At 42.8% G+C, this 72,089-nt stretch overlaps 2 protein-coding genes across 2 annotated transcripts in view; both read left to right on the top strand.

Annotated features, from left to right (window-relative positions):
- LOC108638075 (protein ZNF738-like) overlaps positions 1-23,775 on the top strand; it is a 132,978-nt gene extending 109,203 nt beyond the window's left edge. The window contains exons 2-3 of the mRNA XM_018063198.1: positions 13,567-13,694; positions 23,731-23,775. Of these exons, the coding sequence (XP_017918687.1) occupies positions 13,567-13,694; positions 23,731-23,775 (173 nt within the window). The remainder of the gene's footprint in view (positions 1-13,566; positions 13,695-23,730) is intronic.
- On the top strand, positions 36,211-42,072 carry LOC102169896 (zinc finger protein 2 homolog). The gene is made up of 3 exons (XM_018062855.1): positions 36,211-36,334; positions 37,341-37,436; positions 40,031-42,072. The coding sequence occupies exons 1-3, from the start codon at positions 36,301-36,303 to the stop codon at positions 42,028-42,030; spliced, it is 2,130 nt and encodes a 709-aa protein (XP_017918344.1). The 5' UTR covers positions 36,211-36,300; the 3' UTR covers positions 42,031-42,072.

Raw genomic sequence — 72,089 nt, 5'->3', positions numbered from 1 at the left:
TTGCTCCCCGACCTTTAGGGCAACAAACTTTGAGGTCTTGATTCTTGATTTCCTCCTGGACGTGATTTTATTTGATTTAGAGACGTTTCCTAAATTTTAAGTGATTCACTTTTTACCTTTTTGCACAAGATGGGGGCTGCGTTGCTGCGTGTGCACTTAGTCTTGTCCGACTCATTGTGACCCTATGAACTGTAGTCCACCAGGCCCCTCCGTCCATGGGATTATCCCGGCAAGAATACTGGAGTGGGTTGCCATTTTTTTCACCAGGAGAGCTTCCTGACCCAAGGATCGAACCCACGTCTCCAGCATCTACAGGCAGACTCTTTACCACTGAGCCACATGGGAAGTTCTGAGTTGAGGGTGAGTTGGTATAAACATTTAATAGTAATTTGTACAGTACAAATAGTGCCAGTTGGCCAAAGAATGTGGGGAGTTTATATAATTTCTATACTCTCGAAAGTTGGTGTGGAGAAAGATAAACTTGAGTTTGAAATCCATCTCTAACTGTAAATTCTCACTGTAAGTGAGAAATAGATTTAAGGGCCTAGATCTGATAGATAGAGTGCCTGATGAACTATGGAATGAGTTCGTGACATTGTACAGGAGACAGGGATTAAGACCATCCCCATGGAAAAGAAATGCAAAAAAGCAAAAGTAAGCAAAAGTAAGGCCTCTGGGGAGGCCTTACAAATAGCTATGAAAAGAAGAGAAGTGAAAAGTGAAGGAGAAAAGGAAAGATATAAGCATCTGAATGCAGAGTTCCAAAGAATAGCAAGAAGAAATAAGAAAGCCTTCTTCAGTGATCAGTGCAAAGAAACAGAGGAAAAGAACAGAATGGGAAAGACTAGAGATCTCTTCAAGAAAATGAGAGATACCAAGGGAACATTTCATGCAAAGATGGGCTCGATAAAGGACGGAAATGATCTGGACCTAACAGAAGCAGAAGATATTAAGAAGAGGTGGCAAGAATACACGGAAGAACTGTACAAAGAAGATCTTCACGACCCAGATAATCATGATGATGTGATCACTAATCTAGAGCCAGGTATCTTGGAATGTGAAGTCAAGTGGGCCTTAGAAAGCATCACTACGAATAAAGCTAGTGGAGGTGATGGAGTTCCAGTTGAGCTGTTTCAAATCCTGAAAGATGATGCTGTGAAAGTGCTGCACACAATATGCCAGCAAATTTGGAAAACTCAGCAGTGGCCACAGGACTGGAAAAGGTCAGTTTTCATTCCAATCCCAAAGAAAGGCAATGCCAAAGAATGCTCAAACTACCGCACAATTGCACTCATCTCACATGCTAGTAAAGTAATGCTCAAAATTCTCCAAGCCAGGCTTCAGCAATACGTGAACCGTGAACTCCCTGATGTTCAAGCTGGTTTTAGAAAAGGCAGAGGAACCAGAGATCAAATTGCCAACATCCGCTGGATCATGGAAAAAGCAAGAGAGTTCCACAAAAACATCTATTTCTGCTTTCTTGACTATGCCAAAGCCTTTGACTGTGTGGATCACAAGAAACTGTGGAAAATTCTGAAAGACATGGGAATACCAGACCACCTGACCTGCCTCTTGAGAAATCTGTATGCAGGTCAGGAAGCAACAGTTAGAACGGGACATGGAACATCAGACTGGTTCCAAATAGGAAAAGGAGTACGTCAAGGCTGTATATTGTCACCCTGCTTATTTAACTTACATGCAGAGTACATCATGAGAAACGCTGGACTGGAAGAAGCACAAGCTGGAATCAAGATTGCCGGGAGAAATATCAATAACCTCAGATATGCAGATGACACCACCCTTATGGCAGAAAGTGAACAGGAGCTAAAAAGCCTCTTGATGAAAGTGAAAGAGGAGAGCGAAAAAGTTGGCTTAAAGCTCAACATTCAGAAAACGAAGATCATGGCAGCCGGTCCCATCACTTCATGGGAAATAGATGGGGAAACAGTAGAAACAGTGTCAGAGTTTATTGTTTTGGGCTCCAAAATCACTGCAGTTGGTGACTGCAGCCATGAAATTAAAAGACGTTTACTCCTTGGAAGAAAAGTTATGAGCAACCTAGATAGCATATTCAAAAGCAGACATTACTTTGCCGACTAAGGTCCGTCTAGTTGAGGCTATGGTTTTTCCTGTGGTCATGTATGGATGTGAGAGTTGGCCTGTGAAGAAGGCTGAGCGCCGAAGAATTGATGCATTTGAACTGCGGTGTTGGAGAAGACTCTTGAGGGTTCCTTGGACTGCAAGGAGATCCAACCAGTCCATTCTGAAGGAGATCAACCCTGGGATTACTTTGGAAGTTCAGTTCAGTTCAGTTCAGTTCAGTTCAGTTCATTTCAGTCACTCAGTCGTGTCCGACTCTTTCTGACCCCATGAATCGCAGCATGCCAGGCCTCCCTGTCCATCACCATCTCCGGGAGTTCACTCAGACTCAAGTCCATCGAGTCTGTGATGCCATCCAGCCATCTCATTCTGGGTCGTCCCCTTCTCCTCCTGCCCCCAATCTCTTCCAGCATCAGAGTCTTTTCCAATGAGTCAACTCTTCACATGAGGTGTCAAAAGTACTGGAGCTTCAGCTTAGCATCATTCCTTCCAAAGAAATCGCAGGGCTGATCTCCTTCAGAATGGACTGGTTGGATCTCCTTGCAGTCCAAGGGACCCTCAAGAGTCTTCTCCAACACCACAGATCAAACGCATCAATTCTTCAGCGCTCAGCCTTCTTCACAGGCCAACTCTCACATCCATACATGACCACAGGAAAAACCATAGCCTCAACTAGACGGACCTTAGTCGGCAAAGTAATGTCTCTGCTTTTGAATATGCTGTCTAGGTTGCTCATAACTTTTCTTCCAAGGAGTAAACGTCTTTTAATTTCATGGCTGCAGTCACCAACTGCAGTGATTTTGGAGCCCAAAACAATAAACTCTGACACTGTTTCTACTGTTTCCCCATCTATTTCCCATGAAGTGATGGGACCGGCTGCCATGATCTTCGTTTTCTGAATGTTGAGCTTTAAGCCAACTTTTTCGCTCTCCTCTTTCACTTTCATCAAGAGGCTTTTTAGCTCCTGTTCACTTTCTGCCATAAGGGTGGTGTCATCTGCATATCTGAGGTTATTGATATTTCTCCCGGCAATCTTGATTCCAGCTTGTGCTTCTTCCAGTCCAGCGTTTCTCATGATGTACTCTGCATGTAAGTTAAATAAGCAGGGTGACAATATACAGCCTTGACGTACTCCTTTTCCTATTTGGAACCAGTCTGATGTTCCATGTCCCGTTCTAACTGTTGCTTCCTGACCTGCATACAGATTTCTCAAGAGGCAGGTCAGGTGGTCTGGTATTCCCATGTCTTTCAGAATTTTCCACAGTTTCTTGTGATCCACACAGTCAAAGGCTTTGGCATAGTCAAGAAAGCAGAAATAGATGTTTTTGTGGAACTCTCTTGCTTTTTCCATGATCCAGCGGATGTTGGCAATTTGATCTCTGGTTCCTCTGCCTTTTCTAAAACCAGCTTGAACATCAGGGAGTTCACGGTTCACGTATTGCTGAAGCCTGGCTTGGAGAATTTTGAGCATTACTTTACTAGCATGTGAGATGAGTGCAATTGTGCGGTAGTTTGAGCATTCTTTGGCATTGCCTTTCTTTGGGATTGGAATGAAAACTGACCTTTTCCAGTCCTGTGGCCACTGCTGAGTTTTCCAAATTTGCTGGCATATTGTGTGCAGCACTTTCACAGCATCATCTTTCAGGATTTGAAACAGCTCAACTGGAACTCCATCACCTCCACTAGCTTTATTCGTAGTGATGCTTTCTAAGGCCCACTTGACTTCACATTCCAAGATACCTGGCTCTAGATTAGTGATCACATCATCATGATTATCTGGGTCGTGAAGATCTTCTTTGTACAGTTCTTCCGTGTATTCTTGCCACCTCTTCTTAATATCTTCTGCTTCTGTTAGGTCCAGATCATTTCCGTCCTTTATCGAGCCCATCTTTGCATGAAATGTTCCCTTGGTATCTCTCATTTTCTTGAAGAGATCTCTAGTCTTTCCCATTCTGTTCTTTTCCTCTATTCCTTTGCACTGATCACTGAAGAAGGCTTTCTTATTTCTTCCTGCTATTCTTTGGAACTCTGCATTCAGATGCTTATATCTTTCCTTTTCTCCTTTGCTTTTCACTTCTCTTCTTTTCATAGCTATTTGTAAGGCCTTCCCAGATAGCCATTTTGCTTTTTTGCATTTCTTTTCCATGGGGATGGTCTTAATCCCTGTCTCCCATACAATGTCACGAACCTCATTCCATAGTTCATCAGGCACTCTATCTATCAGATCTAGTCCCTTAAATGTATTTCTCACTTCCACTGTATAATCATAAGGGATTTGATTTAGGTCATACCTGAATGGTCTAGCGGTTTTCCCTACTTTCTTCAATTTAAGTCTGAATTTGGTAATAAGGAGCTTATGATCTGAGCCACAGTCAGCTCCCGGTCTTGTTTTTGTTGACTGTATAGAGCTTCTCCATTTTGGCTGCATAGAATATAATCAATCGGATTTCAGTGTTGAGCATCTGGTGTTGTCCATGTGTAGAGTGTTCTCTTGTGTTGTTGGAAGAGGGTGTTTGCTATGACCAGTGCATGTTCTTGGCAAAACTCTATTAGTCTTTGCCCTGCTTCATTCCGCATTCCAAGGCCAAATTTGCCTGTTACTGCAGGTGTTTCTTGACTTCCTACTTTTGCATTCCAGTCCCCTATAAAGAAAAGGACATCTTTTTTGGCTGTTAGTTCTAAAAGATCTTGTAGGTCTTCATAAAACCGTTCAACTTCAGTTTCTTCAGCATTACTGTTTGGGGCATAGACTTGGATAAGTGTGATATTGAATGGTTTGCCTTGGAAATGAACAGAGATCATTCTGTCGTTTTTGAGACTGCATCCAAGTACTGCATTTTGGACTGTTTTGTTGACCATGATGGGTACTCCATTTCTTCTGAGGGATTCCTGCCCACAGTAGTAGATGTAATGGTCATCTGAGTTAAATTCACCCATTCCAGTCCATTTAAGTTTGCTGATTCCTAGAATGTCGACGTTCACCCTTGCCATCTCTTGTTTGACCACTTCCAATTTGCCTTGGAAGGAATGATGCTAAAGCTGAAGCTCCAGTACTTTGGCCACCTCATGCTAAGAGTTGACTCATTGGAAAAGACTCTGATGCTGGGAGGGATTGGGGGCAGGAGAAGAAGGGGACAACTGAGGATGAGATGGCTGGATGGCATCACGGACTCGATGGACTTGAGTCTGAGTGAACTCTCGGAGATGGTGATGGACAGGGAGGCCTGGCGTGCTGCGATTCATGGGATCGCAAAGAGTCGGACACGACTGAGTGACTGAACTGAACTGAACTAACTATATTGGGGTTTCCATGATGGCTAAGATGGTAAAGGATCTGCCTCCAATGCAGGAGACCTGGGTTCAGTCCCTGGGTTGGGAAGTTCCCCTGGAGAAGGGAATGGCTACCCACTCCAGTATTCTTGCCTGGAGAATCCCATGGACAGAGGAGCTTGGTGGGCTACAGTCCATGGGGTTGCAAATGAAAACAAACAGGTTATTGACTAAGAGCTTGCTGTAGTGTGAGAGCCAGCAACCACCATTTGCATTTGGCAGACACAAAGGCAGGTGGAGCAGTGGGAGTCCTTTAGAGTGGAAAAAAGTGAGGGAGTGTCAGCAGTGATGGGAGATGATTGTAATCACGAGAAAGCTAGAGGTTAGCACATTCTGTAGTTGTATTAGGCAGCATATTTGGTTTTCTTTGGTTGGTTTTGAGCTGGACGCAGGGGCAAATAATAAGGAACTTGATATTTGTGGACCAACCTCTGACTGTTCTGGGCTGTCATGCAGCTGTGATTTGGATTCTTGGACTAGTTGCTGGTAATTGAGGATCAGAGTCATAGATGTCATATGGCTGAGACTTGAGGGTCGTATACAGTCTGGCTATTGTTTCTGTATATTCAGTCTCTCAGGTTGTTGGCGGGGGTGTAAACGAGACGTGTATGTGAAACTGACAGACATATGTGCTAAGTCACTTCAGTCATGTCCAACTCTTTGCGACCCCATGGACTGTAACCCACCAGACTCCTCTGTCCATGGGATTTTTCAGGCAGGAATACTGAAGCGGGTTGCCATTTCCTCTTCTTTCCAGACATATAGTAAACAGTACTAAATACTAGTTTAAGTTAAAGATTTTTTTTAAATCTCATTATGGCCTAATTAGGTGATCCTTTCTTTTTTTCTCTTACTAATCCATCAGGAAAAGAATTTATCACCAGTGTAATACGTGAATATGAACTTATATATCTAACAATAACAGGATGTGCATAATTAAAATTGAAAATCCTACTTCATTTTTTCCTTAATCACTGCTCTCGAGTTGCATCTCTCAGTCATGTCTGACTCTCTGTGACCCCATGGACTGTAGCCCACCAGGCTCCTCTCTCCATGGGATTCTCCAGGGAAGAGTACTGAAGGGGGCTGCTGAAGGCAGGACAGGGTGATCAGAGAGCAGGTGGGGGGCTGGTGGAGGATGAGGAAGCCCATCAGATATTAAGGGTAAGGGATTTTAGTTAAACTGACTTCCCTGGTGGTCTAGTGCTTAAGAATCCACTTGCCAGTGCAGGGGACACAGGTTCCACCACTGGTCCAAGAAGATTCCACATGCCAGAGGGGCAACTCAGCATGTGTGCCATAAGTACTGAAGCCCGTGTGCCTAGAGCCTGTGTTCCACAACAGAGAAGCCGCTGCAATGAGAAGCCCGCATCCTGCAACTAGAGAAAGCCTGTGTGCATCAACGAAGACCCAGTGCAGCCAAAAATTAACTAATTAATTAAACTTAAAAAAAGAATTGGGATAAAGGGGACATTGATGGGATCAAAACAAAGATCTCAGTGCAGCACTCTGGGAGACTGGGTGGACCAGGGGGAACCCTGGATTGTCCCCCGGCACTGAAGGACCTCGATCAAGTCTGCTCTATCTACCCTTGTTTGGGGGGATTTAAAAAGCCACAAGACAGATAGGACAATGAGAAATCTGAATGCAGATCACCTGAGGTGATGGTCCCATAATCTAATCAAGATAAGGATTCATTAAAGGGCCTATGTTCCTTGGCCCCACTTCCAGCGGGGCACTCAAAGCCATATGCACATTAGCAATAAAACGAAGACATGTTTCTGGGACTCATACTCTGTGATTCTAAAACTTGTTGTTCACTCAGTCGTGTCTGTCTCTTTGTGACCCCCATGAACTGCAGCATGCCAGGCTCCCCTGTCCTTCACTATCTCTCAGAGTTTGCTCAAATTCATGTCCATTGAGTCGATGATGCTATCTAATCATCTCATCCTCTGCCACCCCTTTCTCCTCCTGCCTTCAGTCTTTCCCAGCATCAGGGTCTTTTCCAATGAGTCAGCTCTTCATGTCAGGTGGCCAAACTATTGGAGCTTCAGTTTCAGCATCAGTTCTTCCAATGAATATTCAGGGTTGATTTCCTTTAGGATTGGCTGATTTGATCTCCTAGCAGTCCAAGGGACTCTGAAGAGTCTTCTCTAGCACCATAATTTAAAAGCAACAATTCTTCATTGCTCAGCCTTCTTTATGGTCCAATTCTCACATCCGTACATGACTAGTAGAAAAGCCATAGCTGTGTCTAGTCTGACCTTTGCCGGCAGAGTGATGTCTCTGCTTTTTTAATACATTGTCTAGGTTGGTCATAACTTTCCTTACAAGGAGCAAGTGTCTTTTAATTTCATGGCTGCAGTCACCATCCACAGTGATTTTGGAACCCAAGAAAATAAAATCTGTCACTGCTTCCACTTTTTCCTCTCCTATTTGCCATGAAGTGACGGGAGTTATAGTTGGGTGGGGAAGCTATGGAAATACAAGAATGATGAAATTAAGGTGAGAGTTTGGATGAAGATTGGAATGTTTGAACAAATTTCTTGGGAAGTCATTGTGTCTCCTCCTTTACCTCAATGTATTAATAAATAGATACCCTGTATGAGTGGGGAACATTTCCCCTTTCTAGTATTATTAAACAGGAGATAGACAAATCCTCCCTTCAACAAAAATTGATTGGACATAATAAATGGGAACCAATAAAACTGCCCAAACCCCTAGAGGTTGTTAATTTGAAAAGTACAGAGTGTCTGGTGGAAGAAAGACATTAGAAGCCCAGTGTCTGATTGGCCTATTTGGATTTTGGAGGACATGCACATATTGTACATCAGGGATTGTTGCTAGCCCCCATCTATAAAATTACTGGAAAGAAGTCTCGGAATCCTTATGCAGACCGGAGTTTATGGCAAAAGCCAATGAGCTCCACAGTGGTGGCTGCTGGAATATTTTACCAGAAATCAACTGAGACCAACCCAATGTCTGAGGACATAAAATAACCCTGGAACCTGAAATATCCATGATGTCTTTGGTAATGCTTGATTAAATTGCTAATGAGAAAGGTCATGCCCAGACCTGTTTCTTCATTCTGTCTCTTTCCCAGGAATCATTGCATAATTATTGCAGAAATGGCCTAAAGAGGGAAAGGAGTTGTCTGCGGTTCCCCAATGAATCAGTGTCATTGCCGCCATAATCGGCACTCAAACCCAGGGCTCCTGCTCTGAAGTCGGTGCTTTTCAAAAAAAAAACACAAGTGTGTGTGGGAGGAATAGTTTCAAGAAAGGTGAAATTGATGTGAACATTTTATCAATGACTATCAAACAAGTTCATTTCTAAGCTCTGCACAGGGCACAGAGGTCTGCTTGATATAGGATGGGATGTCAAGGGGGAGCTGGGTGGGGGAGGGATGGATTGGGAGTTTGGGGATTCGCAGATGCAAACTATTATAATACAGAATTGATAAACAACAAGGCCCTACTGTGTAGCACAGGGAACTATTTTCAGTATCTTGTGATAAACCATAAAGGAAAAGAATATGAAAGAGAATATATATATTTATACATATATATGCATAATTGAATCTCTTTGCTGTACAGCAGAAACTAACATTAAATTAGCTATACATCAATGAAAGAAAAAAAGATGTGCAGAGCTAGGCTGTGCAGGGTTGGCATAGCAGCTCTACAAGGCCATCAGGGAACTAGGCGTCTTGAATTGTTCTACTAAAGCATCCTTAAGTGAACATCACCATGAGTGGCTTTCTTCCTTATGGTTACCTCATGGTTGCCAAATTGCTGCTCCACCTCCAGTATCACCTTCATATTCTAGGAGGAAGAAGAAGGAAGTGACAGGAAAGAGGAAAGGACAGTATCAGGAAAGCAAAAACTTCCCCAAGAATCCCCAGCTCACTTCCACTAAAGCAATGTCACACGGTCCCCTCTTAACTGCAAAGGAGGCCAAAGTAGTGCTTTAGCAGGCAATATTGCTTCCCTAAACAGGTTGAACTTGTTGAGTAATGAAGAGCAGGGTAGGTTACTATCTGGCATCTACACAAAAACAAATCACTCTGTCATGAGGAAAAAATCACTTCTCCAGAAAAGAACAAATAACGTCACTTGATAGGGGCTTCCCTGGTGGTCCAGTGGTTAAGACTCCACCTCCCAGTGTAGGCAACACAGGTTCCATCCCTGGTCTGGGAACTAAGATCCCACCAGCTGCGGAGCAAATACATGCCCTGTAGCCCGCCTTCTGCAACTGAGACACAACAAATAAATAAATTAAAAAGGAAATCACTTGATAATTCTGGGAAGGAAGAGATTACCCACTTCTGATTGGGTAGGGCAATCAGGAAAGGCTGCATGGAGGAAGCTGCGTTGAACTCAGCTGTGAAATTGAAGAAGGATTTGAATGTGAACAGAGGAGAGTTACAAGATGAAAAACTGGAGGATCCAGAGCAGGGGGTGGCTCGGGCTGCAGGGATGTGAAAAAAGAGGAATTAAGGGTGTAGGGTGGGCTTCCCTGATGGCTCAGCAGTAAAGAATCCACCTGGAATGCAGGAGATTTGGGTTCCTTCCCTGGACCAGGAAGATCCCTTGGAGGAGGAAATTGCAACCACTCCAGTATTCTTTTTTTTTTCTTAAATTAAATTTTTTTTAATTATTCTTTTACTTAACAATACTGTATTGGTTTTGCCATACAATGACATGAATCCACCACAGGTATACATGAGTTCCCAATCCTGAACCCCCCTCCCACCTCCCTCCCTATATCATCTCTCTGGATCATCCCAGTGCACCAGCCCCAAGCATCCTGTATCCTGTATTGAACCTAGACTGGCGATTAGTTTCTTACATGATAGTATGCTTGTTTCAATGCCATTCTCCCAAATCATCCCACCCCCTCCCTCTCCCACAGAGTCCAAAAGTCTGTTCTATACATCTGTGTCTCTTTTGCTGTCTCACATACAGGGTTATCATTACCATCTTTCTAAATTCCACATATATGTGTTAGTATACTGTATTGGTGTTTTTCTTTCTGGCTTACTTCACCCTGTATAATCAGCTCCAGTTTCATCCACCTCATTAGAATGGATTCAAATGTATTCTTTTTAATGGCTGAGTAATGCTCCATTGTGTATATGTACCACAGCTTTCTTATCCATTCGTCTGCTGATGGACATCTAAGTTGCTTCCATGTCCTGGCTATTATAAACAGTGCTGCGATGAGCATTGGGGTACACGTGTCTCTTTCAATTCTGGTTTCCTCGGTGTGCATGCCCAGCAGTGGGATTGCTGGGTCATAAGGCAGTTCTATTTCCAGCTTTTTAAGGAATCTACACACTGTTCTCCATAGTGGCTATACTAGTTTGCATTCCCACCAACAATGTAAGAGGGTTCCCTTTTCTCCACACCGTCTCCAGCGTTTATTGCTTGTAGACTTTTGAATCACAGCCATTCTGACTGGTGTGAAATGGTATCTCATTGTGGTCTTGATTTGCATTTCTCTGATAATGCCACTCCAGCATTCTTGCCTGGAGAATCCCAGGGGCAGAGGAGCCTGGTGGGCTACAGTCCAAAGGATGGCAAAGAATCCGACACGATGCAGTAGGGCACCAAGGAATCAATGTGGGTTAAGCATCTACAGGCCAGATTCTGGCCAGGCTGTGGAGGTAAGCGGGGGTGTGGGCCAGAGTGTAGGGTTGAGGGCGAGGATAGGAGCTCATTAGGGGGGTCTGAAGAGCTTCGAGCACAGGAGCCATCTGAATATAGTTAGCACACTGGGAGTTTCAAGATTAGTCTGTGTTTCAGCATTTGTTAATCACTCTCCATGGCCTGTCTCCCCAGGTGGTGAAAATGAATAATCTGGAGGTCAGTGGTGGAGGAGAGACAGGCAAATTCTTCATTCCTCCCAAGTGACCCAGATGGAAAGTTCAAGATCAAGGGCAACTCTTCAGGGGGAAATGACCCCTTTCCTCCAGTAACCCCAATCAGCTCCAATGGCAAAGTACATGGAAATGCTACAGACCGATTCCTCAGTAATGGAGACCTTGAGGAGTGTGACTATCCATTATTAACCCACAGTCTCACTGGATGGACCACGTGTCCGACCTGTTCTACGGAGAGTGAGGCAGTTTCATGGTGTTCTTACTCAGGAATCAGCATAGCAGTCTTTGCTTAAGATGAATGCCCAGTCGACGTCCACCGGGATGGGGAAGAGGAAAATCTAAAAATGTTCATTGAATGGGTGGTACTTGGTCCTGAATTGAGGCAGGAACACAGTAAACCTCAGGCATTCGTTGTCTGCCTTTTCCAGCAATGATAGTGTGAGATGGGCTCAGGGAGTCTCTCTGTTTTCCAGACTAGGGAAGAGTGGAAGGGGAAGTGACTTGCCAGGAGCATCCAGACAGTGATGGAGGGAAAAATCTGACCACAGGTGGAGCTGGAAGGGCCAGAGCTGGGGACACAAGGAAGAGAGGAGCTGAGGGTGGGAAGTCTAGCCTGGGTGGGGGTGGATGAGGGATCACAGGCAATGCAGATCCTCAGGAGACTCCTTTGCTATCCGTCTGGAAAGTTGAGTGTTCCAGTTCAGGCCAGACGAAGAGAAAGGGTGAAGGACAATTGGTCTGTGAGGCCTGACTCCTCTGGACGTCCAAACAACATTTTTTTTTAAAATATATCATTTTGTTTATTTATCTTTGGCTGTGCTGAGTCTTTATTGTGTGGGCTTTTCTCTAGTTGCAGTGAGCAGGCTTTTCACTGCGGTGGCTCCTCTTGCTGCAGAGCGCAGCACCTGGGGTGCCTGGCCTTCAGTAGTTCTGGCTCATGGGCTCAGTTGTTGTGGTTCCTGGGCTCTAGAGCACAGGCCCAGTAGTTGTGGTGCACGGGCTTAGTTGCTCAGCGGCCTGGGATCGAACCTGTGTCTACAGGAACCTGGCCTCCTTGGGTGAGGATAACTTCCTTCCAGAATCCTTTATCTACCCTCAGGGTTTTGGTTCCTGCATTTCTAGAATATCTCCTAGATTTTTCTGCTTCTTATAATAGAGTTTCAGATCCCTGCTTTCTAGAGGTAATGGGAATACGTGAGTTGAGAGAGACAGACTGTTAAGGGACCAGACCTGAGCCATGACAGGCTCAACAAGCTATACTAGGCCTAAGATTCAGATTCTTGTAAAACCTGAGTCATAATTCCGGGGAACCACACCCTGGGAAAGTCCTCGATGGCATCAAACCTGAGCCAATCTGGATAGGGATGCGGGATTTGAAAATCACATGCGCGCATATGGCTCAGCCAATCATTACCCGCCAGCTGTACTAAGAACCTCCTGTATAAAAGCAGCTGTGATTCAGAGCTCGGAGCTCTCATCAAGACTTCACTGTGCTGGATGAGATGGGAGCCCTAGCTCGAGCTAGCAATAAAACCCCTTTATGTTTTTGCATTGCTGTGGACATCTTATTCTCTCAGTTTTAGCGACTCGGACTTTGGGCATAACACAGACTTCATGATGATTCATTATGATTTTTAACCTTCCTCTCCACTGAGATAATCTTCATCCTTCATACTAGATTGGTGCTAATACTCTAAGTTCCATGGTATAAATTAGTGGCACCCTCCTCTTCAAATCAGATTTCCACCACTTACTTTTTTCCACCATTTACTTTCTGCCTTAGTAGTACTGGACCAGAATCTCAGGATCTGAGTTTTATGTATTTGTTAGTGTTGTAAATGGAGAAGGCAATGGCAACCCACTTACTCTTGCCTGGAAAATCCCATGGATAGAGGAGCCTGGTGGGCTGCAGTCCATGCAGTTGCTAAGAGTCAGACACGACTGAGTGACTTCACTTTCACGCATTGGAGAAGGAAATGGCAACCCACTCCAGTGTTCTTGCCTGGAGAATCCCAGGGATGGGGGAGCCTGGTGGGCTTCCATCTATGGGGTCGCACAGAGTCGGACATGACTGAAGTGACTTAGCAGCAGCAGCAGCAGTGTTGTAAAGGTGTTTTAATAAAGCTTTGGGGGAAATCATTCTCTAGGCTGTGTTAACATTCTACCACAACTTTTCTTCTCATCTGAATAGATACTGCTTTGGAATCTGATGAGTCTCTAGCAAAACAGACATTCCTTTCTCTGATGAGCAGGTGCTGTGATCTCTAAGCCAGACCCGGTCACCTTTTTGGAGCAAAGAAAGTTTCCTTGGAATGGAGGGAGAATGGAGAGAATAGCCACACACCCAGGTAGTTGTGAATGGATGGAGCCGATGACTCAGGTGAGAGGTCCAAGGATCCATGAGGAAGTCATCCTTTGTCATGTGGTTTGGGAAGATCTGCTTCAGTGGAAATGATTTTGGAGAAGTCTGGATTTAGTTCCCTCAGTGTCATAGAGGGTCAACTCTAGCCTCATTCTTGGCTCCTTGATCTTTCTTCTATTTTTCTCCAGTGATTACCTTTCACATTCACAGTGAGAACCAAGGTTCTCTTCTTGGCCTGTGACATCCTGCCTGACCTGATGGTTCTTCTGCCGGGGGCCAGCGTGAGGAACTCTGCCCATGGCAAAGGTCATGAGGAAGGAGGCTTGGCATACGCAAAGGCGTGATCAAGCCTCAGGAAACCCTCTGTTCCCGAGCATCTAACCCCAAAACCAGAGTCTGTTTTATGCTCTCACCTACACCTCTGACTTTACAGGGGGTCTCCCCCATCACCATTTCTCTCGGAGAAGGAGTAAACGTGCAGCTCCAAGTCAATAAAAATTCCTGGGTGTGACAAGAGTGTTTCAGCTTATGGGCTCCTCTGAAGGTTATCTAGCCTGCCTGTATAGGTTTGTCCGGCCACATGTGATTGTTTACAGCCTCCCAACCTGAGAGGCATGAGATGTTTTAGACTTACTAAAGGCAAATTCTTTTGGGAAATTGTCAGTATAGTGGATTGGTTAGGAATTATATTGGTGAAGGGTTTTTTCATTTGTTGTGCCAATAATTGCTGCTAATTCCCTGCCCTGGGTGTGACAAGGGTGTCTCAGGTCAAACCTCTCTGCTGACAGACTAGCTTGTGTGACAGGATTATCCATACTCCTGCCACTACTCACATGACTGTTTACTACCTCTCAACCTTCTCTGGTGGCTCAGAGGTTAAAGCGTCTGCCTCCAATGTGGGAGACCCGGGTTTGATCCTTGGGTTGGGATCCCTGGAGAAGGAAATGGCAACCCACTCCAGTATTCTTGCTGGAGAATCCCATGGACTGAGAAGCCTGATGGGCTGCAGTCCACGGGGTCACAAAGAGTCGGACATGATTGAGTGACTTCACCTACTTTACTTTTACAACCATAAACAGCACAGAGAGTTTTGGAGTATTTTGCAAGTCTTAATTAGCATAGGGCTTTTCTCATTGTTAAGTCAATGATTGCCGCCAGGCCTCCATATCCTTAGGCACCTGAGAATATATTAATCAATGTATTTGGAATATAGAAAAGGAAATATAGTAGTTTTTAAGGTTAGCAATACTAGACTTTTTGAGTTAATGAATTTTCTCTTTTGTAATAGATTACTGTATGTTGTTATAAATCACTGTGTCCTTGCTATGTAAAAATGTAACTTTATCACTATCTTAAGACTAAATAGATCTTAAGGGGAACATTGGTGAAAGGATTTTCATTTGTTGGGTTGATGTTTGCTGCTAAATCTCCACGTTCCCTGCTCTTATAATGAATATAACTAGCATATAGAAGAAATAAGTATTAACCTTTAAGATTAATCATGTTAACCTTGGATTAAATAAATTCCTTTCTTGATTGTAACACTACACCCTCACCCTATAGGAATGTGACTTTATCTGGAGGGTGGTGCCTGGTCTAAGAAAAAACACTCTTGGAAGAATTAAGTTTTTTGGTTATCAGAAAGAAAGGATCATAAAATGTCAGCAGGTCTCATGGCCAGAAGGTGATGTAAAATCCCTAAAACCTTTTTATGTGAAGCACCTGATTTTGATAAAGGTCAGGACTGCTGACCCCCGTGTGACTCTGTATTCATCCCTATGTGTAACAAAAGGTATATAAGCAAACCCCAAAATAAAGAAATTGGATTAGTTTCCGGAAAGACTGATTCCCCCATGTCTTTTCTTTCTTGCTCCCCGTTTTTCTGGCTGAATTCCCATCTGGAGCATGGATGCTATTCCACATAAGCCAAGTTATTCAGCCTCTTTTTCTCCACTAATTTTTCTACTACACTATCCGTTTCTAACCTCTCTATATATCTGTAACTAAATATGTACTTTTCCAAGGACGCCGACTCCATCCCCACCTTCGAATCACCCTGGATCCACCGGGGCTGGACCCTGGCATTATTCCATTTCTTGGGGATTCTAGGAAGACTCTGCACAGTTTTGAGTAACTATGTTCAGTTAGTTCAGTTCAGTAAATAAGTCATGTCCAACTCTTTGCGACCCCATGGACTGCAGCATGCCAGGGCTTCCCTGTCCTTCACTGTCTCCCTGAGTTTGCTCAAACTCACATCAGTGATGCCATTCAACCATCTCATCTGTTGTCCTCTTCTCCTCTTGCCCTCAATCTTTCCCAGCATCAGGGTCTTTTCCAGTGAGTCAGCTCTTCGCATCTGGCCAAAGTATTGGAGCTTCAGCTTCAGCATCAGTCCTTCCAATGAATATTCAGGGTTGATTTCCTTTAGGATTAAACTGATTTGATCTCCTTGCTATCCAAGAGACACTCAAGAATCTTCTCCAGCACCACAGTCCCAAAGCATCAGTTGTTTGATACTCAGCTTTCTTTATCATCCAACTCTCACATCCATACATGACTACTGGAAAAGTCATAGCTTTGATGATACGGACCTTTGTTGGCAAAATGATGTCTCTACTTTTTAATACACTGTCTAGGTATGTCATAACTATTCTTCTAAGGAGCAAACATCTTTGAATTTCGTTCAGTTCAGTTCAGTCGCTCAGTCGTGTCTGATTCTTTGCGACCCCATGAATCGCAGCACACCAGGCCTCCCTGTCCATCACCAACTCCTGGAGTTCACCCAAACTCATGTGCATTGAGTCGGTGATGCCATCCAGCCATCTCATCCTCTGTCGTCCTCTTCTCCTCCTGCCTTCAATCCCTCCCAGCATCAGGGTCTTTTCCAAAGAGCCAACTCTTCACATGAGGTGGCCAAAGTATTAGAGTTTCAGCCTCAGCATCAATCCTTCCAATGCATGGCTGCAATCAATTTCTGCATAGATTTTGGAGCCCAAGAAAATGAAATATAACGCTTTTCATATTTGCCTCATATATTTGCTCTTTTAAATGCTCTGCTTCTGTTCCTAGACAGAAGTGTGTGAGTGGAGTCATGGACAAACTGCCAAACTTCTAGGAATACTGGGGACAGATAGTATTTGCTTTCTGCTTTATAATTTCCAATCCCCTGCAAACTACACATATGACTTGATAAATTTCATACTCAACTGATTTCTTCACTGCATAAGGGACCTCTCTCCAGTGAGAAATACAAACCTGAAGATTTCTCCAAAGTTTGGTTTTCCTTTGTACAAACTAATGTCAACAACATTAAGCATATCTGCCCCATTTCCACAAACCTAAAATACTTTTATATTTATTCAACTCATGGAATTTTTAAATTGTTGACTTGGGAAATTAGAACATTTACCACCTAAATGTTTGTGATTAATTCTCACTATTAAACTTTTTAGATTATATAAAGAATTTTTTTTAATTAAAAAAATAATTTGAGTATAGTTGCTTTACAATGTTGATGTTAGGTTATGCTGTACTGCAGAGTAAATCAGTTATATGTATGCTGCTGCTACTAAGTCACTTCAGTTGTGTCTGACTCTGTGTGACCCCATAGACAATAGCCCACCAGGCTCCCCCGTCCCTGGGATTCTCCAGGCAAGAACGCTGGAGTGGGTTGCCATTTCCTTCTCCAATGCATGAAAGTGAAAAGTGAAAGGGAAGTCGCTCAGTTGTGTCCAACTCCTCGCAACCCCATGGACTGCAGCCTACCAGGCTCCCCTGTCCATGGGACCCTCCAGGCATGAGTACCGGAGTGGGGTGCCATTGCCCTCTCCACCAGTTATATGTATATATGTATATATATATATATGTGTGTGTGTGTGTGTGTGTGTGTATGTATATAATCCCTGGAGGAGGGCATGGCCACCCATTACAGTATTTTTGCCTGGAGAATCCATGGGCAGAGAAGCCTGGCGGGCTACGGTCCATAGAGTCGCAGAGTCAGATGTGACTGAAGTGACTTAGCAGCATGCACATATATAATATTTATCCACTCTATTTTAGATTTCCACACCATTTAGTTCACCATAGAGCAATGAGTAGAGTTCCCTGTGTTAAATTAAACAAGAATTGAGACTTTAAAAATTCCACCATATTTTAAGCTCTCAATTCTTGTTTGATTTCTTAAGAACGGTTACTTTGTTAAGTTTATCTTGTTTGTTATGAAGCTTACCAGGACTGTGTCCCATACGTTCTTACTTTCTGATTAATTTTATATCAAGATCATTTAAGATGTTAGATATAAAACATTTACTAGAACAAGCCAAAATAAAAACACTTGTGTGAAGAACTGCATTACACAATTCGTAGGCACCTTGCATGGTGAAAATGTTTGCTTTGTAAATTTAAGATTGCTGAGGAGGAGGCAGCAGCTGGGGTCATGAGATCGCCCTGCAGTCCATGTGGTCACAGAGAGTCGGACACAACTGAGCGACTGAACTGAACGGACTGTGCTGGGAGCTCTCGCTAGTGCCTAGTGAGGCAAAGGCTGGAACACACAGACAGAGGATGGGATGGCGGCCCTGCCCTTGGGGCATCACTCAACAACGCTGCTCTGCTTCTCTGGTGGTTCAGGCTTCCTCCACAAGCATTCCCGTTTGCAGAGCTCCTCTCTCCCTCCTGCCCACTCAGGTTGTCTCCTCACAGCCAACCCCAGTCCTCTGCCTGGATCTGCTCTCCAAACCCCACATTCCAGCACCCAGCCCTTGTGTGCAGCGGTGGACACCCCTCTCAGGCTTGGGGGGTAGGGCTGTGGTTAGTACCATCTGTAGAGGTCTCACTCTGTCCTGCCTCCCTCTAGCTGGTACTGCCTCCTCTTCCCATAAGAGAACGAGGCTCCCTTCATCCCAGTGAGCTCCCCCAAGGGTTGCAGGTCCCATCTCACTTCCTCTCCTCACCAGTTTCCTTCTTGTTTCTTTGGTCCTACCTGGCTATGAGAGAATCTTTTTTGTCCTTTTTGGTGTCAAGGTCCTCTGCTCGTGTTCAGCAGGGGCTCTGTGAATATTGTTCCATGACAGATGTATTCTCGATGTGTCTGTGGAGCGAGATGAACTCCATGTCTTCCTAATCCTCTGCCGTCTTGACTCCTGTGTCTGTTTTATCCCTAACCTAGCTAAGCAAGTATCAGTTTTATGTAAGTTGTAAAGTAGATTCCCTGAGAATAGTAAGTGGTGGAATACCTTGTTATTTGCTTTCAGCTGTGTCTTTTCAGGACATGCAGGGTTTGATGCCCCAAAAGCCAGGCTTAGAAGATTTATTCCCCAAGAAAAGTTAATAATATATGAAAGATTTCACATTGGAAATTTACATTTAATGAAAGGGCATGTGAAATACTGAGAGGATGTTATGATGGACATAACCAAATGAGGACAGCTTCTCATAATATAAACATTACTGCCAAAAGAAAAGGAGGATATGAACCAAACTGGGAAAAATAGCCCGTTTCAGTCATTAATGTCGGCTGAGAAGTGTATGTTTGTAAGCAAAGACCCATGCTTTTTTGAAACGTACATGTTCTCTGAAAGGAAATATGGAAAATCTGGAAAGTCACCTAATCTATACTGCAAATACTCATTCAAACCTTTCTGAATGCAGGTTTCAGTTTAACACACAGTAAAATATGTCTGAAAACCAGGTATTTAAAATTTAGGTTAACAATTCCCAGTATAATCAATTTGAGGGATCTTTTAGCTAGAGTTCAATATTCTTCAACCAACAGCTATTTTCTCTTTGTTCCAAAATCTGTAATGTTGCTTATTTTGAAAGAGACTAATCCACCATCATGGTTGAAGACATATCACAGTATACTTAATGTGAAAGAATTTTTCACGTGTAATAAAATGGGGAAAGCTTTAAGCAAGAATGCTACCTCCAACAATCACAAGAATATCTATAGGGAAGTGAGAAGATTTTCATGCAATGAAACTGGGCATAATGTTGACTGAGACTCAAGTCTTATGAAACATCAGGGACCTCAATCTTCAGACAATGATTTTAAAAGTAATAAATGTATGAATATCTTTTATCAATGATCACATCTTTCTCTATATAAGAGAAATTAATCTTTAAAACTTATTCAACAGCAGAGTATTCAAAATCCACAGAAGCATAACAAGTGTAATAAATGTGGTAAAGTCTTGCTAAACCATTACATCTAAATAGACATAGGAGAATTCATACAGGAAGGCAACATTTCATATGTACAGAATGTAGCAAAGCCTTTAACCAGTACTCATATCTCACTCAGCATCAGCGAATTCATACTGGAGAGAAGCCTTATAAATATACGTAATGTGGAAAGGTTAATCTGATATCCATTCTTGCTAGACATTTGAAAATTCATGTTGGTAATGCAGAGAAGACTTAAATGTACAGAATGTGGCAAGGCCTTTATGCATTGCTCAAAATTTATTCAACATAAGAGAATTCGTACTGAGAAGCCTTATAAATGCACAGAGTGTGGCAAAACTTTAATCATAGTTCAACTCTTAATAGGCATCAGATAATTCATACTGGAGAGAAACCTTATAAATATAAGGGTTGTGGCAAAGCCTTTAACCAAATTCCTAGCTTTATTCAACATTGGCGAATTTGTACTGGAAACCATTCCGATGTAAATAATGTGGCAAAGCCTTTACCCAGAGCTCAAGTCTTCGTCAACATCACAGAATTCATCCTTCAGAGAAAACTTAAAACTTAAATGTAAGGAAAGTGGCAAAGGCTTTCATCAGAGTTCTCACCTCACTAGACATCAGAGAGCACGTACTGGAGAGAAACTCTAGTAATGTAATAAGTGATGAAAGAGGTTAGTCCTAAATGTACACTTTAGTAACATGAGAGCATATCTGCAGGAAAGATATGTGATGATGTAAAAAAAAAAAGTAGGAAAGTTGTAATAAAAATCAACTCTAAATAAATATCAGAGAAGGCATACTAGGAAGCATTTCATCAGTTCCTCTTTCCTAAATTTCCTCTGAAGGAGAATTACTGTAGATAGCAATCCATAGTTAAAACACAGAGAAAATTGACAGGTTAGAATGGATCCCAGGATGAAGGGTTGTGTGTGGAGTGAAACAAGTATTAGCAATGTATTCTTGTTGTTTTGACATATTTGAGGTTATTTGAAAACCAAACAAAAGTAACTCAACTCTCAAAATACTACATGTTATGGTTTGTTTCTACTGTGTATGTGAACTCAAGTTTTTGATGGTTGCTGACTCAGTGATAAGAGAATCCCTTCCATCTGAGGTAGGAACCATTGGTATTTGTTCTCCATGAAGGACTGCAGATGCTGACTGCAGCCATGAAATTAAAAGACGCTTACTCTTTGGAAGAAAAGTTATGACCAACCTAGATAGCATATTCAAAAGCAGAGACATTACTTTGCCAACTAAGGTCCATCTAGTTAAGGCTATGGTTTTTCCTGTGGTCATGCATGGATGTGAGAGTTGGACTGTGAAGAAGGCTGAGCGCTGAAGAATTGATGCGTTTGAACTGTGGTGCTGGAGAAGACTCTTGAGAGTCCCTTGGACTGCAAGGAGATACAACCAGTCCATTCTAAAGGACATCAGCCCTTGGTGTTCTTTGGAAGGAATGATTCTAAAGCTGAAAGTCCAGTACTTTGGCCACCTCATGTGAAGAGTTGACTCATTGGAAAAGACTCTGATGCTGGGAGGGATTGGGGGCAGGAGAAGGGGATGACAGAGGATGAGATGGCTGGATGGCATCATGGACTCGATGGACGTGAGTCTGAGTGAACTCTGGGAGTTGGTGATGGACAGGGAGGCCTGGCGTGCTGCGATTCATGGGGTCGCAAAGAGTCAGGCACGACTGAGCGACTGAACTGAACTGAAGGACATTAAGGACATAGTAATATAACATGTACATTGAACATCTAAATGGAGGTGTTTGTCATTGGTGTCAAACAACCCTGTAGGTCACCATGATGTAATTGTTGAGGGAATAATTTCACATATTAAAGTCAGACAGAGGCTTGTTCTTAATTTTCAGTGTCACTGGCTTTTTAAGGATAATACAAATGACAGTTCACTGAAATTTTGATGTATTTTTATAATATCAAGAGAAGTCATGAATATTAATTGACATGTTTGAAATAAAGACTTCTCTGATACCCTGGAAAAGTATGGGAAACCCTTCCCAGAAAAATCATGTAATTAATCTATGCCTCATTGATTAAATGATTAGCCTTCCTTTTGTAACCATAGAAAGTACAACTCTGAGACCATTGTATCAGAAAAATGAATATCGTTGTCTATGCTTGTAATCTGTATTCTAATCAAGGGTCACACAGTGGATTGTAAAAGGTTTTGTTCTGACTACGTGTGATATTCATACATGTTAATGAATAAAACTGAATGGTTTCTGGTGATACAGTTGCTGTGTAATGAATGAAGTGTTTACCTACCACTGACATTAACCTCTCCACCTTATTTAAGGTTGCAGGGAAGAATGCGTAACAGTGAACTATTAGGTAGCACAGTGGGATGACATCTGTTACTGCCCTTTAGCCTCATATAATTTAATCATGTATTTCCCATCATTTATCCATTGTACTTTTTCCCCCTCTCTGTAACTGCAGGGACATTGTGATGGTTCTAATAAGAAGGATCATACAGAGTATTGTTGAGAGCTTCCCTGACTGCTCCGTGCTGTTGCTGCCTCAGCGTCTGTCTGGGGAGCAGGCAGCTTGCAGGTCCTTGAACTCACACCAGCCAATCCTGTGAGCACCTCCACTAGATGACCCCCTTCCTTGATTGAGATCAGCAGTCTTGCTGAAGCCCAGGGTCTACTGCACATGCCCCCCCCCGCCCCTTCAATGACACCCTCAGAGCTCACCAGAATCCTCCTCCTCTGGTTTGAATGGATCCATCCACGTTCAGCCTGGGGAGCCTACAGCACTTCACCCAGGGTCCCTTAGAAAGGCCTGAACCCCAAGAACTGAGCTTTCTCTGCTTGGTTCTAGGCTGACCTCCCTCAGAATTTCCCACCCTAAACTCTCCCCTCCTGAGATGTCTCAGCTGTGCTGAGTGAGAAGGCTCAAGCTCAGGGCTCCTGAGTGTGGGTCTTGGGGAAGAAGCATCAGAACAGAGAACCTGCTAAGGATGTATTTAATGACCTCACCTCAGACCTGCAGATTCATAACTTCTTAGAGTGGGGACCTGACCTCGAGGGGTTCATATTCACTGAAATGGTTCAGAAAGAATCTGAACAATTGGCCAAGTGATTTCCATCTGTTTCCCATCAGGGTCACGTGACCAGTGTTAGGAAAGGACCTCCCTGGTGCACGCCCCACAGAGTTCTCTCTTGGTCCTGTGGGGGCATCCGTGTGGTGTGTAGAAAGTGCTCCAGGGGACTCTCAGGGGAGGCCTGGGTTAAGGAGGTGGCTCCTGGTCCATCTGTGAGAGCTGAGGCCTGGCTTCAGTCTGAGGAGAGGCTGCAGGGTTGGTCTAGCTGGATTTGGACTGGGGAAGGCAGTCAGCTCACATCATCTGTGTGAGCAGAGGGTTAGGAGTTCTCTCTGAGGAGAGAACAATCAAGAAATAAGTTCACAGGCTGGTCTTCAGGTAGGAGGTGATTGTTCCTGAATCTTTCCTGAGACAGGACAGGAGGTGGGTCTTTTCAGCTTTTCAAGTCCTTCTGTCTGTAGGTGAAGTAGTTGCAGGTTAAAGAGCTCTGCGGATGCCTTTGAAGGTATTTTCTCAAGATGCAGAGGTGTGTTTGCTACATAACATCCCCAGAGAAGACAGAGCAGGAGGAAGAAGAGGAGGAAATGGCAGCTTCTCAGGTCCATGTTCTGTTCCGGGCCTGGGGCTGTGTCTGGTTTTCCGCCTGAAATGCCTAGACTGAGAATCCGCAAACCTTTAGTTCTCTGCTTCTAATTTTTCTGCCTGGGGTGTTTGTTATCCACTTCTTATTTTTTCCTTTTCTTCTTATCATAGTGAAGACCGGCTCTTTAGACTACCTCTCCCTTGTGTCCCAGATCCTGTTCTCCATTGTCTCTATCCTGGCTCTCTATAGAACATGATGAAATCCCAACCTGAATGAGCTACTTTCAGCTGGTGAACATATTCCCTTTGTGAGAGATCAACACGGAGAGGCACTGGTATCCGAGATTCCCACTGGGATGTGGTTCAGTGTTGGGATCTTCGGGAAGTAGGGGAAATGCCATGATGAGTTCACACGTGGATACAATTCAGCTCTTTAGGAGTTAGAAAATGCCCTTATATATTGAATCAATTCAGTGATCCAGAATTTTTCAGACAATGCGCAGAATCGAAAAGAAAACTAGGAGACACTGTCCTCTGTGATGCTAAGGCGTACAAGTTAAACACACTGTTAGGATACAAAACAGAGGAAGTATATATAAAATGAATTTGCATAAAACTGATATCTGCTTGTTAGGTTCAAGTTATAATTTCCTGATTTTTTCCTAAATGCCCAGGCTCTGATAGTGCATCTTCTGTGTGATCCATTTACACCATGACAGATGCTGTCCACTGGCTCTGGTGATTTCTCTGAGATTATCAGGCTAGCAAGTTCATTTTTTCCCCTCTGTCTTTAAACAAGGCTGTGGAAAAATGGAGTGGGGAGCGTGTGAAAACCCTCAGAGTTAATGGAGAAATTCCACGTCGTTTTCGTTTCCCTTTGCTTTGGAAAATGAACGCTCACTCTGTTGATGATAGACACTGGGTTTGGGGAGTGGTCATTTTCATCACTCAAGCCCAGGTGTGATGTTTCCAGTACACTCCACACTCGTATCACACATAGTCTTCTTATTCACATTTTTTTTTTCAAAATGTTTGCAATAATCATAGTGGTGCTAATCTGTTTTTACCTGTGTTGAATTTCTAAGATACAGCTCAACAAAATGATACAGTTTGTCAAGAAATTAAAGTTTCAGAACCAAGAGCTCTAATTTATCTTATACCGTTGTATATGTTTGCACCCTAGTGTATTTAAAATATACAAAGAATATCATTCACAAGTAGATGTATATATTTTAACCCATTAAAAATAATCTTGATTTTATTGACATGAATCAGTTCAGTTCAGTTGCTCAGTCGTGTCCAACTCTTTGCGACCCCATGAACCGCAGCACCCCATGTCTCCCTGTCCATCACCAACTCCTGCAGTTTACCCAAACTCATGTCCATTGAGTTGGTGATGCCATCCAACCATCTCATCCTCTGTCGTCCCCTTCTCCTCCTGCCTTCAATCTTTCCCAACATCAGGGTCTTTTCAAATGAGTCAGCTTTTCACATCAGATGGCCAAAATATAAATGTACAGCATGTGGCAAGGCTTTTAAGCAGAGTTCAACTTTAACTGAACATCAGTGAATCCATACTGGGGAGAGACCTTATAAATGTACAGAATGTGGCAAAGCCTTTACCCATTTTTCACTTCTTACTCAACATCAACGAATCCACACTGGGGAGACAGTTTATAAAGGTACAGAATGTGGCAAAGCCTTTAACTAGCATCTGAGTCTTACTGTACATCAGCGAACTCATCCTGGGGAGAAACCATACAAATGTAACAAATGTGGCAAAGCCTTTATCCATTGTTCACATCTTACTCGACATCAACCAATCCATACTGGGGAGAGACTTGATAAATGTACAGACTGTGGCAAAGCCTTTCCCCAGAGTTCAGGTCTTTCTCGACATCAGAGAATTCATACTGCAGAGAAATGTTAGACATGTAAGGACTGTGGCAAAGGATTTCACCACAGCCATCACCTCACTCCCCGTCAGAGAATACATACTGCAGAGAAACCCTAGAAATGAGTCACTGATAAAATGGTTGGCCCTAAATATACAATTTTGAAGCAACGACTGTTTACTTTGGAAAGACACATGAATGAAATACAAAAATGTAGACAAGTGTTTAATCAAACATCAAAAGTAAACCAATGCCAGAGAATTCATACCAGAAAGCATTTCATTAGTACCACTTTTGTTGAATTACTCTAAACAGAAACACTGTAGCAAGTATTCCATATTTAAAACATGTACTAAATTGATAGGTTCGTATCGATCACAAGGTGAAGGGGTGGATATTGGCAGAAGTATAATTATTAGTCATGTATCCTCATTTATATTAACGTTATTTGAGATCATTTAGGAAGCCAAACGAATGTCATTCAACTCTCAAGTTAATGCTGTGATTTGTTTCCACTGTATATATGAACCTGTTTTTGATGGTTGTTACCTCAATTGTAAGAGAAGCCCTTCTATGTTAGGTGGGAATCATTTATATTTATTCTCCAATTTATAAGATTAAGAACACAGTAATGTTATATGCACACTAAACCTCTAAATGGAGGTATTCGTCACTGAAGTCAAACATCTGTGTTGTCACCATGATGTAAGTGTTCAGGAACTAATTCAAAGTAAGACGGAAGTTTGCTCTAAGTTTTTAATAATTATGTCAATTGCTTTTTAAGCATAAAACAAGGATTGTTCATTAAAATCAAAGGTCTTTTTATAACATCAACATCGAGAAATCATGCATATTACCTGGAAGGCTTGAAGTAAGGACACCTTCTCTTCTACCTGATGTAAGTATAGAAAACTCTTTCTGGAAAAGTCATATTAATATAATTAATGTCCACCATGTTTACTACATTAGCCTCCATTTTGTAAACCACATAAATCACATTCACAGATCATTTCATCAGAGAATCAGGAAAGTTTTTAGAAGCTTGTAATCTGTATTTTAATCAAGGATCACACAACAGTTGTAAAAAGTTTTATTCCCTCTGTGTAAAATTAATGCATGTTCATTAATAAAAGTGAATGGTTTTTTCGTGTTACAGTTGATGTAGAATGAAGGAAGGGTGAACGCACCACCAGCATTAACGTCTCCCACCTGTTTAAGGTTGCAGGAAAGATAACGTTATAAGAAACTATTTGTAGCACAGGGGGATGGCATCTGTAGAAATTAGTTCCTTACTGGTGTTAAACTCTCATAAATTCATATATTTCCCACCATTTCTATGTTGTATCTCCTCTCCCATTTTGAAATTACTCGGACATTGTGATGGTTCGAATAAGAAGGATCATACAGAGTACTGTTGAGAGCTTCCCTGACTGCTCCGTGCTGTTGCTACCTCAGCATCTGTCTAGGCAGCAGGCAGCCTGCAGGTCCTTGAACTCACAGCAGCCAGTCCTGTGAGCACCTCCACTAGATGACCCCCTTCCTGGAGACCAGCAGTCTTGCCAAACCCCAGGGTCTACTTCACAGGCCTCCCTTCAGTGACACCCTCAGAGCTCACCAGAATCCTACTCCTCTGGTTTGAATGGACCGATCCACACTCAGCCTGGGGAGCCCACAGCACTTCACCCAGGGCCCCTTAGAAAGGCCTGAACCCCAAGTACTGGAGCTTTCTCTGCCTGGTTCTAGCCTTGACCTTCCTCAGGGACCCTCAAGGCTTCCCGTGAATTCTCTTAGGACCTAGAGTCATAAACTCACCTGCTTCAATTGTCCTTTGTTCTTCTGTTAGCTAAAACTTTTCAGGGGCTCATTTAAGCAAATGTCAATTTAACAAAGTCACAAAAAGCATAATTAAAAGCCATGATGGGAAAGTTCTGAACCAAGATTTATAAAATCTTTCCCTGTATAATTCTTAGAACAAATTTCTTGTCTAGGCTTAAAGGAACTGTTTTCTCACGGCCTTGGCATACTTTGAATGCAATATGTAAATATCTGAAGATATATACATCATATAATTTATATAACACACCTTGGATACAATATATAAATATCTGAAGGTATACACGTTATCAGTGAGAAAACCAAGAAGGAATATGTGAGTGTATGTGTATTCGTACACATTTAACTTAGAGAATTTAGAAATGCTAGATCAAAACTGGTCATTTTAGAATTGCAGTTGATTGACTAAAGACTGCAAAACTTGTCAATTAATCTGTTTTGTCTATTTTTCATGGAATTCATTTCCTTAAATGTCAGGAGGTTACACTTGTTAAGGAACTTCCACACTGTGCCCCCCCCATGACTTCCCCAGTTCACATTCCCTCCAGCCGTGTAGGAGGTTCCCTGATCTCCAAGCCTCTTCGCAGTTTATAATACTATTAGTGGGTTCTTTGCTAAGTGTAATTCTGACTGGCATGAGGTGATGCATCATTGTAGCTTTGTTTTGCATTTCTTATCGTTTAGCACTGGTGAGCATCTTTCATATGCCTCTTGCCCATCTAAAAGAGCAAGTTGCCCTACCCAGGCTCAGCAGTTGCGGCGCACAGGCTTAGTTGCCCCAATGCATGTGGAGTATTCCTGGACCAGGGATCAAGCCCGTGTCCCCTGCACTGTCAGATGGATTCTCCACCACTGGGTGACCCGTCTGTTTAGCTTTTTTTCCTTTTGAGATGCATGTATAATTTGTATTGGAATATAATTGCTTTACAATGTTGTGTTAGTTTCTGCTGTACGAATCATCAATCAGCCATAAGTATACATGAATCTGCTCCCTCTTGAACCTCCCTCCCGTGATCTCCATTTCACCACTCTGGTCAGCACAGAGCACCAAGCTGAGCTCCCCGTGCTATCCTGCAGCTTCCCACTAGCTCCCTGTTTTAACCAACAGTTCAGTTCAGTTCAGTTCAGTTCACTTCCTCAGTCATGTCCAAGTCATTGCGACCACATGGACTGCAGCAGGCCAGGCCTCCCTGTCCACCACCAACTCGCAGAGTTTACTCAAACTCATATCCATTGAGTCGGTGATGCCATCCAACCATCTCATCCTCGGTCGTCCCCTTCTCCTCCCCACTTCAATCATTCCCAGCATCAGGGGCTTTTCAAATGAGTCAGCTTTTCTCATGAGGTGGCCAAAGGACTGGAGTTTCAGCTTCAGCATCAGTCCTTCCAATGAACACCCAGGACTGATCTCCCTTAGGATGGGCTGGCTGGATCTCCATGCAGTCCAAGGGCCTCGCAAGTCTTCTCCAGCATTTCAGCCACAGTGGTGTATGTGTGTTAGGGAGGCTCTTCAGTTTGTCCCCCTCTTCTCCTGCTGTGTCCACACATCTGTTCTCTATATTTGTGCAAATATTGTCTTAACAGATATACATGGAATCTAAAAAAATGGTGTTGATGAACCTATTTACTGAGCAGGAATGTAGGCACAAAGGTAGTTCTTAAGCTTTTCGGCGTTAAGCTTTCAAGGCATAAAATACATGGACAATCATTCCATGCATTTTACGAAGTGAAAGAAGCCCATTCAAAAATGCTACAGAAAGTAGGAATTTACAATATGACACTTTGGTGTAGGTAAATGTTCATATGTGCTCAGTTGTGTCTGAGTTTTGTGAGCCCAGGGGCTGTAGCCTGTCAGGCTCCTCTGTCCATCGATTTCCCAGGAAAGGATACTGGAGTGGGTTTCCATTTCTTCCTCCAGGGGATCTGCCTGACCCAGGATCGAACCTGCATCACCTGGATGTCCTGCATCAGCAGGTAGAAAGTTCTTCCCACTGAGTCACCTGGGAATCTAGTAGGAAATATAGAAGAGATTAAAAAGGTCTGTGGTTGCCATGGGTTTCAAAGGAGGGACTCTGAATATCCTAAATCTAGAGAACTTTCAGGACTGTGAAATAATTTGTGTTAAACTGTTGTGATGGACATATGTTATTATACATTTATCCAGAGGTATGGAGTCCACATCCCTAAAGAGAAACATAAGGGTAAACTAAAGAGTTTGTCTATTTACTATCCTTGTAGATTCATCAGTGGTAACAAATGCTCACTCTGGTGGGGAAAGGTAAGTAGGGAGATTGTCCACGTGTGCGAACAAGAGTCATATGGGTATGGGAAACGTTGTACCTTATTCTCAACTCTGCTGTGAAACGAAATCTTCTACAAAGTTGGTACTGGTGCATGCACACTGAATGTTTTTTAGAATATATAATATTAGAAAGATGGACATGCTTCTATCTTTAATTTCTCCTTAGTCATTATACTTTAAAGATGTGTGAAAATAGAGCTCTCTAAATGGCGCAGACAACAAACTGTCGCAGTTGATTCATAAAACCTAGAAAAACACACACACAGGAAGTAGAACTAGGCTCTCACGTGTTAATTCATGTTAATGTAACTTAAACGACAACACCGATCATTATTTCCTTGGTTGGTCATCAGATAGCATTTAGAGCATCATTTTCAAAGGCATTTGTCTCTGCCCACACACACTTGTTAACCTAGCGTGTCCTGCTCAGTTCAGTTCAGTTCAGCTGCTCAGTCCTGTCCTACTCTTTGCGACCCCATAGACTGCAGCTCGCCAGGTCTCCTGCTACCTCTGATTTATTTTCAAAGAAAGCTGTGATGGAAACACCTCCAGGCTCCTGGTCTCTGAAGTTGGAGGTGCCACACCTGCAGAGAGGTGGTCACAATGCAAATCATTTTGTGAAAGCCTGTGTCCCCAGGCTGCAGAGGCAGGTGAAAAAATCTAAGGACACAGGAGATCTTTGGGAAGAATTCTGCAAGTAAAGCCTGGCAGGAACCCAAGACCCCCAGCTGATTCCCACCAAACACTCACCTCTCCCCTCCCCTCCCCCAAGGGCGCAGGCACAGGCGAGGACCACCACACCCTTCCTAGAAAGAGCCCCTCCCCAGGGAATCAGGTTGACCTTTGTTTCTAGAAGTTCCCTCCCTAAATCCCTCCTTCCTGAGGTCTCAGATAATGCAGGTCTTCCTCTTACATTTTTTTCAAAACCCTAGTAAGCTGGGTCAGGTAGCCCAGAAGTAGGGTCCATTGTCTTTGGTGAATTGTTCTGTGGCCTGCTCTCTGTAATGCAAAAAGGAAGGAGAGGAACTAACCGGGAAATTTTGCAAATTGAGAGGAACACCAGCATGTGATTAGCATTCAAGTTAGTCTTGATTACCCACTACAGATCAGGAACACAGAAAGTCAGCAAAGAGCTCAGGAAAGGGTGAGAGAAACAAGAAAACCTCTTCTTTTTCACTGCAGCAGTTGCAGGTTAAACGGCTGCATGGATGTCTTTGAAGGTATTTTCTCAACATGCAGATGTGAGTTTGAGACGTCCTACCGCCACAGAAGACGCAGAGTAGCAGGAAGAAGAGGAGGAAATGGCAGCTTCTCAGGTAATTGTCCTGCCCCGGGTCTGGGGCTGTGTCTGCTTTTCCTCCTGAAATGCCTGGACTGAGAATCTGCAGACTTTTAGTTCTCTGCTTCTAAGTTTTCTGCCTGGAGTGCTTGTTATCACCTTCTTGTTTTTTTTTCCTTTTTTTTTTTTTCCAAATAGTGAAAACCAGCTCTTCAGGTTTCGTCTCCCTCATATTCCAGAGCCTTTTTTCATTGTCTGTATCCTGGCTTTCTATAGAGCATGATGAATTCTCAACATGAAATAGTGACTTTCAATGTTCAATACATTCCCTTTGTGAGAGATCAATACGGGGAGGCACTGGTATCTGAGATTCCCATTGGGATGCGGTTCAGTGTTAGGATTAGGGAAGTCGGGGAAATGCCGCGATGAATTTACATGTGGATGCAATTCAGCTCTCTAGAACAGGAGTAAGAAAATGCCCTTGTTAATAGAATGAACTCAGCATTCCAGAATTTTTCAGAAGTTAAAGTAGCAGAGACAATCCTCTATACCGATAAGAAAAATATACTAATTAGATGGACTATTAAGATACAGATCATGGGAGGTATATAGGAGGTGGAATTTGAAGAAAACTGACATTTTTCGTGGTAGATTGAGATCATGGTTTTCCTAATATTGCCAAGATGCCTGGCAGTGATAATGCATTTTTCCATGTACTCTTACCCCGTGACCTCTGATGTTCACTGCTTCTGTGAGATTTCCACGCTATGAAATTCTTTTTTTTTTTCTCTTAAACAAGGGTCTTGGAAAGAAAAAGTGATGGATATGCCTATCACAGTTAATGAGGAAATGCCGTATCTTCTTAGTTACTCTTTGCTTTGAGAAATGAACACTGTCAGCTAAAACAGATGCACAATTTGAGAGATGTGAATTAAATTTTATTTGGGGCAAAATGAGGACAGAAGCCCAGGAGACAGCATCTCAGAGAACTCTGAGAAACTGCTCCAAACAGACAGTGGGGGAAGGTCAGTACGTGACTTTGGTGAAGGGGGAGTTCAGTGCAATCAAGCACTTACTTTACAAAAGGTTTCCTGCCAGTCGTGAGGAACTGAAGTCATCATTTAGTGGTTTAGTGCTTTTCTAGATATGAAGAGATGCAAGGATTGGGATCATGAAAGCAGTTCCTGAAAATATCGGACTCTAGAATTGATGCTTTTGAACTGTGGTGTTGGAGAAGACCCTTGAGAGTCCCTAGGACTGCAAGGAGATCCAATCAGTCCATTCTGAAGAGATCAGCCCTGGGATTTCTTTGGAAGGAATGATGCTAAAGCTGAAACTCCAGTACTTTGGCCACTTCATGCGAAGTGTTGACTCATTGGAAAAGACTGATGCTGGGAGGGATTGGGGGCAGGAGGAGAAGGGGGCGACAGAGGATGACATGGCTGGACGGCATCACAGACTCGATGGACGTGAGTCTGAGTGAACTCTGACAGTTGGTGATGGACAGGGAGGCCTGGCATGATGCGATTCATGGGGTTGCAAAGAGTCAGACACAGCTGAGCGACTGAACTGAACTGAAAGACTTGTTCCACCAGATTCCTTGGAGCAGAGTGCCTCAATCCACCCTGAACTCCCTCGAGGGGATTGAAGTAAGTTGCAGCACCATAGGGTTCATTCTCCCCAGAGGCAGGTGGCAAACGCCCTTGTTGTTGTTCAGTTCAGTCACGATGTACATACACTGCATAGAAGTTAAATAAGCAGGGTGACAATATACAGCCTTGACGTACTCCTTTTCCTGTTTGGAACCAGTCTGTTGTTCCATGTCCAGTTCCAACTGTTGCCTCCTGACCTGCATACAGATTTCTCAAGAGGCAGGTCAGGTGATCTGGTATTCCCATCTCTCACAATTTTCCACAGTTTATTGTGATCCACACAGTCAAAGGCTTTGGCATAGTCAATAAAGCAGAAATAGATGTTTTTGTGGAACTCTCTTGTTTTTCCCATGATCCAGCAGATGCTGGCAATTTGATCTCTGGTTCCTCTGACTTTTGCACAACCAGCTTGAACATCAGGAAGTTCATGGCTCATGTATTGTTGAAGTCTGGCTTGGAGAATTTTGAGCATTACTTTACTAGCATGTGAGATGAGTACAATTGTGCGGTAGTTTGAGCATTCTTTGGCATTGCCTTTCTTTGGGATTGGAATGAAAACTGACCTTTTCCAGTCCTGTGGCCACTGCTGAGTTTTCCAAATTTGCTGGCATACTGAATACAGCACTTTCAGAGCCTCATCTTTCAGGATTTGAAATAGCTCTAATGGAATTCCATCACCTCCACTAGCTTTGTTCGTAGTGACGCTTTCTAAGGCCCACTTGACTTCACATTCCAGGATGTCTGATTCTAGATGAGTGATCACAACATCGTGATTATCCGGGTCGTGAAGATCTTTTTTGTACAGTTCTTCTGTGTATTCTTGCCATCTCTTCTTAATATCTTCTGCTTCTGTTAGGTGCATACCATTTCTCTGTTTTATCGGGCCCATCTTTGCATGAAATGTTCCCTTGGTATCTCTCCTTTTCTTGAAGAGATCTCTAGTCTTTCCCATTCTGTTGTTTCCCTCTATTTCTTTGCATTGATCGCTGAAGAAGGCTTTCTTATCTCTTCTTGCTATTCTTTGGAACTCTGCTTTCAGATGCTTATGTCTTTCTTTTCTCCTTTGCTTTTCCCTTCTCTTCTTTTCACAGCTATTTGTAAGGCCTCCTCAGACAGCCATTTTGCTTTTTTGCATTTCTTTTGCATGGGGATGGTCTTAATCCCTGTCTCCTGTACAATGTCACAAACCTCATTCCATAGTTCATTAGACACTCATCTATCAGATCTAGGCTCTTAAATCTATTTCTCACTTCCACTGTAAAACCATTAAGGATTTGATTTAGGTCACACCTGAATGGTCTAGCGGTTTTCCCTACTTTCTTCAATTTAAGTCTGAATTTGGTAATAAGGAGTTTATGATCTGAGGCACAGTAAGCTCCTGGTCTCATTTTTATTGACTGTATAGAGCTTCTCCATCTTTGACTGCATAGAATATAATCAATCTGATTTTGGTGTTGACCATCTGATGATGTTCATGTGTAGTCTTCTCTTGTGTTGTTGGAAGAGGGTGTTTGCTCTAACCAGTGCATTTTCTTGGCAAAACTCTAGTCTTTGCCCTGCTTCATTCTGCATTCCAAGGCCAAATTTGCCTGTTACTGCAGGTGTTTCTTGACTTCCTACTTTTGCATTCCACTCCCCTATAATGAAGAGGACATCTTTTTTGGGTGTTAATTCTAAAAGGTCTTGTTTAATCGCTGGCAATGCTCTTGGCAAGTGCCGATTTGTAGTTGACAACACTCCTGTGTGTTTAGTAGAGATGCTGGGATTTGGGAGTGGGGATTTTCATCACTCAAGCCCAGGTCTGATCATTTCCAGTACACTCCATGCTGACATCACAGATAGAGTCTCATCACATTTCTGTATTTTCCAAAATGTTTACAAGAATCATATTACTGCGAATCTATGTTCAACTGTGTTAAATTTTAAAATATAGTTCCATGCAAATGGTAGATTTTTCAGGAAATTAAAAAATTCAGAACCGGAGCTGTCTATTTTTTAAATCACTATGTATGTCTGCACCCTAGTCTATTTTAAAAAATTAAAATAATATTGTCACACGAGTATATGTTCCTCAGTTCTTTGTCTCGTCACAACAAAGATTTAGAGCTATGGACATTAAATCCCTCGGTGCATCACAGCTCTCGGGTCTTGGACAAACTGTGTTATAGTTCTTAGTCAAATCAGTGTTAGAGCTCTATTTTATTTAGAAGATAGCAGGAGAATCCATCCTCGAAGTGTGAGGGCATGCCCACCCAAAGACTTGAAGAGAGGAAATTGGAGGAGCTCATGGGGGAGGGAGAAAGAGAAAAAGAGCGTAGACGCGGGAGAGAAAAAGAGAAAAAGAGCGTAGACGCGGGAGAGAAAAAGAGAAAAGGTTTTGGCTCCTCCTTTTATATGTTTTTTCCTCCACCTGGGCCTGCCCTATGCAAATTGGGTTTAGCCAGGAGTGTTGTTTGTTCTACCTGAAGTCTTCACTCTTGTCCTTGGACCTTTCTTTGACCTTCCTTGTCTTTTAGTCTCCGCCATTTTGGACTCCTTTTCCCTATTCTACCTACCTAACAATATCATCCTCAAATATTTATGTACATTTTCAGTCAGTTAAAAATTATCCTGATTTTATTGACATCACCATTTTTCTCTTAATAAGTACACAGTCCCATTTTAGTGTATGTCTGTATGCATGAACATGATAACATCATTTGACTGATTTTTTCTTTTTCTTTTTTGAAGATTCCCTGAAGCAGGGAATAGCTACCCACTCCAGTATTCGTGCCTTGAGAATCCCATGGACAGAGAAGCCTGGCAGGCTACAGTCCCTGGGGTTGCACACGACTGAGTGACTAACACTTTTCTTGTTTTTACTATTATTTACAAATACAGAAATTTCTATAAACTTTCATTAGAGTTAGCTCTGTGCATTTGTCTGGGTTTGATTAAAGTCTAGAGTCACAAACTGAAGTAAAAGTTGCTGCTGCTGCTAAGTCGCTCCAGTTGTGTCTGACTCTGTGCGACCCCATAGACGGCAACCCACCAGGCTCCCCCGTCCCTTAAGCCGTCATTTAAAGAATGTTTGTTAAAATATTTGCCAAAAGATGCTACAGCAACATTATTGATTTTAAATTATTTCTGTTATGCATTCAAGACTCTGAAAACTGTCAGAAAAAAGTAGTATATACCAGATCATTAAAATGATTCTTGTCGCCGAGGTTACTATCCTATCTGAACTCTAAAATCTATTAAGCACTTAAAGTTCAAGTTAAATATGAATTCTTTGCTTACTATTCTATTTCGTTGCTGTTCACACATTGTCACTCATGGAACAGAAATTTCAACATTACTAGTTCAAATAAGCTCGTGAAAAATGTGGCACATTGAGCCCACTCCAGAACATTTGGATCAGGAAGTGCTTTGAAAAAATATTTCCTGTTTCTTTTGATAGTTTATTGTCTGTCAACTGAATACAACACTCAAAAATAAATATGCCAATGTTGATCTGATTATAATTTCTCTTCGAAATCAGAATAATTTCTGTAGTGGTTGATGGATCATATCTCATCCTCTTTTCTTGGGGTTAAAAATGTGGTAGAAAATATTACTGTGTAAAAATTATATTCCTCTGTAACACCAGACATTCTCCTAAGTCAAAACCATTTCTCTTGCTGGTTTCCTCTTGGGTCACATTAGGAAGTCTTCCCATGGCCACATGGCACCTGTACTTTGTATTTCAGGGACGGCTGACATTCCAGGATGTGGCCATAGACTTCACTCAAGAGGAGTGGGAATGCCTGGACCTCGGTCAGCGAGAATTGTACAGGGACGTGATGTTAGAGAACTACAGGAACCTGGCCTCCTTGGGTGAGGATAACTGCCTTCCAGAATCCCTTCTCTACCCACTGGGTTTTGGTTCCTGCATTTCTAGAATGTCTCCTAGAATCTTCTGCTCCTTATAATAGTTTCAGATCCCTGCTTTCTATGGGAAAATGGATATTTATGAGTTGAGAAAGAAGACTTCATGATGATTCATTTTGATTCTAACTTTTCCTTGATGGAATCTGCCTCCTTCTTCTAGGTGAGTGGTAATTCTGTAGGTTCTGTGGTATAAAAGGGTGCCACTCTCCTTTATAAATCAGATTTCTCCTACTTACTTACTTTGGCCCTAGTAGTACTTGACTAGAATCTCAGATTTTTTCTTTAAGTATTTGTTACTTATAAAAGTGCTTCGATAAAGTATTTGGGGATATAATTTTCTAGGCTACATTAACATTCAACCATGCCTTCTCTAGAATGTTAATAATGTAATGAGCAAGATTCCAGTCATGTCTGACTCTTTGTGAGCCTATGGAATAGTCCATGGAATTCTCCAGGGCAGAATACTGGAGTGGGTAGCCATTCCCTTCTCCAGAGGATCTTCCCAACCCAGGCATCAAACACAGGTCTCCCACAGTGCAGGTGGCTTCTTTACCAGCTGAGCCACCAGGGAATGTTAATACAGCTTAGGAAATTATGTCCCCAAATACTTTAGTTCTAGGCTGTATTAACATTCTACCATGCCTTCTCTGGGCTTCCCAGGTGGCACTAGTGGTAAAGAACCTGCCTGCCAATGCAGGAGACATAAAAGAAGTGGGTTTGACCCCTGGGTTGGGACGAACTCCTGGAGGAGGACATGGCAACCCACTCAGTATTTTTGCCTGGACACTCCCATGGACAGAGGAGCCTGGTGAGCTACAGTCCACAGGGTGGCAAAGAGTCAGACATGACTGGAGCGACTTAGCACATGTGTCTTCTCTTCTCACTTGAATACATATGAGATTGGAAACTGATGAATCTCTAGCAAAACAAATATTCCTTTTCCTGATAGCAGGTCTTGTGGTCTCTAAGCCAGACCTGGTCACCTTTCTGGAGCAAATGCAGAATCCCTGGGATGTAAGGAGACTGGAGACGCCAGCCATATACACAGGTAGGGGTCAATGGATGGAGCCGATGAGTCAACGACAGGTCCAAGGATTAGTGAGGAATTCATCCTTTGTCATGTGGTTTGGGAAGATCTGCTTCAGTGGAAATGATTGTAGAGAAGTCTGGGTTTCTTTCTGTTGCTGTCATAGGCGGATATCACCTGCCCCATTCTGTCTCTTTAAATCATTCCTGAAGTCATCTCCAGTGATTGCTTTTCTCAATCACAGTGAGAACTGAAACCCTTCTCTTGGCCTGCGACAACCTGCATGAATCGATTACTATTCCATTTCTTGGGTTGGGGTGGGGGTCCTAGGAAAACTGCACATTTCTGAAAAACTGTACCACACTCCTATTAAAATTTCTACCTCTAGATGGCAGTGTGTGAGTGAAATTGTAGACATACTGCCAAAATTCTAGGAATATTGGGGACAGAGGTTTTTTGTTTTTTGTTTTTCTGAGTTATAATTTCTAAAACACTGGAAGCTTCAAATAGGATCTTGTAAATTTTAAATTCAAGTAATTTCTTCACTGCATAAACCAAAACCTCCCCAAAGAAAGAATGCCAATCTCAGGGTTACTTCAAAGTGTGTTTTCTTCCTATGAACTCATATGAAATGTTAAGTTTATTTGCCCCAATGCCTCAATGCTAAAAGACTTGAATATATTCAATTAACTCAAAAAATTTTCAAATAAATTGGCATAAGAGCTTAAAACATTTTCTACCATATTTTTAATGGTTTCAAACTATTACAATGTTTAGATAATATAATCTTTTTAAAACATTTTTATTGGAGTATAACTGGTTTACAATGTTGTACAGCAAAGAAAATCCATCTTACGTATAGCTATCTACTCTTTAAGATTTCCTTCCCAATTAGATCTCCACAGAGCATTGATAGTGTTCACACCATATTTTCAAAGCCTCATTTCTTAATTTCTCAAGAACTGCTTCTTTATTTAATTAATCTTGTTATCAGCTTCCCCAGACATTGTCCTACATGTCCTTGCTTTCTGATTAGACCTATGTCAGTATCACTTATGATTTTTATATTGAAACATCACATAGAACATGCTAAAATAAAAAGTGGGTGAAAGAATTAGAGGGCACCTAGTGGCATCTGCATTTAAGATGAGTTAGTTAGAAGAGTAGTCATTAGACTGCCTGTCTCTTCTTCATTTAGTGGTTCTTGTAGCTTTTTGTCGTGCTCCTTCCTCTACATCATACTTCTTTGTCCTCTCATTTTGTCACATTTTCTGGGTTTGTGGTCTGTTCTGCAGGCTTCAGGATCCTAGCTCCTCTTGCTCTGTTGTCTTCCCCCTAGAGGGTGAGGTTGGTCCACAGGCTTGTACCCTTATCCCCTTGGTTTGGGATTTGGTTGCTGTTATTGTGACGCGAGCCTCCCCTGGATATTGAGGGGAGCTTCCCCTTGGCTCTGTGGTTGTCACTGCCCTGTCAGGGGTGGGGTCTGCTCCCTGGTTGGTGGAGAAGAGCCCCAAGATCCGTTTCTTCACTGGGATTCTGATCTGTGGTCAAGGCAGGTAGGATTGGAGGACACCCACTGGGAGAGAAGCTACTAAGGATTGCTCCTCTGGGGATGTTCACCTTGGGTGTGCTCATGTGCTGTGTGAGTCTCATGTGACCCCATGTTGGCACTGCTCTTGGCCCCCCTTCAATCATGGGCATGCTGGCACATGGCTCTGGTGTCTCTCAGATGTTGTTTTCACTGGAACACCAGCACAGATCCAATGAACTAAGATCCCAGAATTGTATTCATGGAGCTGGACCTGTTGCAGCGCTATGTGGGCAGCTTGGACTCTGGCCTGGCCCCACCCCCTAGTATACATCCCCACAAAGTCTACAGCTGCTAAAGCTACACCTTCCATGACTGGGGGAGCCCTGGTTGTCCATTCAGATGCTCTAGGGGCTGAGATGACAAAGCCAGTTGCAGGTATAAAAGCATGGTTTGTACAATCGTGAGGAGAGACTTCAGGTTTTCTTCCTTAAACCTGGGGTTCAGCTGAGCTTTCAGCTCCTTCTCTGAGTGTGGGCCACCCACAGGTGTCTGCTGCAGAAGCTGCCCCAGAGCACAGGAGTCTGCTGATTGTGGAGGAGGTGCATGGGGGTAGGCTGTGGCTGGAGCTCAATAGAGCCCACCCAGGTGGTGGCCCTTCCTAGTGCTGGGAGAGGAGGGGCCAGCACAGGGGGAGAGGGGTTGCAATGGTGGGTCTTCCCTTTGGGCATCACTCAACAATGGCGCTCTGCTCTGGTGGTTCAGGCTTCCTCCACAAGCATTCTTGTTTATAGAGCTCCTCCCTCACCCCTGTCCCCTCAGGATGTCTCCTCACAGCCCACAGGAGTCCTCTGCCTGGGTCTGCTCTCCAGACCCCACATTTCAGCACCCAGCCTTTGTCCACAGCAGTGGACACCCTATCAGGCTGGGTGGGCAGGGTTGGGATCAGTACCCTGTGTACAGGTCTCACTCTGTCCTGCTGCCAGACTGTTGCCGTGTTCTCCTCCCTTTCTGTCCCAGCTGAGCTCACACCAGCCCCAGTAGATAAGAATAATAGATAAGAAAACTTTCATTTGGTATCTTTCAGCTGTGTCTTCTCACAACACCCGTGGTTTGATGTCAAAGAATCCAAGATTAGAAAATTTAATCCAAAAAGCAAACCTAGGAATATATGAAAGAGCTTACCTTGGAAACGAACATTTAATGAAAGACCAGGAACATACGGGGGTATGTGAAAAACCTAGAAGATGTTTATATGGACAGAAAGAAACCGAGACAGTTTCACACAATGTGGACATTACTGCCCAAAGAAGTGAGCAATGTGAGTCAAACTGCAGAAAACACCCATTTCAGTTATCAACATCTGCAGAGAAGTGTATCTCTTCAAGCAAAGGCTTAAATCATTTTTTGAAACATACACATTCTCTGAAGGGAAATGTGGAAAATCGGGAAAGTCATCCAGTCTCTACTGCAAATACTCATGCAAACCGCTCTGAACACAGGCTTCGATTACACATACATTCAAGCACGTCTGAAAACCAGAAAGTTAAAAATGATGGGGAAAACTCACAATATAATCAGTTTGAGGGATCTGTGAGCAAGGGGTCATTATTCTTCCACCAACAGACAGTTTCTCTCTGTTCCAAAATGTGTAATGTTGATATTAATGGAAAAGAGTTAATCCCACCATCACTGTTCAATACACATCATGATACGGTTAATACGGAACAACTTCTCACGTGTAATAACACGAGTCAGGCCTTAAGTAAGAGCTCTACCCCCAATGATTACAAGAATATTTATGATGGAGTGAGAAGCCATTCATGCAATGAAACTGGGTGTAAAACTGCACAAGACTCTCACCCTATGAAACATCAGGGACCTCAATCTTCAGACAAAGATTCTGAAAATAGTACATGGAGGAACATCTTTTATCAAACATCAGGTTTTCCACTAAATGAGAGTACACATACCGGAGAGAAGACTTACAATTGTGAATATGGTCATGTCTCTAATCAGCCTTCAAATCTCACTCAACAGCAGAGTATTCAGAATCTGCAGAAAAGTTACAAGTGTAAGCAATGTGAGAAAGCCTTTACTAACTCATCCAGTCTAAGTAGACACAGGAAAATTCATTCAGGATGGAAACCTTTCAAATGTACAGAGTGTGGCAACACCTTTAATCAGAATTCAGAGCTTAGTCAAGATCAGCAAGTCCACACTGGCAAGAAACCTTATGAATGTAAAGAATGTGGAAAAGCATTTATGTCTCACTCAAACCTTAGTCAACACCAGCGAATTCACACTGGGGAGAAGCCTTATAAGTGTACAAAGTGTGGCAAAGCCTTTAATCAGAAGTCACATCTTACTGAACACCAGAGAATTCATACTGGGGAGAAGCCTTATAAATGTAAGGATTGTGGCAAAGAATTTAACCGGTGCTCCGGGCTTACTTGCCATCAGAGAATTCACACTGGAGAGAAGCCTTATAAATGTAAAAAATGCAGAAAAGCCTTCAGTCACCACTCAAGTCTTATTCAACACCAGCGAATTCACACTGGGGAGAAGCATTATAAATGTACAAAGTGTGGCAAAGCCTTTACTCAGAAGTCACATCTTACTCAACACCAGAGAATTCATACTGGGGAGAAGCCTTATAAATGTAAGGATTGTGGCAAAGAATTTAACCAGTGCTCAAGTCTTACTTACCATCAGAGAATTCATACTGGAGAGAAACCTTATAAATGTACAGAATGTGGGAACTCCTTTAGACAGAACTCAACTCTTACAGAACACCAGCGAATTCATACTGGGGAGAAGCCTTATAAATGTAAGGATTGTGGCAAAGACTTTGTTAAGAACTCAGGTCTTACTTACCATCAGAGAATTCATACTGGAGAAAAACCTTATAAATGTAAAGAATGTGGAAAAGCCTTCAGGGACCAGTCAACTCTTACTCAACACCAGCGAATTCATACTGGAGAGAAACCTTACAAATGTAAAGAATGTGGAAAAGCCTTCTTCAAGCACTCACATCTTACTCAACATCAGAGAATTCATAGTGGAGGAAAAACCTTACAAATGTAAGGAAAGTGGCAAAGGCTTTAATCAGAGCTCTCACCTTATTAGACACCAGAGAGCACGTACTGGAGAGAAACCCTCATAACTAGTGATGGAAGAGGTTTGTCCTAAACATACACTTCAGTAAATACAACACCATTTATTTAAGAAAGAGAAGGAATGACATAAAGAAAATGTAGAAAAGTATTTAATAAAAATTAAATCTAAATAAATACCAGAAGTTGCACACTAGAAAAAGTGAAAGTCGCTCAGTCGTATCCAGCTCTTTACAACCCGATGGACTGTGCCCATGGAATTCTCCAGTCCGGAATACTGGGGTGGGAGGCAGATTCTTTACCAACTGAGCTATCAGGGAAGCCTGCACAATAGAAAGCATTTCATCAATCCTGGTTTTTGAAATTCCTCTAGGAGAAGTATTGTAGATAGTAATCCATAGTTAAAACAGATAGAAAATTGATATGTTAGTATGGCTTAGAACATGAAGGTTGGTATTTAGAAATGTACAATTATTAGCAATATGTCTTGGTTTATATTGACATGATTTGTGATTATTTGGAAACCAAAATAAATGTGATTCAACTCTCACATTACTCCATGCTGCTATGCTTCATTTCTAGTGTGTATACAAAGTTATGTTTTTGATAGATGCTGTCTCAAAGATGAGACAAGGCCTCCTATCCTAGGGAGAAAACATGTTTATTCTCCATTAGAAGATTAAGGACCCAGTAATGTAACATGTACATCTAAATGGAGGTGTTAGTCATTCATGTCAAACATCCCTATAGGTCACCATGAGGTAAGTGTTCAGGGAGTAATTCCACATATTAAAGTAAGATGCACATTATCAATAGTTATGTCACTTGCTTTTTAAGTAAAATACAATGACAGTTCACTGAAATCTTGATGTATCTTTATACTATCAACAGAAGTCATGAATATTAGTTGACATGTTTCAAATAAAGACATCTCTGATACCCTAGAAATGTATGGAAACTCCTCCCAGAAAAGTCATGTAATTAGTGTATGTTTTGTTTCGTAAACAATTAACCTCCATTTTGTAACCATGGGAATCACAGTTCTCAGATCATTGTATCAGAGGAATGAATATCGGTGTTTATGCTTGTAATCTGTATTTTAATCAGTTACACAGTGGGTTGGAAAAGGTTTTATTCTGACTGTGTGATATCACATTTTAATAAAAGTGGATGGTTTCTTGTGATGAAGTTGGTGTGTAATGAAGTGTCAACCTACTGATTTAAGGTTGAAGGGAAAATACCTAACAATAAACTCTTTGTTAGCACAGAGGGATGATATCTGTAACAATTAGTTTCCATCCTGCCTTTAAGCCTCAACTAATTGGATATTTCACATCATTTCTCCATTGTACTTTTCCTCCCTGTCTGTAACTGCTGGGACACTGTGATGGTTCTAAGAAGGATCATACAGAGTATTCTTGAGAGTTTACCTGAACTACTCCATGCTGTTGCTGCCTCAGCGTCTGTCTGGGGAGCAGGCAGCCTGCAGGTCCTTGAACTCACACCAGCCAGTCCTGGGAACACCTGCACTAGATGACTACCCACCTTGAGACCAGCAGTCTTGCTGAACCCCAGGGTCTACTGCACAGGCCTCCCTTCAGTGACACCCTCAGAGCTCACCAGATTCCTGCTCCTCTTGGTTTGAATGGACCAATCCACACTCAGCCTGGGGAGCCCACAGCACTTCACCCAAGGTCTCTTAGAAAGGCCTGAACCCCAAGTACTGGAGCTTTCTCTGCTTGGTCCTACCCTTGACCTAAGAAATTCCTGCCCTAGAACCTCCTCTCCTGAGAGGTCTCAGGTGTGCTGAGTGTGAGGGCTGAAGCTCAGGGCCCCTGAGTGTGGGTCTTGGGGGAGAAGCATCAAAATAAACAGGGAACTTGCTGAAGACTCATTTCATGGCCCCTCTTCAGATCTGCAGATTTCTAACTTCTTAGAGTGGGGACCTGACCTCGAGCAGATCATATTCACTGAAATGGTTCAGAAAGAACCTTGTAAGTGGTTTCAACCCGGTTTCCAATCAAGATCACCTGACTAGTGTTAAGCAATAACCTCCCCACAGAGTTCTCTCTTGGTCCTGTGGGAGCATCAGTGTGGTGTGTAGGAAGTGCTCCAGGGGACTCTTAGGGGAGGCCTGGGTTAAGGATGTGGCTGCTGGTCCATCTGTGAGAGCTGAGGCCTGGCTTCAGTCTGAGGAGAGGCTGCAGGAATGGTCTAGCTGGATTTGGACCAGGGAAATCGGTCAGCTCACATCTGTGTGAGCAGAGGGTTAGGCGCTCTCTCTGAGGAGAGAACAATCAAGAAATAAGTTGAAAGGCTGGTCTCCAGGTAGGAAGTAAGTGTTCCTGAATCTTTCCTGAGACAGAACAGGAGAGGTGGGTCTTTTCAGCTTTTCAAGGTCCTTCTGTCTGTAGGTGAAGTAGTTGCAGGTTAAAGAGCTGTGCAGATGCCTTTGAAGGTATATTTTCAATATGCAGAGATGGGTTTGCTGCATAACATCCTCAGAGAAGACAGAGCAGGAGGAAGAAGAGGAGGAAATGACAGTTCTGTCCTGGGTTTGGGGCTGCGTCTGCTTTTCCCCCTAAAATGCTTGAACGGAGGGAACCTGCAAACCTTTAGTTCTCTGCTTCTAATTTTTCTGCCTGGGGAGTTGGTTATCAACTTCTTATTTTTTCCTTTTCTTTCCATAGTGAGGACCGGCTCTTTAGATCACTTCTCCCTTGTGTCCCAGAACCTTGTCTCCCTTGCTGTATCCTGGCTTTCTATAGAGCATGATGAATTCTCAAGCTGAATGAGTGACGTTCAACTGGTGAAAAGATTCCCCTTATGAGAGATCAACATGGGGAGGCATAGGTTCTGAGATTCTCATTGGCATGTGGTTCAGTCTTGGGACCTTAGAGAAGCAGGGGAAATTAGGGATGAATTTACATATATATGCAACTTGAGACATTTAGAACAGGATTGAGAAATTGTCCTCATGAATAGAATTACTCAGTGGTCCAGAATTCCACAGGAAGTTTGGGGAATAGAAGGAGAAAAGTATGAGAGACCTTTCTCTATATTGGTAGGAAGGACTCACTCAAGTGCCGTCTTAGGATAGAGAACATGGAAGTTATATAAGAAGTGAATTTTGTATAAAACTGATATTTTTCAGGATTCAGATCACTGCTAACATTTATCCCACTATACCTCACGTTCCCTGGTTCAGGTGCTTCTGTGATATCGTGATATTGTGAACAGTGATGTTCCTGCTTTTTGACTTTCATAAGGATTTTTGAAAGATTTAGTGAGGGATGTGTATAAGCTGCCAAAATTAATGTAGCAAACTGCGCCTTCTTAGTTCCCTTTGCTTTGGAAAATGAACACTCACCTCTGTTTAGTAAGGTTCTTGCATTTTGGGAATGGAGGTTTTCATCACTCAAGCCCAGGTCTGATCATTTCCATTGGTAATACACTCCACACTCATTTTCCAGACAGAATTCTTATCACATCTTTGTATTTTCTACAATATTTACAAGAATGTTATTACTTATGAATCTTTAACTATTAAATCTAAAATATAATGCAACCCAAATGACAGAGATCTTCAAAGGAATAAAAGATTCAGAACCAAGAGCTCTAAGTTTTGTCATTATGTGTTTTTGCACCCTAGTGTATTTAAAAAGTACAGAATATTGCCACAAATAAATTATAAGATTTAAGCACAGAAATGTATTCCTGATTTTATAAACATGAATCATTTTTCTCCCAACTAGTATATGTTTGTGTGCATGAAAATATTAACAGTATATGACATTTTTTTCCATTTTTGATATTTTTGCCAGTTACCTCAACTGGTAAAACATCCGTTAGAGTGGTCTCTGCATACAGTTCAATTCAGTCGCTCAGTCAGGTCTCTGTTGACTTAATTCTTTTTACATAAAATCGAGCTCAGATCCATTGAAGTAAATCCCGAGCTCTACATTTCTGAATATTTGATCAAATATTCCAAACAATTTTGAACGGCAATATTGTTTAATCTAAAATTATTTATGTGGCTCATTCAAGATTACAAAGTAAAAAACTCTTAGAAAGTTATATAGTTCAGAAATGGTCAAAAGGATTGTTTTCTCTGCTTACTAATCTATTAAACCTGTAAAATCTGTGAAGCACATAAAGTTCAATAATAACTGAATTCATACCTGGCTCTTCTCAGTTCAGTTCAGTCGCTCAGTGTGTCCAGCTCTTTGCAACCCCATGGACTGCAGCACATCTGACAATTACCAACTCCCAGAGCTTACTCAACCATGTATCCATTGAGTCCGTGGCACCATCCAACCATCTCAACCTTTGTTGTCCCCTTCTCCTCCCGCCTTCGACCTTTCCCAGAGTCAGGCTCTTTTCCAATGAGTCAGTTCCTTGCATCAGGTGGCCAAAGTATTGGAGTTTCAGCTTCAGCATCAGTCCTTCCAATGAATATTCAGGACTGATTTCCTTTAGGATGGACTGGTTGGCTCTTCTTGCAGTTCAAGGGACTCTCAAGAGTCTTCTCCAACACCACAGTTCAAAACCATCAATTCTATGGCGCTCAGTTTTCTTTATACTCCAACTCTCACATCCATACACGACTAGAGGAAAAACCATAGCTTTGACTAGATGGAACTTCGTCGGCAAAACAATGTCCCTGCTTTTTAATATGCTGTCTAAGTTGGTCATAGTTTTTCTTCCAAGGAGCAAGCATCTTTTAATTTCATGGCTGCAGTCACCATCTGCAGTGATATTGGAGCCCAAAACAATCAAGTCTCTCACTGTTTCCCTTGTTCCCCCATCTATTTGCCCTGAAGTGATGGGACAGGATGCGGCTCTTTTATCTCCGTGCTATTCACAATGGCCGTTTATCAACCAGACATTTAGTTAAAACTAAGTTTGTTCAAGATGGAAAACTGGCCCCACCCTAGAACTCTTGAATCACAATGTGCTTTTTAAAAATATTCCTGCTTTGATATTTATCCTGTGCAAGACAAGGAAACCCGTCAAAACTAAATATGCCTCTGTTGATCACATTTAATAATTTTTCTCCCAAATGAATGATTGAATCATAGTCACTCAGTCACGTACCACTCTTTGTCACCCCATGGACTATAGCCTGCCAGGTTCCTCTCTCCATAAGATTCCCCAGGCAAGAATACTGGAGTAGGTTGCCATTCCCTTCTCCAGGGGACCTTCCCAACCTAGGGATTGAATCCAGGTCTCCTGCATCGCAGACAGATGCTTTACCATCTGAGCCACCAGGGAAGCCCAAGTGGCTTTGTGGGTCATCTGTCATCCTGTTTTCTTCAGATTAGAAATGCGCTAGAGCATCAGTTCAGTTCAGTTCAGACACTCAGTCGTGCCCGACTCTGCGACCCCATGAATCACAGCACGCCAGGCCTCCCTGTCCATCACCAACTCCTGGAGTTCACTCAGACTCACGCCCATTGAGTCAGTGATGCCATCCAGCCACTCATCCTTGGTCGTCCCCTTCTCCTCCTGCCCCTAATCTCTCCCAGCATCAGAGTCTTTTCCAGTGAGTCAACTCTTCGCATGAGGTGGCCAAAGTACTGGAGCTTCAGCTTTAGCATCTTTCCTTCCAAAGAAATCCCAGGGCTGATCTCCTTCAGAATGCACTGGTTGGATCTCCTTGCAGTCCAAGGGACTCTCAAGAGTCTTCTCCAACACCACAGTTCAAAAGCATCAATTCTTCGGCACTCAGCCTTCTTCACAGTCCAACTCTCACATCCATACATGACCACAGGAAAAACCACAGCCTTGACTAGACGGACCTTAGTCGGCAAAGTAATGTCTCTGCTGTTGAATATGCTATCTAGGTAGCTCATAACTTTTCTTCCAAGGAGTAAGCGTCTTTTAATTTCATGGCTGCAATCACCATCTGCAGTGATTTTGGAGCCCAGAAAAATAAAGTCTGACACTGTTTCCACTGTTTCCTTCCATGAAGTGATGGGACTGGATACCATGATCTTCGTTTTCTGAATGTTGAGCTTTAAGCCAACTTTTTCACTCTCCTCTTTCACTTTCATCAAGAGGCTTTTTAGTTCCTCTTCACTTTCTGCCATAAGGGTGGTGTCATCTGCATATCTGAGGTTATTGAGATTTCTCCCGGCAATCTTGATTCCCACTTGTGTTTCTTCCAGTCCAGTGTTTCTCCTGATGTATTCTGCATATACATTAAATAAGCAGGGTGACAATATACAGCCTTGATGTACTCCTTTTCCCATTTGGAAACAGTCTTTTGTTCCATGTCCCGTTCTAACTGTTGCTTCCTGACCTGCATACAGATTTCTCAAGAGGCAGGTCAGGTGGCGTGGTATCCCCATCTCTTTCAGAATTTTCCACAGTTTCTTGTGATCCACATAGTCAAAGCCTCTGGCATAGTCAGTAAAGCAGAAATAGGTGTTTTTCTGGAACTCTCTTGTGAAATGGTCTGGACCTAACAGAAGCAGAAGATATTAAGGAGAAGCAGCAAGAATACACAGAAGAACTGTACAAAAAAGATCCTCATGACCCAGATAATCATGATATGATCACTAATCTAGAGCCAGACATCTTGGAATGTGAAGTCAAGTGGGCCTTAGAAAGCATCACTACGAACAAAGCTAGTGGAGGTAGTGGAGTTCCAGTTGAGCTGTTTCAAATCCTGAAAGATGATGCTATGATAATGCTGCACTCAATATGCCAGCAAATTTGGAAAACTCAGCAGTGGCCACAGGACTAGAAAAGGTCCGTTTTCATTCCAATCCCAAAGAAAGGCAATGCCAAAGAATGCTCAAACTACCGCACAATTGCACTCATCTCACATGCTAGTACAGTAATGCTCAAAATTCTCCAAGCGAGGCTTCAGCAATATGTGAACCATGAACTCCCTGATGTTTAAGCTGGTTTTAGAAAAGGCAGAGGAACCAGAGATCAAATTGCCAGCATCTGCTGGATCATGGAAAAAGCAAGAGAGTTCCAGAAAAACATCTATTTCTGCTTTCTTGACTATGCCAAAGCCTTTGACTGTGTGGATCACAAGAAACTGTGGAAAATTCTGAAAGAGATGGGGATACCACACCACCTGACCTGCCTCTTGAGAAATCTGTATGCAGGTCAGGAAGCAACAGTTAGAACGGGACATGGAACAACAGACTGGTTCCAAATAGGAAAAGGAGTATGTCAAGGCTGTATATTGTCACCCTGCTTATTTAACTTCTATGCAGAGTACATCATGAGAAATGCTGGACTGGAAGAAACAGAAGCGGGAATCAAGATTGCCGGGAGAAATATCAATAACCTCAGATATGCAGATGACACCACCCTTATGGCAGAAAGTGAAGAGGAACTAAAAAGCCTCTTGATGAAAGTGAAAGAGGAGAGTGAAAAAGTTGGCTTAAAGCTCAACATTCAAAAAACAAAGATCAGCTGCCCCTGACATACAACAGACAGATGCCATGTGACTGTGGGAAGACTTCCTAATGTGACCCAAGTTGAAAACAGCAAGTACAGAGAGCTAGTTTTTCAATGAGAAGAGTGTCTGATGGTATACAATGATATACTTTTTTACATCGCAATATGCTCTAGCGCTCTTTACAGCATCGGACCTTGCTTCTATCATCAATCACATCCACAGCTGGGTTTTGTTTTTGCTTTGGCTCCATCCCTTCATTCTTTCTGGAGTTATTTCTCCACTGATGTCCAGTAGCATATTGGGCACCTACTGACCTGGGGAGTTCCTCTTTCAGTATTCTATCATTTTGCCTTTTCATACTGTTCATGGGGTTCTCAAGGCAAGAATACTGAAGTGGTTTGCCATTCCCTTCTCCAGGGGACCACATTCTGTCAGACCTCTTCACCATGACCCGCCCATCTTGGGTTGCCCCCCAGGCGTGGCTTAGTTTCATTGAGTTAGACAAGGCTGTGGTCCTAGTGTGATTAGATTGACTAGTTTTCTATGAGTATGGTTTCAGTGTGTCTGCCCTGTGATGCCCTCTTGCAGCACCTACCATCTTACTTGGGTTTCTCTTACCTTGGACGTGGGGTATCTTTTACCTTGGGCGTGGGGTATCTCTTCACGGCTGCTCAAGCAAAATGCAGCTGCTGCTCCTTATCTTGAATGAGGGGTATCTCCACACCACCACCATTCCTGACCTTCAACGTGAAATAGCTCCTCTAGGCCCTCCTGCGCCCACTCAGCCACAGCTCCTTGGACTTTGGGTTGCTCCTCCCGGCCACCGCCCCTGGCCTCAGGCGCCATCTCTGGCCTCAGGCGTGGGGTGCTCCTCCCGGCCACTGCCTGCTGCACTCAATATGCCAGCAAATTTGGAAAACTCAGCAGTGGCCACAGGACTGGAAAAGTCAGCTTTCATTCCAATCCCAAAGAAAGGCAATGCCAAAGAATGCTCAAACTACCGCACAATTGCACTCATCTCACATGCTAGTAAAGTAATGCTCAAAATTCTCCAAGCCAGGCTTCAGCAATACATGAACCATGAACTTCCTGATGTTCAAGCTGGTTTTAGAAATGGCAGAGGAACCAGAGGTCAAATTGCCAACATCCGCTGGATCATGGAAAAAGCAAGTTCAGTTCAGTTCAGTCACTCAGTCGTGGCCGACTCTTTGCGACCCCATGAATCACAGCACGTCAGGCCTGCCTGTCCATCACCATCTTCCGGAGTTCACTCAGACTCACATCCATCGAGTCCGTGATGCCATCCAGCCATCTCATCCTCTGTCATCCCCTTCTTCTCCTGCCCCCAGTCCCTCCCAGCATCAGAGTCTTTTCCAATGATCAACTCTTCGCATGAGGTGGCCAAAGTACTGGAGCTTCAGCTTTAACATCTTTCCTTCCAAAGAAATCCCAGGGCTGATCTCCTTCAGAATGGACTGGTTGGATCTCCTTGCAGTCCAAGGGACTCTCAAGACTCTTCTCCAACACCACAGTTCAAAACCATCAATTCTTCAGCGCTCAGCCTCCTTCACAGTCCAACTCTCACATCCATGAATGACCACAGGAAAAACCATAGCCTTGACTAGATGGACCGTAGTCGGCAAAGTAATGTCTCTGCTATTGAATATACTATCTAGGTTGGTCATAACTTTTCTTCGAAGGAGTAAGTGTCTTTTAATTTCATGGCTGCAATCAACATCTGCAGTGATTTTGGAGCCCAAAAAATAAAGTCTGACACTGTTTCCACTGTTTCCCCATCTATTTCCCATGAAGTGATGGGACCAGATGCCATGATCTTCATTTTCCTCTCTGGCTCTTCCCTGTGGCTGGAAGTGGCTTTCTTTCATCCTTTTCTGTCTGGGTTTGTGTATCTGTACCCCAGCTTCTTTAACCATTCACTTGTCCTTCTACATTTAGGTTTCTTTCGTATCTTGGCGATTGTATCCAGTGCTGCCATGATTGTTGGCGTGCAGTATCTTGAAAATTTGGTTTTCCCAGGATCCATGCCCAGGCATGGGATGGCTGGGTCACATGATACTTTGTTGCTGAGTGTCTGAAATCACCTCTGTACTCTTCTCCAGAGTGGATGCACTGACTTACATTCCCACCTGGGGTAGGAGGGTTCCCTTCTCTCCACACCCCTTTCAGCATTTATTGTTGTCGAATTTTTGAGATGGCCATGCTGACTGGTGTGAAGTGATATCTCATTGAACTTTTGATTTGCATTTCTCTAATGATTAGGGACACTGAGAATTTTTTGCGTACTTTATGTCCACCTGGATGCCTTCTATGGAGAAACACCCATTTCGATCTTTGGCCCACTTTTCCTTTTTTTTTTTTTAAATAAATTGAGCTCCATGGACTCTTTCCATGTTTTGGAGATGAATTCCTTGTATCTCCATCTGCAAACACTTTTTTTCCCCACCCATTCTGAGGATTGTCTTTTTCTTTCATTTATAGTTTACCCCGCTGCTCAAATGCTCTTAAGGTTAATGAAGTCCCATTTGTTGATTTGATTGTATTATTCTAAGAATGAATCCAAAAAGAACTGGCTGCGATTTATATCAAGGCATGTTCTGTATATTTTCCTCAAGAGCTTTACAGTATCCATCCGTCCATTTAGATCTCTGCTTTGGCGTATGTTTTTCTGCATGGGGTTAAGCAGTGTAGTAACTTCATCGTCTTTTCACTTGTTTGAGGCACCTCCAGCCTGTTCCTCCGTGCTGACGGTTAACAGCTTACCCTGCCAGCATCGGTGTAGGAGGGTTCCCGTTTTCCCACATCCTCTCCAGCATTTCTTGTTTGCAGACTTTTTACCAATGGCCATTCTGATCAGAGTGAGGTGATACCTTCATTGTAGTTTTGATTTGAATTTCTGTGAGTTTTAGTGTGGAGAAGGCAATGGCAATCCACTCCGGTATTCTTGCCTGGAGAATCCCAGGGGCGGGGGAGCCTGGTGGGCTGCTGTCTATGGGGTCGCACAGAGTCGGACACGCCTGAAGCAACTTAGCAGCAGCAGCAGGAAGTTTTAGTGATACCGAAATCTTTTCGTGTGATTATTTTGAAAGAGTGTGAGTAAAACTTACCTCCCAAGGTTGGCTTCTTGACCAATTGCCAGCGTTTGAATTCTTTTTCCAGGATCTAACTAAGGTGGTTCGTTGACAACAGGTTTTTTTCCCTTGCATCCCTGAAGGCCTGGGGATATTACGTGCCCATCTTCACAGGTTTTAAATTGTTGCTACCGAAAGTGGCCACAAGGTGGCAACATTTCTTCATGCCCCACTCTATTATTTTGGTAATTTAAATTTTTATATTCTATTAGAGTAGACGTGATTTCCGATGTGCGGTGTTTTTTTTTGTTGTTGTTGTTTTCAGGAACCTCATTCAGTTATACATAGACGTATATCTATTAGACACGTGCCTTGTATTACCTGGAGAAAAACTGTACTTTCGAAAAATACATGTTTTTAGAGGTTCTAAAATATGTTCTTGAGTTTGCTAATCAGAGACTGCCAATGCAACAAACAGTTCACAATTGCTTTCTTCTTGATTTTCACTAGGGGTTAATTTTTTAAAGAATAAAAATTATGGACTCAAGATCTACTAAAGTGACAAGGAAAATGTTTCAGTGTGTATGGCAAGTCGGATATGTGTTGTCAGTGAGAGAAGATATAAAGACTGGAAATATTTTTGTTGTAAAAAAGTAATGATAATTCTATTCTCTAGTCAGTCATTTATAAATGGAGGAAAGTAGAACCAATTAATAAATCTTGGCCTTGAGCGGCCTTTTGGGAATTTAGTCTAAGACTCCTGAGGAATTACAGCAGAGTCAGTGTAGAAGAAGTCTATGTGGTCAGCACACCTAACTTATTTCTTAAAACAAATTAGTCTTGGCCGAGTTTAATGAAAACAGAGGCAACTTTTTTTTTTTTATTTTTATTTTTATTTTTTAACAGAGGCAACTTTAGAAAAAAAATATGTTTCACTAAATATTAAATTCTGGTTTTGGTAATTAAGGTCTATGTTTACTAAGAAAGTCTTATGACATAGCTCCTTGAGTTTATGTTATAATGCTGATGAGAGTTAACTGAATTGTAAGGGGCTCTCTAAGTTTATTCCTAAAACTTGTCTCAGTAATCAGTCTTTGGATAAGGGTCAGGATCTCCATGGTCTGTAACCAGGAGATTAACACCAGGCTACAGTTATTTAACAAACTAAGTCAGAGGACGTGGGACATACTGACTGTGCTTAAAGCAGGTCCTCAGATTCCTGCTTGTGGTCCTACTGATACTGCTAGCTGCATTATTTCCTCTTCTGCCTGCTTTGCACAATTGTTTCTTGCGTTGCCAAATGTGCGGCTGAGTCTCTGATAAAATGATGATATGCGATCAGTGAGGGTAACTGTGAAACTCTAGCTATGGGAAGAAGCAACAAGAGGGAACGTTGTCCCGGACCATAGAGGCTGGTGAGACAGGTGATCCAGCGTCTCTTGGCTCCTGTGTTTTGGGGTTAGTTCCAAAACTGCGCACTGAGTGGCCTGTCAGCAGAATCTTTGCCAGATCTAGGCATGAGCATTCCTAGCACCATGGGAGAAAATGGACATGAAGCGCCCCCGAAACCATGGTCAGATTGCCACGAAAGGACCATGCCAGCTGAAAAGCGACACTTCTGCCTCTGCTAGGACTCAATCAGGACCCGCTGCAGCGGCTGCCTTCAGCAGCCTGAAGGCACTGAGCGGGGAGATCGGGACGGGCATCTGTGCTCTGGGGAAGCTGGCAGAACAGGCCTTCAGACAGTCTCATGAGCCCAGATTCTTGCCTCTTCTCATGCCTAGAGGAGCAGTAGAGTCAGTAACAGTGACAACTGCTCTGACTAATACGTGAATTAATATGTGAATACCACGTCAGCGGCCTGAACCTACTTAGACAAAACTGGACAACTGGCTATCGGTCTCCTTGAAGTGCCAGGTCTGGACTGGGAATCCAGCTTATTCTCCTGGGAAAAAATTGTGGTTGATTTTTACAGTACTGTTCAGGTTGTCACTCCTCCAACGACTTGAAACTGAGTCTGTCACACCTACGTCAGTCACTCTGGGCTAATACAAAAGACATCAAAAGTGTGTAAGACCAGAGCAAAAGGCTCCATGCCTGTGGAGAGGGTACCACCAGTGCTGACTCTATCTGGACAGGATCAAAATTGCTAAAAAATGCAACCTGGTTCTCACTCCTGCTATAGCTCCTGCTCACAATAATTTGTGATCATTAATTACAGATCTTTGGCCCCTGACTTTTTAAATCCACTTGTTAGGATTTAAAAAGTTGTTTTCCCGTAGCTAGAGTTTTACCATTACCCTCACTGATCGCATATCATCATTTTATCAGAGACTCAGATCACACATGTGGGCATAACACAAGAGACACCACTGGTGGCCCTGAATGAGACAGGATGAGAGCTCCATGACCCAGCTAGGTAGGGTCTATGAGCCCCAGTGCCAAGCCTGCAAGAAGCTACAGAAGACAGACCTTCACCCTTTAGCCTCCCAATAAAGATTTTTGGGGTTCATGTCTCTCAGCAGGATTTGACATAGGAGATAGAAGGGCCTCTGGGCTGGACAGCTGGTATTTGTCAAGTGGAGTAAAATTGAAGCTTTGTTCTCACTCACACACTCCAAGGACAAATCTAGTGGCAGAAGCTGAGGTCTGTGAGAGTAAAGAGATAAGAGGCCCACTCCTGAGGTCAAGGAAGACTTCTCTGTACAAGGGCAGGAAGCCTCTTCCTTGATGGCCGAAAAGGGAGGGGGCCCCATCCCATAATAAGTGTGGACATGCACCCACAGGCCTCTGTGGGGGGATCGATCTTAGCAAATGTCGTGCACCCGGGAGGGTGCCGGGACCAGTGAAAGGTTGTTGTTGAATTACGACGCCAGGATTCTTGGCCCCCGGAGGAGAAGAATTCAATCCAGGGCCAGAGAGGAGGCTTGATCGCTCAGAGCTTTTGTGTAACAAAGTTTTATTAAAGTATAAAGGAGATAGAGAAAGCTTCTGACATAGGCATCAGAAGGGGGCAGAAAGAGTACCCCCCTGCTAGTCTTCAGCTGGATGTTATATAGTCACCAGCAGTCTGTTAATGAAAGGAAGGAATGTCTCAAAACTCAGAATGGCACGAGGCCCCTCGCCCATAAGATGTATTTTGGGATAATCTTGGCTCCGAATGGTTCATCTTGGGCCATAAAAGGATTAACTTGAACCTTAAAGAAGGGCAGAGCACCATACAAATAGTGTCATTTACATAGATTAGAGGAACAATATCAGAGTATAACATACTGGTTTATCAAGTAAGTTCTGAGCCCAATAGGCGGAACTGCTAGAGTTTGGGGTAAATGCATAGGACATTAGCATAGCCTAAGATAAACATTTCCATAAGAAAAAGGCATTGCTTAACTTCAGGTGAAACCAGGTGTCATGGCAACACAGGATTTTAAGAGAAACCTCCTTTTAAATTTGTATAGAGAAGGAAAAAATATCGCGTTTGTTTCCTCCTGCCGCTTAAGGGAGATAAAATGCCTGACACTTGCAGGCTATTTCCTCCATTTGGAGACCCCTGGCCTTCCTGCCTGTTACCCTCTCATTCCCCCCTTTACTCTTAGGAGAATTATGTTGCCTATGGAAAACGGGCGTCATTTTCGTTCCATAACTGCTTCCGAGCTGAGGAGGGGCATTGTCCCTAAATTGACGAGGCAACATATTCTCCTAATCCTCATATTGAGGATATCTGATCCAGGGGCCCCAAATACTAGTTGGAGGCAGCTGTAGAAGTAGCAGGAGTTTGAGCAACCATTTGTAACTTGAAAGCTTTCATGCGGCTGGAAACAAATCCAGTTACACAGTTACAGATGCAGGGAGCAAACAGTAAAAACAAAACAATCAGAATTATTGCAATTAAGATAGTTGTCCACCATGGGGAACGAGTTAACGTCTCCCAAAGTGAGGCAATTGAGGCTTCAGGAGTATCCATGGCCTCAATCATCCTGTTCATGTGTTTAGTAAAATGAGTAACATTCATGCTCATATCAGGTTTATATGTACAGCATTGGGTATGAATAATGGCACACGTTCCTCCTTGCGCAGCTGTCAGAATATCTAAAGCCAATCTGTTTTGTAAAACCACCTTTCTAATTTGTGCTTGTTCAGCATTAAGAGCTGAAATAGCCTTTTGAGAATCTTGTAATGCCTGTTGAGTCAAATTAGTCAAAGCATCCACTCGTAGCATAACATCTGTAGTTCCCAAAGAGGGAACAAAGGCTGCAGCCAAATATCATACCAGTGAAATACGGACCTTGCCCACTGAGTTTTAAGGTGAGGTAAATTAGCAGGCTTTTTTGGGAGCTCTGAAAATATAAAGCCGTGAGTAAAGTCTAGACCCAGGGTGCAGCTCCCTATCCAACCAGGGGGAAGCCATGCCCATAGGTAAGAGCCACATATCCAATAAGTCCCGTTTGGAGCAAGCCAGCTGACTGAGATATCCAGTCCCAATTAGTGCCTGGCCAGACAAAGCGAGGACCTGAACTGGGGTTGGAAAACACGGGAATGATTACGTTGCGTATTTCCTGAGGCAAAAATCCCAATTGTTTCCAATCATTGTAATTAAGTTGTTGGCTAACTTTGGGGATGGCTCTATTTGTTCCCAGCATATAGGCCCAGTAGATATTAAACGTCCTTTTTCAGGAGTTAGCCACATAACCTCATCCCATATTTGATAAACATCAGGTAAAAAACCATTAGATCCAGACCTACTTGCCTTATGTGTAGGAAAATAGTCATTGAACCGAGACAATGTATAATCAAAATTGAAAGTCACATTATGTCTGTAGGTAAAGTACAAAGTGCTGCACCAGTCCATTTTAGGGTTGGTAGATGTCATCAGATGAAGGAGAGGCATTGCATGTAATTGCTGTCGTAGGTATTTACACACTTGGAGAAAGTCTTTTCCTTGAAGTGGAGATGTCCACCACGGGAAGCCTTTTACTGATGAAGAGGAGAGTGTTCCACAGACCCAGCCGTTAGACCGATTGTGGAATGCAGCATAGGAGTGAGCCCAGGACAGGAAGGCATTGTCTTGAGGATCAAACAGCAGACTCAGGATATCTGGAGTCAGCAGAAGTAAGCTCACATAGGTTATCAGGCCCATCTGAAAAGTACAAAGTCAGAGAATAGAAAGTAAAGACATATAAAGATGTCACTTACTTTTGGTCAGGGTGCCACCTCTTAACTCGAGTATGATGTATCCATGAATCAATCCCTGGTACTTTGACAGCTGTGGGAGAAGAAAGAATAACCTGGTAAGGGCCTTTCCAGAGGGGCTCGAGGGATGGGCCGCCAGATCCCAAAGTTTTTATGAGGACCTCAGTTCCTGGCTCAAATAGAGGCTTGCTTGACGGGGCCAGCCTGAAGAAGCTACAAAAGACAGACCTTCGCCCTTCAGCCTCCCAATAAAGATTTTTGGGGTTCACGTCTCTCAGCAGGATTTGACATAGGAGATAGAGGGGCCTCTGGGCTGGACAGCTGGTATTTGCCAAGTGGAGTGAAACTGAAGCTTTGTTCTCACTCACACACTCCAAGGACAAATCTAGTGGCAGAAGCTGAGGTCTGCAAGAGTAAAGAGATAAGAGGCCCACTCCTGAGGTCAAAGAAGACTTCTCTGTACAAGGGCAGGAAGCCTCCTTGATGGCCGAAAAGGGAGGGGGCCCATCCCGTAATAAGTGTGGACATGCACCCACAGGCCTCTGTGGGGGGATCGATCTTAGCAAATGTCATGCCCACATCCTGGGGAGGGTGCAGGGACCAGTGAAAGGTTGTTTTAGAATTACGATGCCAGGATCCTTGGCCCCCGGAGGAGAAGAATTCAATCCGGGGCCAGAGACGAGGCTTGATCGCTCAGAGCTTTTGTGTAATAAAGTTTTATTAAAGTATAAAGGAGATAGAGAAAGCTTCTGAGATAGGCATCAGAAGCGGGCAGAAAGAGTACCCCCCTGCTAGTCTTCAGCTGGATGTTATATAGTTATCAGCAGCCTGTTAATGAAAGAATGGAATGTCTCAAAACTTAGAATGGCACCAGGCCCCTCACCCATAGGATGTATTTTGGGATAATCTTGGCTCCAAATGGTTCATCTTGGGCCATAAAAGCATTAACTTGAATCCTGAATAAAGGCAGAGCACCATACAAATAGTGTTATTTACACAGATTAGAGGAACAATATCGGAGTATAACATACTGGTTTATCAAGCAGGTTCTGAGCATAAAGGCGGAACTGACTTGAAGACAGAGTTTGGGGTAAATACATAGTACATTAGCATAGCCGAAGATAAACATTTCTATAAGAAAAAGGCATTGCTTAACTTCAGGTGAAACCAGGTGTCATGGCAACACAGAATTTTAAGAGAAACCTTTTAAATATGTATAGGGAAGGAAAAAATATCGCTACTTTGTTTCCTCCTGCCACTTGAGAGAGATAAAAATGTCTGACACTTGCAGGCTATTTCCTCTATTTGGAGAACCCTGGCCTTTCTGCCTGTTACCCTCTCATAACTGCAGGGACATTGTGATGGTTCTAATAAGAAGGATCATACAGAGTACTGTTGAGAGCTTCCCTGACTGCTCCGTGCTGTTGCTGCCTCAGCGTCTGTCTGGGGAGCAGGCAGCCAGCAGGTCCTCGAACTCAAACCAGCCAGTCCTGTGATCACCTCCACTAGATGACCCCCTTCCTTGAGATCAGCAGTCTTGCTGAACCCCAGGGTCTACTGCACAGGCCCCCCTTCAATGACACCCTCAGAGCTCACCAGATTCCTGCTCCTCTGGTTTGAATGGACCCATCCACGCTCAGCCTGGGGAGCCCACAGCACTTCACCCAGGGTCCCTTAGAAAGGCCTGAACCCCAAGAACTGGAGCTTTTTCTGCCTGGTTCTAGCCTAATCTCCCTCAGAAATTCCCACCCTAAACCCTCCCCTCCTGAGATGTCTCAGCTGTGCTGAGTGAGAAGGCTCAAGCTCAGGGCTCCTGAGTGTGGGTCTTGGGGAAGAAACATCAGAACAGAGAACTTGCTAAAGACGTATTTAATGACCCCACCTCAGACCTGCAGATTCATAACTTCTTAGAGTGGGGACCTGACCTCGAGGGGTTCATAATCACTGAAATGGTTCAGAAAGAATCTGAACGATTGGCCAAGTGATTTCCATCGGTTTCCCATCAGGGTCACGTGACCAGTGTTAGAAAAGGACCTCCCTGGTGCCTTCCCCACAGAGTTCTCTCTTGGTCCTGTGGGCGCATCACTGTGGTGTGTAGGAAGTGCTCCAGGGGACGCTAACCGGAGGCCTGGGTTAAGGACGTGGCTCCTGGTTCATCTGTGAGAGCTGAGGCCCAGGTTCAGTCTGAGGAGAGGCTGCAAGGTTGGTCTAGCTGGATTTGGACCAGGGAAGGCAGTCAGGTCACCTCATCTGTGTGAGCAGAGGGTTAGGAGCTCTCTATGAGGAGAGAACAATCAAGAAATAAGTTCACAGGCTGGTCTCCAAGTAGGAGGTGATTGTTCCCGAATCTCTCCTGAGACAGGACAGGAGAGGTGGGTCTTTTCAGCTTTTCAAGTCCTTCTGTCTGTAGGTGAAGTAGTTGCAGGTTAAAGAGCTCTGTGGATGCCTTTGAAGGTATTTTCTCAAGATGCAGAGGTGTGTTTGCTACAAAACATCCCCAGAGAAGACAGAGCAGGAGGAAAAAGAGGAGGAAATGGCAGCTTCTCAGGTCCATGTCCTGTTCCGGGCCTGGGGCTGTGTCTGGTTTTCCTCCTGAAATGCCTAGACTGAGAATCCGCAGACCTTTAGTTCTCTGCTTCTAATGTTTCTGCCTGGGATGTTTGTTATCCACTTCTTATTTTTTCCTTTTCTTCTTATCATAGTGAAGACCGGCTCTTTAGACCACCTCTCCCTTGTGTCCCAGATCCTGTTCTCCATTGTCTGTATCCTGGCTTTCTATAGAACATGACGAATTCCCAACCTGAATGAGTGACTTTCAGCTGGCGAACATATTCCCTTTGTGAGAGATCAACACGGAGAGGCACTGGTATCCGAGATTCCCATTGGGATGTGGTTCAGTGTTGGGATCTTCGGGAAGTAGGGGAAATGCCATGATGAGTTCACACGTGGATACAATTCAGCTCTTTAGGAGTTAGAAAATGCCCTTATATATTGAATCAAGTCAGTGATCCAGAATTTTTCAAAAAATGCACAGAAATGAAAAGAAAACTAGGAGACACTGTCCTCTGTAATGCTAAGGCTTACAAGTTAAACACACTGTTAGGATCCAAAACAGAGGAAGTATAATAAAATGAATTTTGCATAAAACTGATATGTTTGTTAGGTTCAAGTTATAATTTCCTTATTTTTTCCTAAATGCCCAGGCTCTGATAGTGCATCTTCCGTGTGATCCATTTACACCATGACAGATGCTGTCCACTGGCTCTGGTGATTTCTCTGAGATTATCAGGCTAGGTAGTTCATTTTTATCCTCTGTCTTTAAACAAGGCTGTGGAAAAATGGAGTGGGGAACATGTGAAAACCCTCATAGTTAATGGAGAAATTCTGTGTCTTTTTGGTTTCTCATGGAAAATGAACGCTCACTGTGTTGATGATAGACACTGTGTTTTGGGAGTGGGCATTTTCATCACTCAAGCCCAGGTGTGATGTTTCCAGTACACTCCACGCTCATATCACACATAGTCTTCTTATTCACATTTTTTTTTTTTTTCAAAATATTTGCAGTAATCATATTGGTGCTAATCTGTTTTCACCTGTGTTGAATTTCTAAGATACAGCTCAACAAAATGATAGTTTGTCATGAAATTAAAGTTTCAGAACCAAGAGATCTAATTTATCTTATACTGTTGTATATGTTTCCCCTAGTGTATTTAAAATATACAAAGAATATCATTCACAAGGAGATGTATATATTTTAACCCATTAAAAATAATCTTGATTTTATTGACATGAATCAATTCAGCTCAGTCGCTCAGTCCTGTCCAACTCTTTGGGACCCCATGAACCACAGCACGCCAGGTCTCCCTGTCCATCACCAACTCCTGCAGTTTACCGAAACACATGTCCTTTGAGTCGGTCATGCCATCCAACCATCTCATCCTCTGTCGTCCCCTTCTCCTCCTGCCTTCAGTCTCTCCCATCATCAGGGTCTTTTCGAATGAGTCAGCTTTTCGCATCAGATGGCCAAAATATAAATGGACAGCATGTGGCAAGGCATTTCAGCAGAGTTCAACTTTAACTGAACATCAGCGAATCCACACTGGGGAGAGACCTTATAAATGTACAGAATGTGGCAAAGCCTTTAACTGGCATCTGAGTCTTCCTGTACATCAGCGAACTCATCCTGGGGAGAAGCCATACAAACGTAACAAATGTGGCAAAGCCTTTATCCATTGTTCACATCTTACTCGACATCAGCGAATCCATACTGGGGAGAGACTTGATAAATGTACAGACTGTGGCAAAGCCTTTCCCCAGAGTTCAGGTCTTTCTCAACATCAGAGAATTCATACTGCAGAGAAATGTTAGACATGTAAGGAATGTGGCAAAGGATTTCACCACAGCCATCACCTCACTCCCCGTCAGAGAATACATACTGCAGAGAAACCCTAGAAATGAGTCAGTGATAAAAAGGTTGGTCCTAAATATACAATTTTGAAGCAATGACTGTTTACTTTGGAAAGATACATGAATGAAATACAAAAATGTAGACAAGTGTTTAATCAAACATCACAAGTAAATCAATGCCAGAGAATTCATACTAGAAAGCATTTCATTGGTACCACTTTTGTTGAATTACTCTAAACAGAAACACTGTAGCAAGTATTCCATATTTAAAACATGCACTAGGTTGATATGTTAGTATGGATCACAAGATGAATGGATGGATATTTGCAGAAGTATAATTATTAGTCATGTATCCTTGTTTATATTAACGTTATTTGAGATCACTAAGGAACCAATATGAATGTCATTCAACTCTCAAGTTACTATGCTGTAATTTGTTTCTACTATATATATGAACTTCTGTTTTTCATGATTGTTACCTCAATTGTAAGAGAAGCCCTTCTATATTAGGTGGGAATCATTTATATTTATTCTGCAATTTATAAGATTAAGAACACAGTAATGTTATATGCACACTAAACCTCTAACTGGAGGTATTTGTCACTGAAGTCACACATCTGTGTTGTCACCATGATGTAAGTGTTCCGGGAATAATTCAAAGTAAGACAGAAGTTTGCTCTAACTTTTCAATAATTATGTCAATTGCTTTTTAAGCATAAAACAAGGATTGTTCATTAAAATCGAAGGTCTTTTTATAAATCAACATCGAGAAATCATGCATATTACCTGGCAGGCTTGAAGTAAGGACACCTTCTCTTCTACCTGATGTAAGTATAGAAAACTCTTTCTGGAAGAGTCATATTAATATAATTTATGTCCATCCATGTTTACTACATTAGCCTCCATTTTGTAAACCACATAAATCACATTCACTGATCATTTCGTCAGAGAATCAGGAAAGTTTTTAGAAGCTTGTAATCTGTATTTTAATCAAGGATCAAACAACAGTTGTAAAAAGTTTTATTCCATCTGTGTAAAATTAATGTATGTTCATTAATAAAAGTGAATGGTTTTTTCGTGTTACAGTTGATGTGGAATGAAGGAAGGGTGAATGCCCCATCAGCATTAACGTCTCCCACCTGTTTAAGGTTGCAGGAAAGATAACGTTATAAGAAACTATTTGTAGCACAGGGGGATGGCATCTGTAGAAATTAGTTCCTTACTGGTGTTAAACTCTCATAATTCATATGTTTCCCACAATTTCTATGTTGTATCTCCTCTCCCATTTTGAAAGTACTCGGACATTGTGATGGTTCGAATAAGAAGGATCATACAGAGTACTGTTGAGAGCTTCCCTGAGGGCTCCGTGCTGTTGCTGCCTCAGCGTCTGTCTAGGCAGCAGGCAGCCTGCAGGTCCTTGAACTCACACCAGCCAGTCCTGTGAGCACCTCCACTAGATGACCCCCTTCCTGGAGACCAGCAGTCTTGCCAAACCCCAAGGTCTACTTCACAGACCCCCCCTTCAATGACACCCTCAGAGCTCACCAGATTCCTACTCCTCTGGTTTGAATGGGCCGATCCTTTCTCCCCCTGGGCCTGCCCTATGCAAACTGGGTTTAGCCAGGAGTGCTGTTTGTTCTCCCTGAAGTCTTCACTCTGGTCCTCGGACCTGCTTTGTCTCTTAGCCTTGTCTCTACCGCCATTTTGGACTCCTTTTCCCTATTCTACCTACCTAACAATATCATCCGCAAATATTGATGTACATTTTCAATCAGTTAAAAATTATCCTGATTTTATTGACATGACAATTTTTCTCTTAGTAAGTATCCAGTCCCATTTTAGTGTATGTCAGTATGCATGAACATGTTAACATCATTGGATTGATTTTTTCTTTTTCTTTTTTGAAGATTCCCTGAAGCATGGAATAGCTAGCCACTCCAGTATTCGTGCCTTGAGAATCCCATGGACAAAGGAGCCTGGCAGGCTTCAGTCCCTAGGGTTGCAAAGAGTAGGACATGGCTGAGTGACTAACAGTTTTCTTGTTTTTAGTATTATTTACCAATACAGAAATGTCTATAAACTTTCATTAGCGTTAGCTCTGTGCATTTGTCTGTGTTTTCTTAAAGTCTAGAGTCACAAACTGAAGTAAAAGTTGCTGCTGCTAAGTTGCTCCAGTCATGTCTGACTCTGTGCAACCCCATAGATGGCAACCCAAGAGGCTAACCCGTCCCTTTAGCTGTCATTTAAAGAATGGTTGTTAAAATATTTGCCAAAAGATGCTACAGCAACATTATTGATTTTAAATTATTTCTGTTATACATTCAAGTCTCTGAAAACTGTCAGAAAGTAGTGTTTACCAGATCGTTAAAATGATTCTTGTTGCCGAGGTTACTGTGCTATCAGACCTGCAAAATCTGTAAAGCACTTAAACTTCAAAGTTATATGTGAATTCCTTCCTTACTATTGTACTTCACTGCTGTTCACACATTGTCACTCATGGAGCAGAATTTTCAACATTACTAGTTCAAAGAAGCTTGTGAAAAATGTGGCACACTGAGCCCACCCCAGAACATTTGGATGAGGAAGTGCTTTGAAAAAATATTTCCTGTTTCTTTTGATAGACAGTTCCTCCTCTGTCAACTGAGTACAACACTCAAAAATATATATGCCAATGTTGATCTGATTATATAATTTCTCTTCGAAATCAGAATAATTTCTGTAGTGGTTGATGGATCGTATCTCATCCTCTTTTCTTGGGGTTAAAAATGTGGTAGAAAATATTACTGTGTACAAATTATATTCTTGTGTAACACCAGACATTCTACGAAATCAAAACCATTTCTTTTGCTGGTTTCCTCTTGGGTCACATTAGGAAGTCTTCCCATGGCGACACGGAACCTGTACTTTGTATTTCAGGGACGGCTGACATTTCAGGATGTGGCCCTAGACTTCACTCAAAAAGAGTGGGAATGCCTGGACCTCGGGCAGCGAGAATTGTACAGGGACATGATGTTAGAGAACTACAGGAACCTGGCCTCCTTGGGTGAGGATAACTGCCTTCCGGAATCCTTTCTCTACCCACTGGGTTTTGGTTCCTGTATTTCTAGAATGTCTCCTAGAATCTTTTGCTCCTGGGTGTTCATTGGAAGGACTGAAGCTGAAGCTGAAACTCCAGTACATTGGCCACCTCATGAGAAAAGCTGACTCATTTGAAAAGCCCCTGATGCTGGGAATGATTGAAGTGGAGAGGAGAAGGGGACGACAGAAGATGAGATGGTTGGATGGCATCACCGACTCAATGGACATGAGTTTGAGTAAACTCTGCAAGTTGGTAATGGACAGGGAGGCCTGGCGTGCTGCAGTCCATGGGGTCTCAAAGACTTGGACATGACAGAGCAAGTGAACTGAACTGAACTGAACTGTTGGTTAAAATAGGGAGCTAGTGGGAAGCTGCTGGATAGCACATGGAGCTCAGCTTGGTGCTCTGTGCTGACCAGAGGGGTGAAATGGAGATCACGGGAGGGAGGTTCAAGAGGGAGCAGATTCATATATACTTATGGCTGATTGATGATGTCGTACAGCAGAAACTAACACAACATTGTAAAGCAATTATATTCCAATACAAAATATACATGCATCTCAAAAGGAAATAAAGCTAAACAGACGGGTCACCCAGTGGTGGAAAATCCATCTGACAGTGCCGGGGACACGGGCTTGATCCCTGGTCCAGGAATACTCCACATGCTTTGGGGCAACTAAGCCTGTGCGCCACAACTGCTGAGCCTGGGTGGGGCCACTTGCTCTTTTAGATGGGCAAGAGGGAAATGAAAGATGCTCACCAGCGCTAAACAATAAGAAATGCAAAACAAAGCTACAATGATGCATCACCTCATGCCAGTCAGAATAACAATTAGCAAAGAGCCCACTAATTATATCATAAACGCTGAAGAGGCTTGGAGATCAGGGAACCTCCTACACGGCTGGAGGGAATGTAAACTGGGGCAGTCACGGGGGGCAGGGGGTGGGGGTGGGGCACAGTGTGGAAGTTCCTTAAAAAGTGTAACCTCCTGACATTTAAGGAAATGAATTCCATGAAAAATAGACAAAACAGATTAATTGACAAATTGACAAGTTTTGCAGTCTTTAGTCAATCATCTGCAAGTCTAAAATGACCAGTTTTGATGCTAGCATTTCTAAATTCTCTAAGTTAAGTGTGTACGAATACACATACACTCACATATTCCTTCTTGGTTTTCTCACTGATAACGTGTACACCTTCAGATATTTATATATTGTATTCAATGTGTGTTATATAAATTATATGATGTATATATCTTCAGATATTTATATATTGCATTCAAAATATGCCAAGGCCATGAGAAAACAGTTCCTTTAAGCCTAGACAAGAAACTTGTGCTAAGAATTATACAGGGGTAAGATTTTATAAATCTTGGTTCAGAACTTTCCCATCATGGCTTTTAATTATGCTTTTTGTGACTTTGTTAAATTGACATTTGCTTAAATGAGCCCCTGAAAAGTTTTAGCTAACAGAAGAACAAAGGACAATTGAAGCAGGTGAGTTTATGACTCTAGGTCCTGAGAGAATTCACAGGAAGCCTTGAGGGTCCCTGAGGAAGGTCAAGGCTAGAACCAGGCAGAGAAAGCTCCAGTACTTGGGGTTTAGGCCTTTCTAAGGGGCCCTGGGTGAAGTGCTGTGGGCTCCACAGGCTGAGTGTGGATCGGTCCATTCAATCCAGAGAAGTAGGATTCTGGTGAGCTCTGAGGGTGTCATTGAAGGGGGGCCTGTGCAAGTAGACCCTGGGGTTTGGCAAGACTGCTGGTCTCAAGGAAGGGGGTCATCTAGTGGAGGTGCTCACAGGACTGGCTGGTGTGAGTTCAAGGACCTGCAGGCTGCCTGCTCCCCAGACAGACGCTGAGGTAGCAACAGCACGGAGCAGTCAGGGAAGCTCTCAACAATACTCTGTATGATCCTTCTTATTCGAACCATCACAATGTCCCTGCAGTTACAGAGAGGGGGAAAGAGTACAATGGAGAAATGATGGGAAATACATGATCAAATTATATGAGGCTTAAGGGCAGTAACAGATGTCATCCCACTGTGCTACCTAATAGTTCACTGTTATGTATTCTTCCCTGCAACCTTAAATAAGTGGGAGAGGTTAATGTCGGTGGTAGGTGAACACTTCATGCATTACACAGCAACTGCATCACCAGAAACCATTCAGTTTTATTCATTAACATGTATGAATATCACACGTAGTCAGAATGAAACATTTTACAATTCACTGTGTGACCCTTGATTAGAATACAGATTACAAGCATAGACAACGATATTCATTTTTCTGATACAATGGTCTCAGAGTTGTGCTTTCTATGGTTACAAAAGGAAGGCTAATCATTTAATCAACAAGGCATAGATTAATTACATGATTTTTCTGGGAAGAGTTTCCCGTACTTTTCCAGGGTATCAGAGAAGTCTTTATTTCAAACATGTCAATTAATATTCATGACTTCTCTTGATATTATAAAAATAAATCAAAATTTCAGTCAACTGTCATTGTATTATCCTTAAAAAGCCAGTGACATTGAAAATTTAGAACAAACCTCTGTCTGACTTTAATATGTGGAGTTAGTCCCTTACATCATGGTGACCTACAGGGTTGTTTGACACCAATGAAAAACACCTCCATTTAGATGTTCAGTGTACATGTTATATGACTACGTCCGTAACGTCCTTAAAGGAGAATAAATTCCAATGGTTCCTACCTCAGATATAAGGGATTCTCTTATCACTGAGTCAGCAACCATCAAAAACTTGAGTTCACATACACAGTAGAAACAAACCATAGCATGTAGTATTTTGAGAGTTGACTTACTTTCATTTGGTTTTCAAATAATCTCAAATATGTCAAAACAAGCAAGAATACATTGCTAGATACTTGTACCACTTCACACACAACCCTTCATCCTGGGATCCATTCTAACATACAGTTTTCTCTGTGTTTTAAGTATGGATTGCTATCTATAGTAATTCTACTTCAGAGGAAATTCAGGAAAGAGGAACTGATGAAATGCTTCCTAGGATGCATTCTCTGATATTTAGAGTTGATTTTTATTACAACTTTCCTACTTTTTTCTTTTTTTTTACATCATCACATATCTTTCCTGCAGAAATGCTCTCAGGTTATCGAAAGTGTACATTTAGGACTAATCTCTTTCATCACTTATGACATTACTAGAATTTCTCTCCAGTATGTACTCTGCATATACATTAAATAATCAGGGTGATGATATATACAGCCTTGACATACTCCTTTCCCGATCTGGAACCAGTCTGTTGTTCCATGTCCGGTTCTAACTGTTGCTTCTTGACCTGCATACAGGTTTCTCAGGGGGCAGCTAAGGTGGTCTGGTACTCTCATCTGTTTAAGAATTTTCCAGTTTGTTGTGATCCACACAGTCAAAGGCTTTAGTGTGCTCAATAAAGCAGATAGTGGATGTTTCTCTGGAATTCCCTTTTCCTATGATCCAATGAATGTTGGCAATTTAATCTCTGATTCCTCTGCATTTGCTAAATCCAGCTTGTACATCTCCAGTTCACAGTTCATGTACAGTAGAAGGCTTGAAGGATTTTGAGCATTACCTTGCTAGCATGTGAAATGAACACTATTGTGCAGCAGTTCGAACATTCTTTGGCATTGCCCTTCTTTGGGACTCGAATGAACACTGCCCCTTTCCAGTCCTGTGCCCACTGCTGAGTTTTCCAAATTTGCTGACATACCTAGTGCAGCATTTTCACAGCATTGTCTTTCAGGATTTGAAATAGCTCAGCTGGAATTCCATCACCTCCACGAGCTTTGTTGGTAGTGATTCTTCCTAAGGCCCACTTGACTTCACGCTCCAGGATGTCTGGCTCTAGGTGAGTGACAACACCACTGTGGTTGTCCAGGTCATTAAGACCTTTTTTGTACAGTCCTGTGTATTCTGGCCACCTCTTCTTAATCTCTTCTGCTTCTGTTAGGTCCATGGCATTTCTGTCCTTTATCGAGCCCATCTTTGCATGAAATGTTCCCTTGGTATCTCTAATTTGCTTGAAGAGACCTCTAGTCTTTCCCGTTCTATTGTTTTCTTCTATTTCTTTGCATTGTTCACTTAAGAAGGCTTTCTTATCTCTCCTTGCTAGTCTTTGGAACTCTGCGTTCAGATGGGTATATCTTTCCTTTTCTCCTTTGCCTTTCGCCTCTCTTCTTTTCTCAGCTCTTTGTAAGGCTTCCTCAGACAACCATTTTTCCTTTTTGCATTTCTTTTTCTTGGGGATGGTTTTGGTCACTGCCTCCTGTACAAGGTTACAAACCTCTGTCCATAGTTCTTCAGGCAGTCTGTCTATCAGATCGAATCCCTTGAATCTACTTGTCACTTCCACTGTATAATCATGTTGTTGTTGTTCAGTCGCTCAGCCGTGTCTGACTTTGCAACCCCATGGATTACACCACACCAGGCTTCCCTGTCCATCACCAACTCTGAAGCTTGCTCAAACATGTCCGTTGAGTTGGTGATGCTATCCATTATCCTGTTCTCTTTTGTCCCTTCTCCTCCTGCCTTCAGTCTTTCCCAGCATCAGAGTCTTTTCCAATGAGCCAGCTCTTCACATCAGGTGGCCAAAGTATTGGAGTTTCAGCTTCAGCATTAGTCTGTCCAGTGAGTATTTGGCACTGATCTCCTTTAGGATGGGCTGGTTGGATCTCCTTGCAGTCCAAGGGACTCTCAAGAGTCTTCTCCAACACCACAGTTCAAAAGCATCAATTCTTTGGCACTCAGCTTTCTTTATAGTCCAACCCTCACATCCATACATGACTACTGGTAAAACCAAGGCTTTGGCTAGACAGACCTTTGTTGGCAAAGTAATGTCTCTGCTTTTTAATATGTTGTCTAGGTTGGTCATAACTTTTCTTCCAAGGAACAAGTGTCTTTTAATTTCATGGCTGCAGTCACCATCTGCAGTGATTCTGGAGCCCCAAAAAGTTTATTTTGTTTTTATTTCATTACTCTAAGAGGTGGATCCAAACAGAGTTGTTGCGGTTTATAGCATAGCATGTTCTGTCTGTCTGTCCTACCTATATTTCTCTCAAGAGGTTGAGACTATCAGCCCTCTTTTGAGCTCTTTCATCAATTTGGAGTTTCTTTTTCTGTCTGGGTTCAGGCAGTGTGGTAATCTCATTCTCTTTTCACTTGAGAGACTTCCGCCCTATCTTACCGTCTGGCTGTTAACAATTGACATTGCCAGCATCCAACATGTAGGAGGGCTCGCTTCTCTCTACAACCCTTTCTAGCATATATTGGTTTTAGACTTCTTGCCAGTGTCCATTCTGACCTGTGTGAGTTTTGATTGGGGTTTCTCTTAAGAGTTCGCCACGTTGAAATATTTTCATATGATTTTTGAAAAACAGTGTGAATAAAACTGACTTCTGTCCCCTTGACTGACAGCCCTGTTTCAAATTCTCTTTTTAGGATCTACCCGAGGACATTTGTTGAGAATAGATGTTTTTTTCCTTTCAGCCCCATGAAAGCGGAGTCCCTCAGTCGTGTCTGACTCTTTGCGACCCCATGAACTGTAGCCTACCAGGCTCCTCCGATCCATGGGTCTTTCCAGGCAGGAATACTGGACTGGGTTTGCCATTTCCTTCTCCAGGGGATCTTCCCGACCCAGGGTTTAAACCCGGGTCTCCCGCATTGTAGGCAGACGCTTTACCGGTCTGAGCTACAGAACTCTAAGCCCCATGCATGCACGCATGCATGCTAAGTTGCTTCATTCGTGTCCGACTGTGTGCGACCCCATGGACAGCAGCCCACCAGGCTCCTCCGAACACTGGAGTGGGTTGCCATTTCCTTCTCCCTAAGCCCCTTGACCTGGTGAATATAGTGGCCCATGAGCACAGGTTTTTCCGTCGTTACCAAGCGTGGCCACAAGGTGGCAGCATCTCTTCCTGCACCACTCTTGCTTTTTCTGTTTCTTTGTTTTTTAGTGTTTATTTTCTGTTCGAGTAGAGTTGATTTCCGATGTGTTTGTCTTAAGTGTACAGGAACTTGGTTTAGTTATGCATGAACGGATCTCTATTCCCTTTCGGGTTCTTTTCCTATATTGGTTCTCTCGGTGTGTTCAGTAGACCTACCTGTGCTATTTCGTTATTTTGGATTATCTATCTGATAATAAGCAGTGAGTATGTTAATCCCAACCTCTTAATGTCTTCCTTCCCCTACCTTAAAAAAAAAAATCATAAGTGAGTTTTCTAAGTCTGTGAGACTGTTTATAAATTAGTTCATTTTGATGAATTTATAGATTCCACCTGTAAGTGATATATTTCTTGTTCCTTCTCTAATTGACTTTCACCAGTATAATAAATCTCTTGGTCCATCCATGCTGCTGCCAGTGGCATTTTTTCGTTCTGTTGATGGCTGAGTGTATTCGGTGTACAAATGAACCATTTTCTCTTCATTTCTCTATTGATGGACATTTTGGTGATACTCTGTCTTGGATATTGTCAATAGTGCTGCCCTGAAGAGAGGGGTGCATGTATCATTTTAAATTAATATTCTTTCCGGATCTCACCCAAGGAGTGGGCTTGCCAGATCATGTACTAAGTCTATAGTTAGTGTTTAAGGAATGCCCATACTGTTTTCCTTCGTGGCTGCCCCTGCCCATTTCCATTCCTGCCCACAGTGTAGGAGGATTCCCTGTTCCCCTCGCACTCAGCAGCATTTAATCCTTGCAGATCTTTTGGAGGATGGCTGTTCTGAGGGGTGTGAGGTGATACCATGGCCCAGTTTTGATTTGCATTTCTCCAATAGTTAGTGATGCTGAGCATCTTTTCAGGTGCTTTATATCGTCACCGGGGTGTCTTC

Source organism: Capra hircus, chromosome 18 (genome assembly GCF_001704415.2).
Source record: "Capra hircus breed San Clemente chromosome 18, ASM170441v1, whole genome shotgun sequence".
In the NCBI taxonomy this organism is placed as follows: domain Eukaryota; kingdom Metazoa; phylum Chordata; class Mammalia; order Artiodactyla; family Bovidae; genus Capra; species Capra hircus.
This window is presented reverse-complemented; position numbering and strand designations above follow the sequence as displayed.

Excerpts from the sequence above, each read along its gene's own strand:
- LOC102169896 (XM_018062855.1), top strand. The coding sequence starts at position 36,301 with ATGTTAGAGAACTACAGGAACCTGGCCTCCTTGG. Across the intron at positions 36,335-37,340 it reads CAGGAACCTGGCCTCCTTGG|GTCTTGTGGTCTCTAAGCCA; the intron begins GTGAGGATAACT and ends TCCTGATAGCAG. Across the intron at positions 37,437-40,030 it reads GACGCCAGCCATATACACAG|CTGTGTCTTCTCACAACACC; the intron begins GTAGGGGTCAAT and ends GGTATCTTTCAG.